A 70,284-nucleotide genomic window follows, 5' to 3' on the forward strand; every position below is an offset into this window, starting at 1 on the left:
CCCAGTTTAGTGTCATCTGCAAACTTGCTAAGGGTGCAGTCCACACCATCCTCCAGATCGTTAATGAAGATATTGAATAAAACTGGGCCCAGCACCGACCCTTGGGGCACTCCACTTGATACCGGCTGCCAACTAGACATGGAACCATTGATCACTACCCGTTGAGCCCGACCATCTAGCCAGTTTTCTATCCACCTTACCGTCCATTCATCCAGTATCCGGACTTCCAACAGTGGCCAATGCCAGGTGTTTCAGAGGGAATGACCAGAACAGGGAATCATCAAGTGATCCATCCCCTGTCATCCATTTCCAAATTCTGGTAAACAGAACCTAGAGACCCTCAGAGCATGGGAGGGCATCCCTGCCCATCTTGGCTAATAGCCATTGATGGACCTATCTTTCATGAAATTATCTAGTTCTTTTTTGAATCCTCTTATAGTCTTGGCCTTCCCAACATTCTTTGGCAAGGAGTTGACTGTGCATTGTGTGAAGAAATACTTCCTTTTGTTTCTTTTCGACCTGCTGCCTATTCATTTCATGTGGTGACCCCTAGTTCTTCTGTTCTGAGAAGGAGTAAATAACACTTCCTTATTTACTTTTTCCACACCAATCATGATTTTGTAGACCTCTATCATATCCCCTGTAGTTGTCTTTTCTAAGATGAAAAGTCCCAGTCTTATTAATCTCTCCTCCTATGCAAGCTGTTCCACACCCCTAATCATTTTTGTTGCCCTTTTCTGAACCTTTTCCAATTCCAAGATATCGTTTTTGAGATGGGGAGACCACATCTGCATGCAGTATTCCTACGCTTTGTTTCCTATGGTTCAGCCAGTTACTGATCCATGAGAGGACCCTTCTTCTGATCCCAGTACAGCTTCCTTTGCTTAAGAGCCTTTGCTGAGGGACCTTGTCAAAGGCTTTCTGAAAATCCCAGTATGTCAGTGCACTGCAAGGCCTTCAGTGGCTTTTAAACATTCCCATGGGGACACCGGCGACATGGTCCAGTTAACTTGTGTTCAGGCCTAACAAGAACTCAGATGCAACCTGCTGTGAGAAACTCATTTTAACAAGGATGCCCCTGTACCAGCACAGACCACAGGACAAAATGTGTAACTTCAATAACAATGGTATTGGAAGAGCCCAAAATCACCACCACAGGAATGTATTGACTATGACCCCTTACTTCAGATGCACTGTGGCCTAGTGGATAGAGCACTAGATGGAACTCAGGAGACTTAAGTGCTAGTCCTGGCTCTGCTATTGTCTTCCTGGGTGACCTTAGGCAAGTCACTGCTCTTCTCTGTGCCTCAATTTCCCATCTCGAAAAGGGGGCTAATGCTACAGACCTCCTTTGTAACGTGCTTTGAGATCTACTGATTGAACATGTTAGATAAGAGGTAGGGCTCTTTATTATCTTATGATATAGGGTGCTTTTCTTAAAGCGCCCACTGCTGGAGTCAAGTGATTTATCTGAGAATCTCTGCTCTTTATTTTATTGTATTGTATTTTATTTTATTTTATTTTATTTCTTAGCCAATTTTAAGCCCTCGTGGTTGCAAAGAGAAGCTGGAGAACATGAATTGAGTGCACCCTAGTGGCTCAGACACCAGAAGGCAAATGAAGAGGTCCCCAGATGAATATTTTTTGAAGATCTCATTATTTTGAAGCCAATCTCTTGATTTTGGTGGGGCCCAGCTCATGGTGTTGGAATGCTTGGGCTGGCGATACCATGAACGTTTTTCTGCACTGGTAGCACTAGAGAATCACTTCAGGGCTGCTTCTCACTTCAGGCTGGGAGATTCTGCCTCAGTCACAAGGGTTTTAGGAGTTCCCACAAGTAGGGAAAAAATGTCCCTTGCCTAAGGGCTGGAGAGTCCTAGAGCTCGGAAAAGACCCAGGGTTTTCCTGGGAAACCTGATGCCCTCTCTCCTGCCTTATTCTGAGCTCAGCCCACTTGGGCGGCTGCCCCAGCCCATCTCCTGATCTCAGTACAGCATTGACACCTCACAGACTAGAGGGAGATTGCAGGAGGGCAGCCCCATTGTGACCTAGAGATGACATCAGCGCCTGCCTGATGCCAGAGCAGCAACCTGCCCTCAGGTGTAGCCTGGGTACTTGGTGCTGTTTTGAGAGTGCCTGTGTTGAGAGTGTCTTAGTGCCTGAGCCCGGGGAAATGAGTTCACTCCTCCTCTATCTGCTCTTTGTAGTCTTTTATGCTGTGCTGAGGCTCGCCAGATCTGAGGTAAGTGAGACTCCTAGAGAGATGGAAAGGCTGGATTGATGCCAGCTGAATGCAGGAACCAAACATAAGTATTTTTCAATCAGCAGGCTTGGATCAAACTGATATGGGAATCAATCAATAAAGAATTAAAGGACGGAATATATTTAAAGCAGGTTAACAATGTTTTATGGAAAATGGGCCATGTCAAACATAGATGTGACAAACTTAGACTTGTGTAAGGTGTTTTTCATAGATTCCAAGGCAAGATGGGCCCATTGGGATCTTCTAGTCTGACCCTCCTGTCTAACGCAGGCCAAAGAACTTCCCCACAATCATGCCTAGTGCATACCTTTTATTAAAATGTCCAATCTTGATTTTAAAAATTGCCAGTGATGGAGAATCAATCCACCATGACTTTGGTCAATTGTTCCAATGGTTAATTCCTCCCCCTGTTAAAAATGGACGCCTTCTTTCCAGTCTGAATGTGTCTAGTTTCAACTTCCAGTCATTGGACCATGTTAGACCTTTCTCTGCTAGATTGAAGAGCCCATTTGTAATTGTTTCTTCCCCGGGTAGGTATTTATAGACTTTTCCTCAAACCACCCTTAACCTCTTTAAGCGACATTGACTGAGCTCCTAAAGTCTATCACTACAAGGCATGTTTTCTAATCCTTTAATCATGCTTATGGCTCTTCTCTGAACCCTCTGCAATTTATCAACATCCTTCCTGAATGTTAGACACCAGAACTGGACACAGGATTCCAGCACTGGTTGCACCAGTGCCAAAGACAGAGGTAAAATAACCTCTCTCCTCCAACTTGAGATTCCCCTGTTTATGCACACAAGTACCGCAGGACATTTGGATTAAAAATCAGCACTCTACAATATCAATGGAGCACAGGTTAAAGGGATTGAGAACAGGCTAATGGCTAACTGACAGATCTTAAAAAGTAATTGTCAAAGGGCTCCTCGAATGTGGGTTTTTCTAATGGGGCTCTGCAGGGATCAGTACTAGGTCTGAGGCTATTCAACATTTTTTCAATGACTTGGAAGTAAATACAAAATTGCTGCTGATAAAAAATGTGCTGATGACACAAAGATTGGCAGAATGGTAAATAACGATGAGGACAGGGCAGTCATACAGAGAGTTCCGAAGAGTTGGTTTGGCAAATGGGGCCCATTCAAACAAAATGCGTTTCACACAGCCCAACACAGAGTTAGACATCTGGGAACAAGGAGGGCCTATTCAGCTTTGGATTTCACGATCTTTAGTTTTGTATCATCTGCAAATCTGGCCACTTCACTGTTTCCCCCCTTTTCTAGATCATTTATGCATACGTTGAACAACTCTGGTCCCAGTACAGATCCTTGGGGGACCTTGCTATTTATCTCTCTTCATAAGCTCACAATTTATTCCTACCTTTGATTTCCTATCTTTAAACCAGTTACTGGTCCATGTGAAGACCTTCCCTCTTATCCCACGACAACTTATTTTGCTTAAGAACCTTTGGGGAAGGATCTTGTTAAAGGCTTTCTGAAAGTTCAGGTACATGATCTCCACTGGATCGCCCTTGTCAAACAGAGCTGATTGCAGACTTGGTGTGATTCTACAGCTGGGTGTGTCCCTGCCAGTGTGTGTGTGCAGCAGGACAGGGTGAGGGAGCCCAGGCTGGTGGAACAGATGGGCTCAGTGGGACCCCAGTACATCAGGTGTCACCCCGGAATGGGGGTCCAACCCGTCACAACCCCCTCCAAGAATTCTAGTAGATTGGTGAGGCACGATTTCCCTTTTCAAAAGCCATGTTGACTCTTCCCCAACAAATCGTGTTCATCGATGTATCTGATCCTTCTGTTCTTTACTATAGTTTCAACCAATTTGCCTGGTACTGAAATTAGGCTCACTGGCCTGTAATTGCCAGGATTGCCTCTGGAACCTTTTTGAAAAATCAGCATTACATTAGCTACCCTTCAGACATCTGATACAGAGGCTGATTTAAGCAATAGGTTAAATACCACAGTTAGTAGTTCTGCAATTTCATATCCGAGTTCCTGCAGTACTCTAGGGTGAATAGGGACTGCCTTCTCTAAAGCATTCATTTAGTCAAACACAAGTTATTGGACTCAATACAGGATGACATTTTCTGGCCTGTGTTATACAGGAGGTCAGACTAGATGATGTGATGATTGCGTCTAGCCTTAAATGCTATGAATCTATGAATCTATGACTGATTTTACACCTCTAGCATGTTCCCTCTTGAAATAGTCCCAGTCTTTTCAATCTCTCTCTGGATACAGGAGCCTTCCCAGGCCTTTCATCATTTTGGACCCTCCTATTTCACCTCATGGCAGGGTGCCCCACCCTTCCCCACTGCCCCCGTAAGGGGAGGTGAAAGTGCTTTGGAATGCAGGAAAAGTAGCTTCCACACCCCAAAGGGATGGGCCCTGATGGCAGCTGGGTCTGGGTAAGAAGCTCTTCAAAGGAAGATTTTGAGCCACGGGAGAAGTCCTTGCTCACCGAAAGAAGCACACTCAGTCTGGGCCTGGGTTGAGAAAACTTGTCCTACAGAAAGGACCCAGAGCTGAGCAGAGTGATGCGCTCTGAACTCAGGGTGCTCGGTACTCTTAGGACTTAGAGTACTTCCATTCCTTTGACAAATGGCATCTCGGCACCGATACGTAGATAGGGTTGAGGCGATGGATAGACAGGAACAGCTAGATGGGTGTATCGCCTGCCTAATGGTGAGTTGTTTCACCTTTTATAGAGCATTATTCGGAAATCCTTCCTCCTATGCCCAAATTTCGTCTTTCCCCCACGGAAATGTTAGGGTACACCTGCCTCATAGGCTAATATATGTGTGCGTATGAGTGACAGAGATGTATGCATTTGTGGTGTACTTGTTAGATTTGTGGGCAAAAATCCCCATTTTCCACCCTTTACTGCTATTGGCTCAGCTAAAGGTCTCCAGACATTTACGTAGGTATTTGTCTTATTATTACTTTTCTGAGTAAGGGTCCCCAAAGGTTGCCTTCAGCGTCACACAGGATGTCTGACCTGGATGTCTGACCTGCATTTCAGCTAGTGCAAATCTATAAAGCCTATTACATACTTAAATTTATCAAAAAGATATTTATCAAAAATATTGCACTCCCTGAAAACTAAATGCAAAGCGGTACTGTGAAATGTGTGCCAATGGCAATGTCCAAAAGCTGTTACTGATGTCTAATACAGTAAACCATACAGCCTCTGGGTCAAAGGATTTGATTAGATCTGGCATTTTGGCCACTGTGGGGGCACAAGTTCGTGTGACCTGGTTTAGGCGTCTGTAATCTATTGTGAGACGCCACGAACCATCAGGTTTCTTGACAGGCCAAATAGGTGAATTTGCAGTGGAAGTACATTTACGCAGTACTCCCTGTGTCAGCAAAGCCTTGATAGTCTTTTCTATGTACGGATTTGCTTGTTCTGGGTAAGGCTACTGTTTTGGGGCTGAAATTTCTCCTCCTTCTAGAACAATAGTGACGGCCATGCATCCACAATCATGTTTGTGTTTAGCAAAAGCATCTGCATGCTTGTAAAGTAATGCCTGTAACTCAGGTTGGTCTGCATGTTTAGCCACTATTTTGTTTAAATCATACTCCTCAGGTTCAGAGTCCTCCACTGGAGAGACCATGCCACACGCAGGTATGACTACTGGAGAGTCATCCTTTGCCTGTTCTACTGAAAGACACAATAATTGGTTATACACATCAAGAACACATCCCTGTTTGTATAAGAACTCAGTTCCCAATAGACAATTCTTTGGGTCTGCTAATTTCATCAATGCAAAGGTATGATTCTTTCTTAGGTGACCTATTTGTACTTCAAGGGGTGTAGAAAGTGTGGTAACAACCTGATTACTTGCAAAAGTTGCAAGTGTCTTGGTACATCCTGATGATAGAGGAGAGGATCTAGGATCCTCGACATGGAGAATACTAATTGCTGCTCCAGTATCTATAAAAAGATTCCTGTTTTGTCAATATTCCAAAAGCTACGGGAGGTTAACCCGGCTTCTTATAGGCCAGTTAGCCTGAAATAATGGACAAACTGCCATGGGATTCAATCAATAAAGAATTTTGGTATTTGTAAAACAGCTGCGGTTTCAGGATGATATAGGGGTTATATCAGCACTTGTTTGGGAGGATTTGCATAACCCATTCCTGGCTTCACCACTCAGGAGGAGCATGGCCATCCCAAATGCATGCAGATAAAACCCCAATATCATGCATTCCCGAAATATGTATCTAGGAAACGCTGTTGTCCAGAGGTCGGATTTCTCCCCCAGGCTCTGAATTCCGTGCACGGTGTCTGGGGTTAGTTGCAGATCCTGCAATCCTAAAACCTGCGGAGTTTTATAAGCTCTGCAGGAGAGAGAACTTTGCAGGCTCTCTCCTTCAATGCTTATAAACTCTGCAGGCTCCTGGTACCAGCAATCCCTGTTTCTCCAAGCCCTGGATTATTCCAGTGAGCCCTGTTATGGGTTGTGCTGTGTGCCCTATATTGGCTGCATCACAGGAAAGCACAATGCCGACCCATGAGGCCTCATAGTGCAACACTCTCCCACAAGGAAACACTTCCCCCTGGCCCCACATGGCAATCCCCTCTGGCTCAGTGTCCTCCCAGGTTTATTGAGGAGTTCTCTTCTAACCCTGCTGCTTTCTCTGTGTGTGGCAGGCTTCTCCGAGGAAGAGGAGACACAGAGCCAAAAAGCAGAAACCGAAAGGTAAGCAGCCCCTGACCCCACAGCTGCGGCGGCAGACTCAGGCCCCACGCAAAGCAGAGAAATAGGGTCTGTTCCCCCACCTGCCTCCCCTCTTCCTGCGAAGGCTCAGTCGTGCCCAGAGCCGTGCAGAGGCACTGGCTGGGGCTCCGTTCACAGGCTGCCCCTGAACACTGGGCAATAGGCTGCTAGGAAGCAGAGGGGGCCCAAGCAGCTCAATGTCTCCTTTATGTCTCACTTCTGGCAGCTTTTGGGTGCTGTGAGGAAGAGCTGGAGGCTGGTGCATCCCCAGAGACATGGTAAGCAGTGCCCCCCTCCATGAACCTGCAGCGGGTCAGTTCCCTCCTCTCGCGTCATGCAATTCAGCCCCACCCAGGGGCAGCAGTCCGAGTAATCCTTCCCCTGCCCCGACCTAGGTACCAGGCAAGCAACTCTTCTCCTGAGACTCCTGCAATTCATTCCCACCCCGCAGAAGTTGCCATCTCTAATCCACCCCCACGCCTCGTACAGGGGTCATTCCCTTCCTCGAGCATCATGCGGCTCATTTAACCTGGGGGGGGAAGGGTGGTAGATTGTGTCGACCGGACCGGACCGGATCATCCTCCCCTCCCAAGAGGGGGAGAAAATGTTTTCTGGGAGCAGCCCCGTGCACCCCAGGGAGGTGAGGTGGAGAAGTCAGGAGGAAGGCTGGGCTTTCTGGTACGGTGAGTAGGGTGAAAGGGATCCAGCAGCACTTGTGTAATGGCCCTTCCTCCATCACGGGTTCCCAGGAGGATTTGAACCCTGGACCTTCAGCTCTGCAGCATAAAGCACCCCTTAGAGCTGAAGAAGCAGCTGCATTAGTTGGCAGCTATAGTAGGCTGTTATCCTATATGTGGATTGGCTTCTGTGGAAGGCACATGACACACACGCTGCCAGCAGGATGCATGCTCACCTCCGCAGTACTAGACAGGGCTCACCTAACAATCCAGCTAACCCCAACCCAGAACATCCAAGGCCCGGGTATTGCAGGGGGGAGGCTGCCTCAGTGGAGAAGGGGACAGGGAGCCTTTCGGTGCCGCCCCTCTGGGTAAAAGAGGGCCTGAGGGCAGGGCCTGCACTCAGCTATCTGCTCTCTCTGTTCCACAGCTGCCCTGTGCCCCCGGAGAAGCTCCGCTTGGCTCAGCGCCTCAGGCTGGTTGAGAGGAGGGTACAGTGCATGGCCAGACACCTGGAGGAAGTTCTGATACCGTAAGGGAACTGAGCGGGGGGCACCAGACTGGGGGTTGGGGGGGAGGGGAGAGTGAATGTAGAGAGGAGGGAGCAGGGACAACCAGACACTCCAGGATCCTAAAGTAACAGGGAAAAAACCACTACGAGGCTTTAGCTTCCAAGGTGAGAGACCAGTGAAAGTGAGGTGGGGGATGATCAGAAATGAAATGCAGAGACTGCACAGTGGGGTTGTGAGTAGGATCAAATCCTTCTGTACGGCAATAGCTGCCAGCAGGCGACTGTCTAGACCCTGCCCCTGCCCCTGCCCCTGCCCCGTTTGAAAGAAACAGCAATCCAATGACACCCTGGGAGAGGTGTCCACCCCACACAGCACTGGAAGGGGCTCAGGTGGCCAGGCAGGCCCATGAACTCCCCAGGGTGCAGCTGCAGGAAGAGCCGGGGAGCAGGGAACTGATTCCAAGCAGGCTCAGCTGGGCAGGACTAGGCAGGGCCTATAAGCCAGGAAGCTGGCACCAGACAGGGGCTGCGGCAGGGGAAGGGCAGCCCCTCCTAGCTAATAGCCATTGATGAATTTATCTAGTTCCTTTTAGAGTTTATAGGCTTGGCCTTCACAACACCCTCTGGCGAGGGTTACACCCACACGCTCCCATCTTCCTCCCCCAAACCAGTTGTTGTTAGCTAATCTTTCTATTAAAATAGCAGTAGGTCCCCGATCATGCTCAAGGCCCCGTTGTGCTAGGTGCTGCACATGTGCGTGTGACGAAGGGGTTAACGTTCTAGATATAATGAGTGCCGGCTCCCCCTCTCAGTCCTTCGTTACCCAGCTGATGTCCTTGTGTCGGGGTGTGGTGTGCAAGGCATGCCTAGGCACTGCCCCACTGCACTACTGCTGGAAGGCTGTGCCCGAGCCCTGCCTTGGCTCAGCAGAGCCATGTCCCATCTGTCCCTGTCTGCTCTCTCCCACAGGCCGAGTGTGTCGACATCTGCCACGAGCCAGTTCTCCTACTCCTCTAGGGAATCCACCACCTCTGCCCTCCGGAGTCCCAGCTCCTTTTCCCTGAGAGAAGCCGCCATGATTCAGTCAGAGCCCCTCCGCCACACGGGGGAGATCATGCCTGTCGGGGTCTGGGAAGGATCCGCTCATCCCATCCAAGCCCAGCCTCTCCCCAGGCCTCCTGCCCACAGCAGACGAGATCGCGGAGAGCAGACCATGGGTCTGGACCAGACGTCAGTCCGTGGCTTAGACTTCAACATCCGCCAGAAACATCTGCAGAGTCAACTGGGGGCTCCTACCCCATACACAGAGTCGCTGGCCAAGATGATCCCTAACGTCCCTGCTCTGTGCCCACCGGACAGAGACGCCAGGGTGAAGTTCAACATGAGCAGGGTCCCTTTCCTAAGCCGTGAAGTCCTGGAGGAACTGGACTGTCACGTGCAGACAAAGAGACTCCAGCATGAGCAGGGCTTACCCCTCACCCCCCAGAAACCCCACACAGCTCTTCTGCCTCCAGCTCCACAAACCCCCATCCCGGGGGAGCCATTGCTGGGTGAGCGGGACACCAAGCAGCACTTGATATTAGAAACAGATCGGCCCAAAAGTGGATTTCCAGCAAAGGTCCCGGAGCCCCTCAGATCCAACACCAGCCCTCAGCGTGCACAGGCGATCCGGGAGCCATGTGTCTGCCCCTCTGGACCCCTGCCCCAAAAGGCTCACAGGATCATGGCATCCCCTGAGGCCATCCTGGCCAGGCCTGTGCCCACGGTGATGGTCAAGCTGCAGGATCACATTGCTCAGAAATGCTCAGAGATCCAAATGGAGGCGTTCCCAAAGATGGTGAGAGAGTCGCACAGAGACGCTCCCCTCGTGAGAGAGACGGCAATAGCAGAGAAGACGCTCACAGCCACACTCCACCTCTATAGGAGCGAGTTGAGAAAGCCTCTTACCAGTGTGAGCGGCACCAAAGGGACTGAAGAGAAGCTGGAGCTGCACATGGAGAGGAAGGTTCTCTTGGGAGAAGGCTCCTGCTTGGGGCCAGGGGCACAGGCAGGTGAGGGCCGGGCAGATCATCCCAGGACCCAAAGCCACCAGGTTGCCCCAGAGGCCCCAGGCTCTGAGCAGCTAACAAGATCCACCCTTGACTCTCTCATTGCTGGGCAGGCTGCACACGACCTGCAGCTGAAGCACCTGATGGAAATGTTGAGCAGCTCCCGCCCCTTGGCGGGCCAGGTCTCAGTCTGCCAGCAGTGCCGTAAGACATATCCAGGAAAGATGAAGGGTAAGAAAACTCAGGAGGAGACATCTGCTGAGCTGCATGGTCTTCGAGACACCATGGATCCACATGGGCTCGATGGAACTGTGAATTCAAAGCTCTTCAGGGATCAGCTGCCAATTAGAGTCTGCAAGAAGTCCAGTGAGCTTCAACGGAAGAGACCAGCTGGCTCTGCAGGTGCTGACTTGCCCGGAAGATCCCATGGAATCCCACAGCGATGGACTCCAGGAGACTCCTCAGCATCATCCAGCCACAAAAAGATGCCAGTGGTGTGGCTCCTTCCAGCAGACAGGAGAAAGACGCAGGATGGAATGGGGAAAAGGGCTCCCAGTAAGCAACCAAAGATGGTGTCCATTGCTACAAGTACAACAGGGCTTTCGCAAGCTGGGGAGAAAACAACTGGGAGTCCTGACGGTTCTCCCCCAAAGTCACCAAAGGCCTCTAGAGCTAGGACACCATCCCCTTCAAGGAGCAAAGTTCCAATTCTCAAACGGATGATGATGTGCCTCAAGAAAACGTGCACTAAGCTTCAAAACAAAGTCAAGTCCCAAATGTCCAAGGACTCTCATTCAAGAACACCTGATGCTAAATTTACAAAGCCACCCCTTGGGAAGGCAAGGGCCTCCAAGGGTGTCTGGTAGTAGAATAAGGGCCCTACCATCAATAAAACACTAACCCCTCCCCTTGACCCCTCAAACCCTGCTCCTTGACCCCTTAAGCCCCAACCACCTGTCACTGGAAGTCCCACCCATGGCGGACACATGACCGGAAGCAAAGTGTGTCATATGACCCCTCTAAGAACTCCTCCCACTGCCCTCTACCAATCAGGATGGGTTTTGCCCCCGTAGGCCTGCCCCGAGAGGAGATTTGACCAATCAGGGGGTGTTCCGGGCCGGGGTGACCCATCCAGAAGTGGTTCGTGTGACCCCTCTAAGAACTCCTCCCACTGCCCTCTACCAATCGCGATGGGTTTTGGCTGCACAGGACAGCCCTGAGAGCAGGTTTGACCAATCGGGGGTGTTCCAGGGCGGGGTGACCCCCCAGGAGCGGGTCCTATGACCCCTCTAAGAACTCCTCCCAGTGCCCTCTGCAATCAGAGTGCAGTGCCATCACCCCATAAGTCCCAGCGCCGGGGCAGAAGAGGCCCTCTTTTACCCAGAACGCGTGCTCTAGAGATCATGGAGACATGGACTCCTTCACCACCCCCGTGAGAACTCCAGACTTTGTTTTAGCCCCGAGAGCCTTTGGACTTGTGTGGGAAAAGCGCTACATCAGCGACAGTTGCGACGAGGGCCCTTTGACTCAGCCGTTGATGGATACGCTGGAACCCGAAACCCAAACCCTCGTGAGGCACCCCAATGAGCGTGACCGCCTCTCATTGTCCGCTCCCCTAGAGGAGGAAGGCGAACGCAGCTCGGGGGAGTCACCGGAGGACAAGGTGAATGGAAAAGACATCACTCAGGTAAATGAATGATTAAGAAGTGACGGTTGATGATGGGGTGTAATGGGTTAGGAACCGCGGGGTTGTGTAAATCTAAAAACAAGCAGTGGGGGGCTTACACTGCTTCTTTTCTGAAAATCTCTCAACAGCTCGACGATGCCTTTATCAAGGCCTTTGAGAACCAACCACACAAACACAACTCCAGTTCCTCAGCGGCCACCACCACACCAAGCCCTGAGAAAACTGTGTGCGCGAAAATGCCCATATTCACAAACCCGGAGCACGCGCTCTAGGGGTTGTGAATAAACAACCAAGGACTGACAAACCATTCTCCCAACACCATAAGCTCGTCACAGCTTCCCCATAGTCTAGTGTTTGGGAAAAGTATGATGCTTCATTCAGAAAACTGATGAAGATTTGGGGAAAATATGATGCTTTGTTCAGAATACTGGTGGCTGCTATATCCTCAGGGGGTCCAAAAGAAAGGAGGGCTGGAAAGACCCTACTTATAAAGGCCAAAATGCCGTTAGCCTTCTTGGCAACAAGGGCACACTGCTGACTCCTATCCAGCTTCTCGTCCACCGTAACCCCTAGGTCCTTTTCTGCAGAACTGCTGCCTAGCCACTCGGTCCCTAGTCTGTAACAGTGCATGGGATTCTTCCATCCTAAGTACAGGACTCTGCACTTGTCCTTGTTGAACCTCGTCAGGTTTCTTTTGGGCCAGTCCTCTAAGATCCTCCAGTGTATCTACCACTCCTAGTTTAGTGTCCTCTGCAAACTTGCTGAGGGTGCAGTCCACGCCGTCCTCCAGATCATTAATGAAGGTATTGAACAAAACCGGCCCCAGGACCGACCCTTGGGGCACTCCGCTTGAAACTGGCTGCCAACTAGACATGGAGCACAGGGAGGATGGACGAGAACACCACTTGCACCTCAAACGCCTTTATCCTTCCTCCCAGAGCCACGTAGTCTGCAGTGATCCGCTCAAGGTCATTCTTGGCAGTATCATTGGTGCCCAAGTGGAGAAGCAGAAAGGGGTATCGTCTGAGGGCTTGATGAGTCTCGGCAGTCTCTCCGTCACATCGTGAATCCTAGCCCCTGGCAAGCAGCAGACCTCTCGGTCTTCTCGGTCGGGGCGGCAGATAGATGACTCAGTCCCCCTGAGGAGGTTGTCCCCAACCACCACCACCCTCCTCCTTCTCTTGGGAGCGGTGGTTGTGGAACCCCCATCCCTAGGACGGTGCATCTCGTGCCTTCCAATTGGTGGAGTCTCCTTCTGCTCCCTTCTCTCAGATGTATCATTGTGACGGTGCTGCCCGTGGGAGCCAGCTGAGGTCACTCAATCAGGGTGAACTGGAAGCCAAACCGGGCAGACAAACCCCAAATGCTGGTGGCTATTCCAATACTTAGATTTACCAACCAGCACAAAACAGCTTCTGTAGTACCTCACTGGTTACTCAGAAGTCCAAACCACGCAGTTCCCTTAAAGTGCCCAGCCTTAGGCCTCCATCCAGACACACCTGTCAGATATGCTGATGATTCCTGAAAAACTTATCTCATCATATAAAAGAAAAGGTTCTTCCAATCCCAAAGGATCAGCCACACACCCAGGTCCAATTATAACTTAGATCTTACCCAAAATACACGCTACAGGAATTCTTATTAACTAAGCTAAAATTTATTTAAAAAGAAAAAAGAGAAAGAGTGTTGGTTAAAAGATCAAGACACATACAGACTTGAATTCAACTCTTGAGGTTCAGATACACAGCAGAGATGAGCTTGTAGTTGCCAAAAGTCCTTTTAGAAATAGTCCATAGGTTATAGTCCAATTTCCATATTCAGGGTGACTCCAGTCAGTGACTGGGGATCTCAATCCTTGTGCCTTAAGGTTTCCCCCTCTTGAAACCCAAAGCAGATCTGAGATGAAGCAGGATTGTGTCCCAGGGTTATATACATTTCCAGCAGCCTTTCAGCCTGAGAAAACAATAGGCTTAACTCCTTCTCCCAAACATCCTGGCAATTAGCACAGAGTAATTTATCCATTAAACAGTTCAGATACAGGTGACCACAACCTTCAAAGAGACACATAGACTGCCTTTTTATAGCAGTCGGGCCCACTCAAGTCCCACCTGGAACAAAGCCCTCTCAATTCACACTGTTCAAACAAACAATCAAGCACACGGTCCAACTGACAAACCCTAAACGCCAAATGGCTAAACTGGTTTTAAATTCTCTGTGGGGTAAATTTGGCCAAAGAACAAACCTACCCAACAGCTGCATGGTGAGAGACCCTGAGGAACGCTTTCAGTACCTGAAAATGGGTACGAAGTGGGTATTCACCCACGAAAGCTCATGCTCCAATACGTCTGTTAGTCTATCAGGTGCCACAGGACTCTTTGCTGCTTTTCCAGATCCAGACTAACACGGCTGCCCCTCTGATACTCTTTCAGTACCTGTTTTCCCCCAGTTACGAGGTTTCATCCTGCGAGTTTATCGACGATGAAACCGCGTGTGTGTCTTGGAAGCTCGCAAAAGACCAGTACTCTGTCTCTGGCAATACCAACGTCTTCATAGCCTGTTTCACCACCGCTTATGCCCGCTTAGAACTATACAACCTCCTAGACAGGTTGCAAGAGCGGTGCCTGTACCACGACACTGACTCGTGATATTTGTGAAAAGGGAGGGTGACTGGAATCCCCCTCTGGGGCATTATTTAGGGGACCTCACAAGCGATTATTTTTATTAACAAAATAATAATCTGTGTCCTTTTTTCTGAATTGGTCATTTTTATTTTTTAAAACCAACCCCAAACATCAATTGTCTTTAATCCCCTCACCTGGGGGGCTTTATTGGGTAATAGGGCTATGAAAATCATTGCAAAATACACGTCTGGGCTTGTTGAAGCACGTGTTGAGCAAGGCTAGGCATGCCCAAGGAATATCTCATCGGTAAACGTCTGTTCATAACCTTTTGAAAAGCTCCTTTGGTTTTAAATAGTCTCACATGGTCGCCTTTTCTAAAAGAGGCAACAACCGGTTTTATTTTAAAACCATCTCTGTAAACCGTTTTCCATTCCTTCAGAGAATTTGAAGGGCTAACATCAGCGGGTCTGGTACGTAGAGTTCTGTGAAAACTCTGGTTGTAACTCTTTAGAAACTCAGGTAACACGTCAATGTAGCAAAAGGTGATATGGGCTGTAAAATATCTCCACATCCTCCTACAACCCCTGCTTTGACTTCCTTATTAGTAACACACTGGTGAACTCCATGCCGCTTTAACAATCTGCTTAAAGGTTTGTTTAAAAATTCTTTCCCCCGATCGGTTTGTAATTTTTGAGGCATGCGACCTTTGCTGCAAATAGCTTTAAAGGCCTTGGATACCTCACCACGCGTCTGGTCTTTTAGGCCTGAGGCCCAGGCAGATTTGGATAGAATGTCTATCACCGTTAAGATGGACTTAAAACCGATGTTGCATTTGGAGATCCGATGCATCTTCACCGAATCTGCCTGCCATTGCGCATCCACATCTGACCCAATGGTCTTGTTTCTTTTAAAACGTATTCGAGCCGGTTTGTGTAAAGTGTAAGCATTTTACGAGGCTTTTTGGCCACTTGAAAAAGAAGGGTCACCCGCCGAAGCTCCCAACTTCCCTGGGGGTGTAATATATTTTCTTTAACAGAGCTGCTGATGTAGACATGACTGTTACTGGGACCGTCTTTTACTAACACAAATCTGTAAGTTCTCAAAGGCCTCTAGAGAGACATCGAGCTGTTGAGAGATTTTCAGAAAAAGAAACAGTGTAAGCCCCCCACTGCTTGTTTTTAGATTTACACAACCCCGTGGTTCGTAACCCATTACACCCCATCATCAACTATCACTTCTTATTCATTCATTTACCTGAGCGACATCTTTTCCATTCACCTTGTCCTCCAGTGACTCCCCCGAGCTGCGTTCGGCTTCCCCCTCTAGGGGAGCGGACAATGAGAGGTGGTCACACTCATTGGGGTGCCTCACGAGGGTTTGGGTTTTGGGTTCCAGCGTATCCATCAATGGCTGAGTCAAAGGGCCCTCGTCGCAACTCTCGCTGATGTAGCGCTTTCCCCACACAAGTCCAAAGGCCTTGGGGCTAAAACAAAGTCTGGAGTTCTCACGGGGGTGGTGAAGGAGTCCATGTCTCCATGATCTCCAGAGCACGCGGTCTGGGTAAAAGAGGGCCTCTTCTGCCCCGGCGCTGGGACTTATGGGGTGATGGTGCTGCACTCTGACTGGCAGAGGGCGCTGGGAGCAGTTCTTAGAGGTGTCACACGACCCTCTTCTGGGTGGGTCACCCCAACCCAGAACACCCCCGATTGGTCAAACCTGCTCTCGGGGTGCTCCTATGTGGCTGAAACCCATTGCGATTGGTAGAGGGCAGTGGGAGGAGTTCTTAGAGAGGTCACACGAACCACTTCTGGACAGGTCACCCCGCCCCAGAACACCCCTGATTGGTCAAATCTCCTCTCAGGGCGAGCCTACAGGGGCAAAGCCCATCCTGATTGGTAGAGGGCAGTGGGAGGAGTTCTTAGAGGGGTCACATGACACACTTGCTTCCGGTCATGTGTCCGCCTCGACCCCGGAAGTAATATCCCCCATGGGTGGGATTTCCAGTGACAGATGGTCGGGGCTTAAGGGGTCAAGGGTCAGGGTTTAGGGGCCAAGGGGCAGGGGTAGGGTTTGATTGATGGAAGGGCCCTTATACTCCCGCCGGTTCCCATGCTGCTGAATCCCACCCTGCCAGCAGGCCCACTAACAGAAGGGCCCACAAATTCCACCATCTCCCTACCATCCAGCGGGCCTGGTAAGCATGGGCCAAAGTGGCTGAGAACAATGGCGTGTTGTCCTGGGACACAGCGACTGACGTATAAGAGACTCTCCTTGGGGTCTGACGTTTAACCCCGGATTCCAAGATGAAAGCGGGCCTGGGGCTTGACGAGACTGAGGGTGTGAACAGCTCACTGGATTTGTTACTTGACCTCCTCTGGTTCAAGAATCAATCCTTCCTTGGCAGATGCATGGCCAAAGTCTCTTCCTTACAGATGTTTTGGCCACATGTGTGAATAAAGCCAACAATCCATGGAGGAGGAGAACAGCAAACCTCTACGTTTTCAGAAGCTGACCTGGTGCTAGACATCGAAGGAGGCAGCAGGGGTGAAATGCCCCAGAGATGTTTATACTAGCGGGTGGAAAGCAGGGGACTCCATGGGGCACTTGGTTTGCACAGGGCTCAGAAGAGAAACTTCCTAGGAGATAAGGGGCCGGGCTTTCCTGGGGTGATGGAAAGATGGAGTTTGGCATTTCCAAGTTGGCAGACACAAGACCCGAGGAAGGGGCTGGGGCAGGAAGGAAGTGAGGCCCTTGACCCAAAGAGCGAAAGAAGGCGAGATCTGCCACAGACCCGAGGGGAGTGCCATCCACATGGAGTATGTGTGTTGCCGGCCCAGAGGGCCCGAGGGGGAACAGCGGGGTTCGTTGCCCAGCGTGCGTCACACTAATTAACACACCAGGGTGGAGAAGCAAAGCAAGTTTATTGAAGATCTTGAAAAGGCACTAGGAGAAGCAATATCTCAAATCAAGCGCACTGATAAAAGCAAGTTCCCCTTTTTATATTCCAAGTTGTCTGTACTGGCCTTTGTTTCTCCCTGTCTCCCCCTTCCTCCCTCCCCTTGCAGCAGATACATTAAGCAATAAATTGTAGCTTGTTAGAAACCTTCCCATTCGCATGTTTCTCTCTGGCCTTTACGACACAGACGCATGCAGACTTTCCCCCCCATTTTCCCCCGTACCACTACCGCTTTTTGCTGTTTCGAGCTGCACTGCAGCTGCGAGCTAAGAAAGCTGACAGTTACACATTTTTGCTTTTTGGCTGTTAGCAGTTTCGGCTGGTTAAAGTTCACAACATGGAAGAACTTTGGTTCACTCAGGCCTAGAGCAAGAAGACTTCATCGACACTCGTGGTCTTTCATCCTCCCGAGTTACCTAGATTTATGCCTAGTGACACCAACAACTGTGACCCCCATTTCCCCTCTCTCCAGCACGCCATCCAAGAGCTGAGATGTCCTGGGGCTGGGGTGTCGGAGCAGGGGAGGAAGTTGCTAATAATTAAAGGAGGCTTTAGTATAATGAATGGCCACAGCCAAGCTGTGGAAAACAGATCGCAAGACCTGAGGCTTGGACAGCTGAGGTGCCCTGCAACTTAAACCCCAGTCCACTGCGCCTGCATTCCACATAGTAGCTGAGCTCCCTGGGCTCGAGTACCTGCAGCCCAGGAACGGAGCACGGCCGAGGTCTGGAGAGCAGAACGTGGGCCATCTACCGAGTGGCTGGAGAGAAGGTTCTGCTAACCCCCTTCGAGAGGCAGGTACTGTTACAGCAGGACTCTCCGGCCTTAAAGGGACAGCAGCCTCAAGCACAAGCCATCGATTGGCTAGCCATCCCCAGCACCACTGGGCGGGGGGAGAGGCTGGATGGGGTGGCACTAGGGCCCAGGGAACGTGGTGTAGCTGATACCTCTACAAGGGGCTTCTCAAGCCCGGGAATTATTGAGGTATCTAGCCCAAGGGACCTGACGAGATCAACTTCTGACAACACCAAGTACTGCTTGGTTTGCCCCAAGCCAGAAAGGCCCGGGAAGGTTATGGGTCTATTACAGGAGGGGATGGGTGAGGTTCTTTGGCCTGCAAGGTGAAGGAGCTCAGACTAGATGATCCCAAGGGTCCCGCCTGGCCTTAAAGTCTATGAGGAACTGTAACGATGCTGGTTCTAGCGGGACCCAACTGAGAGTGTCAATTCAGGACAAATTGCTTAACACAGGGCACTTACAGCCCAAGGCTGGGGTTTTTCCACCTCTAAGGCAAACCAAACCAGCCAGACAAAGAGGACTTTGGTCTCACCCCACTGGCTAACCACAAGTCACACAAGCAATTCCCTTAGACACTCCAGTCTCCCAGTATCACCACCAGTGCCACTCGTCCTGGGGATGAATGGTTATGAAAACCAACACCCCAGTAAAAGAAAAAAGGTTCCATTGATCCCAAAGAATAAAGCCCCAGCCCCAGGTCAATATACACATCAGATCTTACCCACAAATCACGCTGTTGCCAATCCTTTAGAATCTAAAATCTAAGAGTTTATTCATAAAAAGAAAGAAATAGAGATGAGACTAAGATTGGTTAAATGGAATCAATTACATGCAGTAATGGGAAAGTTCTTGGTTCAAGCTTGTAGAAGCAATGAAATAAACTGCAGGTTCAAATCAAGTCTCTGGAACTTCCACAGCTGGGATGGGTCATTCAATCCTTTGTTCAGAGCTTCAGTTTGTAGCAAAGTCCCTCCAGAGGTAAGAAGCAGGATTGAAGACCAGATGGAGATGAGGCATCAGCCTTATATAGGCTTTTCCAGGTGTAAGAACCTCTTTGTTCTTACTGTGGAAAATTACAGCAAAATGGACTCTGGAGTCACATGGGCACGTCCCTGCACTTTGGTGAGTTACAAGGCGTATCTGTAGAAGCAGTAAAGAATCCTGTGGCACCTTATAGACTAACAGAAGTTTTGCAGCATGAGCTTTCGTGGGTGAATACCCACTTCTTCGGATGCAAGCAGTGGAAATTTCCAGGGACAGGTGTGTATATATAAGCAAGCAAGAAGCAAGCTAGAGATAAGGCGTATCTGCCTGCTCTGAATGGGTCAGTTGTAGCTGATGGTCCTTAATGGGCCACCAAGCAGGCTAGGCAGAGCTAACACCAACTTGATTTGCAATAAATACTTGCTATAAATTTGTTATTACTAATGAAAATGTTTGTAAGTAATGTGTTGCTATTACCAAGAACTGTAAGAATGTGCAATGTGCCTAATCTTTTGGAAAATCCCTTGAACACGTTAAGAGGAATACACGAGAACACACTTTATGTTAGAAGGCCTTGTAATGCTAATGTTGCACTGTTAATGCCTGTAAACAGTCTTGGAACTTTTCACAGGGAAAAGACGTTCCAGACCTGATGTGCTGTATGAAAGGGAAAACTGAGGCACGCGACCATTTTGCTTTCACGGCCAAATGCCAAGATTCCTGTACTATGAACAACAGGCGAACAGGGGCTGCTAGCAGAGAGTTTCGCAAGGGAGTTTGGAAGGGCAGTGGGAAGGGAGCGGGAGTCCCTCGTCCGTCCTAACCCTTCCCCTGTAGTCCCCCTTAAAACCTATAAACCAAACCCCATTTCAAAACTCCATTCTGTAAACCACCCTTCCATTAACTAGGAGACAATGCAGGCTGAAGCCCAGCAGCAGAGTGGGGGCTATCCAGTTTATTGCGCTGAGTGTAGCATGTATGATTACCTGCCCTGTGGGCGGGTGGCGTATGTGTGCAGTCGGTGCAAGGAGCTCCTGGCCCTCAGAGACCACGTACGGACTTTGAAGGCCAGGGTGGCGGAACTGGAGGAGCTAAGAGAGGCAGAGAGGTATGTGGATGAGTGGAGCGCAGGAGCTGGTCCAAGAGGTAACTATAGCAGGACCGCTTGGAAATAGTGACCATAATACAATAGCATTCAACATCCCTGTGGTGGGAAGAACATCTCAACTGCCCAACACTGTGGCCTTTAATTTCAAAAGGCGGAACTATGCAAAAATGAGGGGGTTAGTTAAACAAAAGTTAAAAGGTACAGTGACTAAAGTGAAATCCCTGCAAGTTGCGTGGGCCCTTTTCAAAGACACCATACTAGAGGCCCAACTTCAATGTATACCCCAAATTAAGAAAAGCAGTAAAAGAACTAAAAAAGAGCCACCGTGGCTTAACAACCATGTAAAAGAAGCAGTGAGAGATAAAAAGACTTCCTTTAGAAAGTGGAAGTCAAATCCTAGTGAGGCAAATAGAAAGGAGCACAAACACTGCCAACTTAAGTGCAAGAGTGTAATAGGAAAAGCCAAAGAGGAGTTTGAAGAACGGCTAGCCAAAAACTCTAAAGGTAATAACAAAATGTTTTTTAAGTACATCAGAAGCAGGAAGCCTGCTAAACAACCAGTGGGGCCCCTTGATGATGAAAATACAAAAGGAGCGCTTAAAGATGATAAAGTCATTGCGGAGAAACTAAATGGATTCTTTGCTTCAGTCTTCACAGCTGAGGATGTTAGGGAGATTCCCAAACCTGAGCTGGCTTTTGTAGGTGACAAATCTGAGGAACTGTCACAGACTGAAGTGTCACTAGAGGAGGTTTTGGAATTAATTGATAAACTCAACATTAACAAGTCACCGGGACCAGATGGCATTCACCCAAGAGTTCTGAAAGAACTCAAATGTGAAGTTGCGGAACTATTAACTAAGGTTTGTAACCTGTCCTTTAAATATGTTTCGGTACCCAATGGCTGGAAGTTAGCTAATGTAACGCCGATATTTAAGAAGGGCTCAAGAGGTGATCCCGGCAATTACAGACCGGTAAGTCTAACATCGGTACCGGGCAAATTAGTTGAAACAATAGTCAAGAATAAAATTGTCAGACACATAGAAAAACAAATTGTTGAGCAGTAGTCAACATGGTTTCTGAAAAGGGAAATCGTGTCTTCCTAATCTATTGGAGTTCTTTGGAGGCGTCAACAAACATATGGACAAGGGGGATCCAGTGCACATAGTGTACTTAGATTTCCAGAAAGCCTTTGACAAGGTCCTTCACCAAAGGCTCTTACGTAAATTAAGCTGTCATGGGATAAAAGGGAAGGTCCTTTCATGGACTGAGAACTGGTTAAAAGACAGGGAACAAAGGGTAGGAATTAATGGTCAATTCTCAGAATGGAGAGGGGTAACTAGTGGTGTTCCCCAAGGGTCAGTCCTAGGACCAATCCTATTCAATTTATTCATAAATGATCTGGAGAAAGGGGTAAACAGTGAGGTGGCAAAGTTTGCAGATGATACTAAACTGCTCAAGATAGTTAAGACCAAAGCAGATTGTGAAGAACTTCAAAAAGATCTCACAAAACTAAGTGATTAGGCAACAAAATGGCAAATGAAATGTAATGTGGATAAATGTAAAGTAATGCACATTGGAAAAAATAACCCCAGCTATACATACAATATGATGGGGGCTAATTTAGCTACAACGAGTCAGGAAAAAGATCTTATCGTGGATAGTTCTCTGAAGATGTCCACGCAGTGTGCAGAGGCGGTCAAAAAAGCAAACAGGATGTTAGGAATCATTAAAAAGGAGATAGGGAATAAGACTGAGAATATCTTATTGCCCTTATATAAATCCATGGTACGCCCACATCTTGAATACTGTGTACAGATGTGGAGTCCTCACCTCAAAAAAGATATTCTAGCACTAGAAAAGGTTCAGAAAAGGGCAACTAAAATGATTAGGGGGTTAGAGAGGGTCCCATATGAGGAAAGATTAAAGAGGCTAGGACTCTTCAGCTTGGAAAAGAGAAGACTAAGGGGGGACATGATAGAGGTATATAAAATCATGAGTGATGTTGAGAAAGTGGATAAGGAAAAGTTATTTACTGATTCCCATAATACCAGAACTAGAGGTCACCAAATGAAATTAATAGGCAGCGGGTTTAAAACAAATAAAAGGAAGTTCTTCTTCGCGCAGCGCACAATCAACTTGTGGAACTCCTTGCCTGAGGAGGTTGTGAAGGCTAGGACTATAACAATGTTTAAAAGGGAACTGGATAAATTCATGGTGGCTAAGTCCATAAACGGCTATTAGCCAGGATGGGTAAGGATGGTGTCCCTAGCCTCTGTTCGTCAGAGGATGGAGATGGATGGCAGGAGAGAGATCACTTGATCATTGCCTGTTAGGTTCACTCCCTCTGGGGCACCTGGTGTTGGCCACTGTCGGTAGACAGATGCTGGGCTGGATAGACCTTTGGTCTGACCCGGTACGGCCGTTCTTATGTTTTTATTAATATCTACATTGGTTTGCTGTTAATTGGGTTCCAAACATTGGCCAGAGCTTGAATGGATAAAGTAGCTGTTTTCTTTAGCTCTTGGCAAGATCACATGAAACATACAGGAACCATGCTGCAAAAGCTAACCAAGTTATACCTTGAGTTTGTAAAGAGATTCAATCATGTTATTGAACATGACTTTGATAAACCATTTCTGTTATACCCTGGTACGGCTTCTAACCCAGGGCCAGTGGGGAAATGCCAATACTCCACGTGAGCCCGATTGACAGGGCAGGCCGGCCAATGAGGGAGCCAGGAGCCCAGGGTCCCGTCCTCCATGTGAGGGGAGCTGCCTGAGGCGAGCAGGGCAGAGCTAAGGGGAGAGCATCAGCCAGAGATGGGGGAGCTGGAGCAGCCGGGAGCTGGGGCAGTGCAGACCAGCCGCGCCGTCGGGGAGCCAGGGCCGACCTGCAGTGAGGAGCTGCGGGGCCAGAGCCGGGACTGCGGGTGTGGATTGGATTGGACACTCGGGTCATATGACTTGACTTCTGTTCCCTGATTGGATGAGCAGAACTCCAAGAAATCTGATTGCTAGTGTGAATGCTCTCCTTTCCTTATTCAGAATTTATATTCGGGGAATATAATGTACTATCGAGGAGGCAGTGTGTTCCAATGGGCAGAGCACTGGCTGGGCAGTCAGGAGAGCTCAGTGCAGTCCCAGTTCCGCCACTGAACTGTTGCCTGAGCCTGGATGAGTCGCCTCTCTGTACCTCAGTTTCCCCATGTGTTTAATAGTCTACTAATCCATCCTGTCCTTTGAAAGGTGCTTTCATAGATTCCAAGGCCATAATGCTGCATCACACAGGCCAGAAAACTTCCCCCAAATCATTCCTGGAGCAGATCTCTTAGAAAAACATCCACTCTGGATTTAAAAGTTGTCAGTGATGGAGAATCCACTACAACCTTTGGTTAATTGTTCCAATGATTAATTACTCTCACCAATATAAATAGATGCCTTATTTCAAGTCTGAATTTGTTTCGTTTCAACTTCCAGACTTTGGATCAAGATAGACCTTTCTCTGCTAGACTGAAGAGCCCATTATTAAATATTTGTTCCCCATATAGGTACTTACAGACTGTAATCACGTCGCATCTTAGCCCTTCTTTTTCTTTCACTAAATAGATTGAGCTCTTTGAGTGTCACTATAAGGCATATTTTCTAATCCTTTAATCATTCTCATAGCTCTTCCCTGAACCCTCTGATCCCTGACCATAGAGGTCTCCTTGTGTCCCTTTGCTTCCCTTATCAATTTTCTATCATTCCTAACCTCTAATTTATATTCATTACTATCAAGTTCTCCTTTCTTTTATTTGTGTGTGTGTGTGTGTGTACACACACACACAAGGCTGCAAATTATCATTCACATTTTTCTGATTACATTCTTTCTCCCAGCTGATTTGGCTCACAATTAGAATCATAGAATATCAGGGTTGGAAGGGGCCTCAGGAGGAATCTAGTCCAACCCCCTGCTCAAAGCAGGACCAATCCCCAACTAAATCATCCCAGCCAGGGCTTTGTCAAGCCTGACCTTAAAAACCTCTAAGGGAGGAGATTCCACCACCTCCCTAGGGAACCCATTCCAGTGCTTCACCACCCTCCTAACGAAAATGTTTTTCCTAATATCCAACCTACACCTCCCCCACTGCAACTTGAGACCATTGCTCCTTGTTCCGTCATCTGTTACCACTGAGAACAGTCTAGATCCATCCTCTTTGGAACCCCCTTTCAGGTAGTTGAAAGCAGCTATCAAATCCCCCCTCATTCTTCTCTTCTGCAGACTAAACAATCCCAGGTCCCTCAGCCTCTCCTCATAAGTCATGTGCTCCAGCCCCCTTATCATTTTTGTTGCCCTCCGCTGGACTCTTTCCAATTTTTCCACATCCTCCTTGTAGTGTGGGGCCCAAAACTGGACACAGCACTCCAGATGAGGCCTCACCAGTGCCGAATAGAGGGGAATGATCACGTCCCTTGATCTGCTGGCAAAATGTCTGCCCTGAAGCCTGAGTGCAGCCACCAGCTCCAGCTGTCGCCTGTCTGCACTCGCCTCCGTCTCTAGCTGGGTGCAGCACCTGCCCCCGCACTGCCCTGCTGCAGGGGAAGTGGGGCTGAGCCGAGCAGCATCCCCACCCTGCCCAGGGCTTGCTCCAGCCTCCCCTTGCAAATGGAGGGAGAGGCTCCTGCTCGCCCTGCAGGGTCCCCTTGCCCAGTTCCCACAGAGCCATTGCTGGAGCAGCCAGGGCTCTGCAGAACACCCGGCCTGAGCAGAGGGGGACACTGCTGGGCTCCCCAGCTAGACCCAGAGCCCTGTGCGGGTCCCCGCTAACCTCCAGCCATGGCCATGTGGAGGACACTCGGTGCAGCCAGCTGGCTGATTTGGGTCACAAGCTTGGGGGTGCCAACAGCAGCCACGGTGCCAGGGGCTGGAGATGGGGGTGATGCCCGGGGAGCAGCTGCAGACACCATCACTGTGGAGGCAACTTGAGGGAGCGTCCGTGGGCGTCTCCGCGGGCAGAGTACAGTGCCAGCAGCACCTCAGAGGGCTCCAGGGTGGGTCTCTCCAGTCGGGGCTCTCCCCGGCACACCCCACGGGAACAGCTTGTAACCCGGGCAGGCCCTTGCAAAGGCTGCTTCATGAGCAGAACCAAGTCAGGCCGCGGAGCTGCAGGTCGGCTCCCATCCCTGTGGGCCTGGGCCCCAGGCTAGCAGCTTTGGCCAGCCCCTCCGGGTGGGCAGGGTCAGGGCTGGAGCAGCTCTGCAGCCAGCCCCCAAGGCAGAGCCATCGGTCGCTGCCTCCCACTCAGCCCAGCCGCTCGGGAGTTGTTCAGGGCTTTGACGCTATTTGGATGAGAGAGGGTTTGTCCTGTGACGTGTTTCTATTAAAGTTTGTTTGGAAGAAATGTCCCCTGAGCTCTGTAGTCTGGGGCAGGCCTCTCAACGGTGCCAGGAGCCTGCGGCGCCCAGAGCAGCAGCGAGAGGGCTGCTGGTCCAGGAAGGCAGGAGTAGAGCCCACGGTGTTCACCCGCAGGAGCTGGCAGGCTGCTCGGGGGGAGGCCTAAAGACAAGGCTGGACTGATGGAGGAAGGGCAAGCGAGCCAAGGGCCAGCTTTGCCCCCTTGGAGGAGAAGGGGTTAATGCAGCCTGCATGCTGTGCCCACAGTACAACCGTCAGCACCGCCAGGCCGGCAGGAGCCACCGCTTCCTCAGAGCCTCTCCCGGACGGAGCCCCGCTGCCAGCAGAGCAGATGATCACTGGGGTCCCTTCTGGCCTGGGGATCTGCCTGGCGCTATCTGTACCCAGGGCTGCTCTGACGCAAGTCACCGGGAGACCTTCCTCAAACACCTGCCTCTTCCCTGGGGCTGCCAAGCCCAGATGTCTCTGCCCGAGAGCATGGGGAGCTGGGGGTGGGGCCAACGGCTTCCCTGTCCCGGCCCCCCCCCCCCCGTTTGATCAAAACAGGGCCCCAGCAGAAAGGCTCCTCCGATCCTATAAGCCCGAGCACCATGCTCTGCGCCCCACAGGTAGGGCTCTGCTGGCACCGCAGTGACACCCAGACGCCCGCACACGGGAGGTTCCAGCCCTTTATTTGTGTCTGCACAAAGCTACGGCGCGGTGCGATGTGGAGCCAGGCTGCGGGGCCAGGGGCGGCTGTCAGCTCTGCTTCTGGCCATGGCAGGCCCTGCTCAGGGCTCGGGCGCTGTCGGGGCAAACAAGAACCAACAGCTCAGGGTACAAGGGGAGTCGGGAGGGAGCCGGCGCTAATGCCACGGGGACCAGTCCCCGCCCCCTTACGCGGCTCGACTGCTGCATCTGCACGGCCCCCGGGCAGGCCCTGCAGCTCACAGGCCAGACGTGCTGCCAGGGAAACCAGCTCCAGCCAGACCCACTGGGCCAATGCCCAGGCTCACTGGCCAGCTAGGGGAAGGGGTATCATAAACCAGCCCCTCCCCCCCGGAGACCATGATGCTCATGGGGAGATGTCACCAGCCGCACGGTTCTAACGACCAAGTGCCCAGCAGTGTCTGTGCCACCAGGGGCCGAGACCCCACCCCAGCTCCCAGCAGCCAGCCAGTGCCCAGCGGTGTCTGTGCCACCAGGGGCCGAGACCCCACCCCAGCTCCGAGCAGCCAGCCAGTGCCCAGCGGTGTCTGTGCCAATGGGCTGAGACCCCACCCCAGCTCCGAGTCCCCAGCCAGTGCCCAGCGGTGTCTGTGCCACCAGGGACTGAGACCCCACCCCAGCTCCCAGCAGCCAGCCAGTGCCCAGCAGTGTCTGTGCCACCAGGGGCTGAGACCCCACCCCAGCTCCCAGCAGCCAGCCAGTGCCCAGCGGTGTCTGTGGCACCAGGGGCTGAGACCCCACCCCAGCTCTGAGTCCCCAGCCAGTGCCCAACAGTGTCTGTGGCACCAGGGGCCGAGACCCCACCCCAGCTCCAAGCAGCCAGCCAGTGCCCAGCGGTGTCTGTGCCAATGGGCTGAGACCCCACCCCAGCTCCGAGCAGCCAGCCAGCGCCCAGCGGTGTCTGTGCCACCAGGGGCCGAGACCCCACCCCAGCTCCGAGTCCCCAGCCAGTGCCCAGCGGTGTCTGTGCCACCAGGGGCCGAGACCCCACCCCAGCTCCCAGCAGCCAGCCAGTGCCCAGCGGTGTCTGTGCCAATGGGCTGAGACCCCACCCCAGCTCCGAGTCCCCAGCCAGTGCCCAGCGGTGTCTGTGCCACCAGGGGCCGAGACCCCACCCCAGCTCCGAGTCCCCAGCCAGTGCCCAGCGGTGTCTGTGCCACCAGGGGCCGAGCCCCCAACCCAGCTCCGAGTCCCCAGCCAGTGCCCAGCGGTGTCTGTGCCACCAGGGGCCGAGACCCCACCCCAGCTCCGAGCAGCCAGCCAGCGCCCAGTGGTGTCTGTGCCACCAGGGGCTGAGACCCCACCCCAGCTCCGAGTCCCCAGCCAGTGCCCAGCGGTGTCTGTGCCAATGGGCTGAGACCCCACCCCAGCTCCGAGCTCCCAGTGCTGTCTCCCAGGGGCTGCGGTGCCCAGGTGCCAGAACTGAGGGGGCTGAGGGGGCTGCAGGCTGGGCATTACCTGCGGGGTGGCCCCTCACTCCTGCTTCTTGGGGTTGTTGACAGCCACGTAGTGGCAGAGAACCACGAGCAGGAAGAGCGACACGCCCAGCATGTTGGTGAAGATGGCGAGCTGCACGTCGGTGATCATCCTGCAGGGAGCGGGATGCGTCAGCAGGGGTGGGGAAGGGAGGGGGTCCCGGAGCTGAGGGGTGATCCAGAGGTTGGGGAGGAGGGGCCAGGGTGGATTTCACCTCTGCCTTGTCCTCGGGAAGCGGCATGGGGAGCCGGGGGGCCCTTCCCCATCACTCGTCTGGGAGGTCTCCTGGCTTCTCCTGCTGCTGCTCCCCAGGGCGGGTTGGGGCACTGCCTCAGGGCAGCTGGCTTTGCCCTCCTTCACCCCCATTGTGTGCCCGTGCTGGGACCGGTGGGTGAGGGGCTCCCCGGGGCCTGGCTGGAGCTCTCCCGATTGCCCCGTGGAGAGGCTGGAGGACCTTGGGGGGGTGTATGGCAGACAGGGAGCAGGGGCTGGGTTTGGCCTCTGGGCTCTGCTCCTGCTGGGGCAGGCGGCAGGAACATCCGTAAGGACTCCAGGATCCTCTTGGGCAGGCCCCATCTCCGCTCCAGGGCCGGTTTCCTCCCCTGCGACTCCAGGCGCTCCCTGCTTTCCCTGCGCAGGAAGAGCAGGCTGCCCGCGGAGCTCTCTCTGGCTGGGGCCTGGACCCGCCTCGGGGGCCCCCTCCCAGGTGGCGGGGGTGTGAACGCACCCAGCGGTCTCTGCACCACGCGCGCTAAACCCCACCTGTGCTGGAGCTTCTCCCGCAGGATGTGGCTCTCCAGACGCTCCCTGGCCTCGGCTGTGACCAGAGGCGGCCCCGGGTGGGGCACCAGCAGCTCGGCTGGGCTGGCTCCTGTCAGGGGAACTGGCTCGTAGCCATTCCTCGCCGGCTCCTCGGCTCCCACGCGTCCAGCCAGGCCCATCTGCGTCCAGGCCCCCCCAGCGGCACAGCTGGAGCCTCATCCCAGAGAGGGGAGGAGCAGCAGAGACATTCCTGCTCCCTGGAGGAGCCTTTGGCCTGCTGCGGGCGGGGCAGCCGCTCCTCATGCCCCCCGGCGGGCGGCGCTCCGTTTGCCAGCTGCCTGCCTGGCGCTCAGGAGGGGAGCGGGACTCGCTGGGTGGGAAGGGGTCCGGCGTGGGCGGGAGGACCTGGTCGCCTACACGTGTCTGGAGCAGCAGCACCACTGCAGCACATCCAGGTCCCCCACGTGGAGCTGCCCTGCAGGTTCCTCCCTTTGGAGCCGGAGGCGAGAGGGGGAGGTGGCCCTGGCCCGGCAGGGACCCACGCGCCGGCCCGGTCGGTGTACACCTGCCACTCGGCTTGCTGGGTCCCCTCATTGCACGGGGGCAGTCTGCAGTGTCACCCAGCAGCTGGCGGAGGGCGCGGTGTCTGGGGGCTCGGCAAGCACGGCTTGGGGGTCCCGGCACAGCTGGTCACGCGGCTGCTGCTTTGCACCTAGAACACAACAGCAGAGAGGGCTTCTGAGGGGAGACGGGGCCTGAACGTAGCGGGGGCCATGGGCACCCGAACCGTGACCCTGCCCACCCGTACCGTCCCAACCCCAAATCCCCACTCCCTCACTCCTAGCCCCAAGGCCCCGCCCCATGCCTGCCCTCCTGTGACCCATTCCCCCCAGGCCTCGCCCCCACACCAAGCTCTGCTCCTCCGCCACTGCTTCCCTCCAAGACCCTTCTTCTCTGCACCCCCTGCCTCCCGTTGCTCGCCCTTACAGCCAGTCACAAGTCAGAGGGCAGGGCCCCCCACCCCCTCATTCCAGTGCCCTGGCCCCAGGCCACTCTGCGCTGCTGCTCCAGGACCTGGCATGCTGAGCTTGTGAGAGCCGGGGGCCCGATGAAACCCTCTGCCAGCACCACGCCGGGCCCCCTCTCAAACGCTGCCAGCGCCATGAACCCGGCCAGGGCATCGTGCCAGGGCTGTGAACCCGGCCGGTGCGCTGTCCCAGTACCAGAAACCCAGATGGTGCATCGTCCTGGTGCAAAGAACCCAGCCGGTGCCCCATCCTGCAGAAATGGGTCTCCCCAGTGTGCGGGATCCCAGGAAATCTCTCTGGCAAATGCCAGGGGCTGGCAGCACCTAGCAGCCTTGGCCTTGCAAGCCCTGGTACGATGTACAGCAATGGAGTGCCAGGGGCTACACCCCTAGCCAAGACACAGCAGACGGGGTGAAATGAAGATGACGATCTGCTGGGCAGTGAGCAGTGCCTCCTGCTGGCAAAGCTGCCCTGTTCTGCAGGCTCCTGGGAAGGGCCAGTACCCCCCCCCCCCCCCGCCCATGCTCACCATTAGCCTGCACAAAGCCCCGGAGGACATGGGGACAACCTGCCAGAGGGGACAGACAATCGGGCATTTGCCTCCATCGCGGCAGAGCCCCCAGACGACGGTTCGTTAGCACCGTGTCAGCTTATCCCAGCTCCAGGCAGCACCTTGGCTCCCGCTCCCATCCCCAGGGCCAGGCCAAGCCTCAGGGGCCTCGTGTGGGACCCCTGGGCCAGGCTGGAAGGCCCTGGGATTCTGAGCCCGGGACCAGCAGGGAGCGTGAGGCAGGGCCTTACCTTCTCCCTCATCCTCCGTCCCCCTCCGCCGGAGCCTGCGGACCAGCAGAGCCTGCGGGAGCCAAGGAAGTGGCAGAGTTACGTGGTACCCAGACTGAGGCCAGGCAGTGCCAGCCTCCCGCCCAGCCCAGCCCGGTGCCAGGGGTGCCCACGCTTCCCTCCACCTCCCGCAGCTGGAGAACTCCAGGCTCCTTCGGCCATGCCCCGGGCTCCCCACCCGAGTGTCATTGGGACATCAGGGCATCGCCACACCAGAGTCACTATCAGAGGGGCAGCCGTGTTAGTCTGGATCTGTAAAAGCAGCAAAGAGTCTTGTGGCACCTTATAGACTAACAGACGTTTGGGAGCGTGAGCTTTCGTGGGTTAATACCCACTTCGTTGGATGCTTGTCTAGCACTAGCTGGTGGTCAGGGCAGTAAGGAGCAACCAATGAATGGCTAGTAGCCAGGATGGGTAAGGAACGGTGTCTCTAGCCTCTGTTCGTCAGAGGATGGAGATGGATGGCAGGAGAGAGATCACTTGATCATTGCCTGTTAGGTTCACTCCCTCTGGGGCACCTGGCATTGGCCACTGTCGGTAGACATGTTGCCAGCACAGAGTGCCCGAGGCAGCAACAGCGGTTCATCTCCCGGTGTGCTTCGCTCCAATAAACACACCAAGGTGGAGAAGCAGACAAAGTTTATTTGAGATCTCAAAGCGGTGCCAGGAGACAGACACGTCTCAAATCAAGCACCCAGCTACAAGCAGCTTTTCTCTTTTTTATACATCACTTTAACTAAGCCTCTTCTATCCCCCCCCACTACCCCTCTCTCCCCACCTTTCATTCCCATGCAGCAAATACACTTTGCAGTAGCAATTACATTAAGCAGTTAAGTCATACTTGGCAAAAACCAATCTAGCTCGTTAGTAACTCTTCTGTGAACTGTTATCTTGTCTTACTTTCTCTGATCTGTTATTTTGCCCCTTAGCCAGGAGCAAGCAGGCCTCATTATTGCAGGCCTCATTATTACCTTCTGGTACAGGTGTTGCAACTGATAACCATTCTCTGTTGCTGGCCTGTGAGGTCGATTAAAGTTCAAACATGGAAGCGCTTTGGTCAGACATGGAGTGACTTTAGTTCATTCAGGCCTACTACAGAAAGGCTTCACTGACACTGTGGTTTTCCACCCTCCTGAGTTACCTAGAGTCATGCCTAATGACACCAACAGCCCTGCCCCCACATAACTCCTTATCTCTCAGGCCCTAACCCCTCCCCTTCTCCCCAATCTGCTGCCCCCAGCCCGCCCCTACTCCCTGAGCCCCTGCCCTCACCTCATCCCTTCTCCCCAAGGCTGTGCCTCCATCCTGCCCCTTCTCCCCAAGGCTCTGCCCCCCCCGGGGGCCTGAATGTGCATTAAAAAGAGCCTCGGTTAAATGATGCCCCCACATGCAGGTCTAGTACCCAGAAAAAGTGGACGATTGCGACCTAAACTTGTTGTAAGCGGGGGATGGTCCCGCTATTGTGGGGAACTTTCCTGGCTTCTGCACGACCCTGGTGAAATGGGCTAGCGAAAGGATCGGAGTCCTCGCTCCCACTCCCTGTACCCAGAGGCCTCCCTGCCCTCGAGGACTCCCCTGCCACTCTGCTGTCTGGCAGAGTCCTCGTGACCTCCACAAGGCTGGGCCCAGGATTCCTGGGGGGCTCGACCCCCAACCCTGCTGTGGTCACCGGGGACAGGGGCGAGGGTGTCCCCACTCCGGGGTGCCCTCTCTGCACTGGGCACCTCCCTGACCCACTGATCACATCATACAATTTAAAGCAAATACACGTTATTTAATTAACAATTAACTTAAAAAAAGAAGGAAAAATGGGAAAGGTTAAAGGAAAACACGTCCCGCTGCTCTGTGGCAGGGACCATCACCACCAGTGTCTCTGGGATGTCAGGGCACTTCCCAGCCTGCTCCGTGTAGGTCCCAGGCCCCTGCCCAGGCCCTGGCCGTGCTGCAGGGACGCTGCGGGTCGGACACTTGCTCTGGGGGTGGCCACACGCTCTCAGGCTCTGGGTGGCAGGACCCTTCCCCAGGGTCCCCCCGCCCTGTCAGGGTGACGATCCCCCCCAGTCTGGCCTGCAGAGCCCCTTGGCTGGGGCGTCTCCCTGTGCTGGGCCCACAGCCCCCCTCGCTCTCCCCAGCTGCTCACCGCACCTGGCTCCGGATGGCTCCAGCTCCGGATCCAGCTCCGTCTCCGGCCCCAGCTCCAGCTCCGGTGCCGTCTCCGTCTCCAGCCCCAGCTCCTGCCCCGGCTCCAGCTCCAGCCGCAGCTCCGGCCCCAGCGATGGCCCTAGCTCCAGCCCTGGCTCCGGCTCCGGCCCCAACCCTGGCCCTGGCTCCAGCCCCGGCTCCGGCTCCGGCCCCAGCTCCACTCTGCCTCAGCATGGCTGCTGCTGCTGCTCCCTGGGCTGCTTCCCTGGCCCCCCTGGCTCTGGGGCTGCAGCTCTGCTCCCAGCGGCTCAGCCTGGGCCCCTGCTCTCTCCTTAGCTCGGCCCCACTCCTCTGACCCAGGCAATTCCAGCTCACACGGGACCCCCCCTGCCCTCCCCACTCCCTGATTAGCTGCCCGCCCTGTCAATCAGGCTGACCTGGAGCATTGGCCTCTCCCCATTGCCCCTGGGGACTGTCAGTCTCAGGCTCCTGATTTCCCATCGACCCCTCCCCTTTTAGTGCTGGGCGCCAGCAACCAGCCCCCCCACTGATGGTCCGGAAGGGGGCACAGTCCCTGCCACTGACGAGAAATGCTGTGCTGAGCTTCCCATTGCCGGCTGTGCCCAGAGTACAGCGTCCTGCCAGCGCCTGGCGGGTGTGTCAGGCAGACTTGTGGGGTCCCCAGGAAGGGGGACCTGCAGGCCCTGGCTGCCTGTCTCTCTCTCACACACACACACACACACGCTACACAAGGCAGGCTGGGCAGCCGCAGACATGTGCCCTCAAGCGAGCTGGGTCTAGGCTCTGCTACTGACGTGCTGTGTTGTCTTGGCCCAGTCACCTAAACTCCCAGGGGAACATTTTCAAAAGCACCTAACTGATTTAGGTGCCCAAGCTCTGTGCCAATGGGATTTAGGCCCCCCTCCAGGGGGGGCACTTATTCTTGACATTTTTACCCCTTGCCTCTTAGTCTCTCTGTTGTTAAAAGGGGGCGGATGGCCCTGGTCCCCCTTTGTAAAGCACTTGGAGACCTGGGGATGAAAAGTGCTATCCATAGACCATGGTTAGGTTTTGAAAGGTATTTAGGTGCCTAACTCCCATTGAAATCAGCGTTAGCACCTAAATACCTTAAAAAACCTGGCCCTGGGTGTTCAGAACGAGTACACTACAAAGTAAACCAAATTCCACACCCGGTGCGGACGCTGGGATTGGCCTCTTCCAGACGGAGATTCTATCTATGCAGGGGCTGGCTCTGGTCAGACCAGCAGTACCTGGCCAATGGCTGTTCAATACAGCTCCATTTCTGATGCGGACAAACCCACAGACATGCTGGCCGGACAATGCTCCTCAGCTCATTCCTTCAGCACGGCTTCTGATCTTTTTGGATCATTAACTCCAGAATTTTTTCTCTCCATTATCCACCAGCTTACCGAGCTCGCTGAATAATTTGCAAATGTGGTCGTTAAATAACTTATCCGCTATTGTTTTCCAACAACATATTTGGCTAACAATTATGCACCACTCCCCCAGCTCTGCCAGGAAGGAAAGGCGATGGAAGTGACACATTAGCAGGAAAAATATTCCACACCCCAGGGCGATGGGGATTTTCTCTGTGTGCCCAAGAAATCCCACTCTACATCAGATCTTCTCTGGCTGGATCAGCACTCATTCAAACACCCACACAACTGCTGCACACAACTGCTTCTGCTCATACTTTTCAGCTAAAGACCCTGATTTTTTCCCCAGAAAGCAGGAGAGAATTCGATTTTTTAATATAATTTGATGAATAATATTGATGTTTATTTTAGAGCATTTCCCCCCATTTTTATCTATTTAAATGTTCACACTTGCAGGAAATTATAGGGGTGGGGTTCAGACAATGGGGGGTTCAGACAATTATTGAATGGCAGACATTGAGGTTCCAAACGTGAAAGCTTTATAGCTGTTAAAAATCAAAATGTCACCATCACAGGTCAAAATAGACCAAGTCAATATCTTTCACTGAAACTCTCCTATATTCTCCAGCAGCATTTTTCTTACTTTGAGTCATAGAATCATAGAATCATAGAATCTCAGGGTTGGAAGGGACCTCAGGAGGTATCTAGTCCAACCTCCTACTCAAAGCAGGACCAACCCCAACTAAATCATCCCAGCCAGGGCTGTGTCAAGCCTGACCTTAAAAACCTCTAAGGGAGGAGATTCCACCACCTCCTTAGGTAACCCATTCCAGTTCTTCACCACCCTACTAGTGAAAAAGTTTTTCCTAATGTCCAACCTAAACCTCCCCCTCTGCAACTTGAGACCATTACTCCTTGTTCTGTCATCTTCTACCACTGAGAACAGTCTAGATCCATCCTCTTTGGAACCCCCTTTCAGGTAGTTGAAAGCAGCTATCAAATCCCCCCTCATTCTTCTCTTCTGCAGACTAAACAATCCCAGGTCCCTCAGCCTCTCTTCATAAGTCATGTGCTCCAGCCCCCTAATCATTTTGTTGCCCTCCGCTGGACTCTCTCCAATTTATCCACATCCTTCTTGTAGTGTGGGGCCCAAAACTGGACACAGTACTCCAAATGAGGCCTCACCAGTGCTGAGTAGAGGGGAATGATCACATCCCTCGATCTGCTGGAAATGCCCCTACTTATACAACCCAAAATGCCATTAGCCTTCTTGGCAACAAGGGCACACTGTTGACTCATATTCAGCTTTTCATCCGCCGTAACCCCTAGGTCCTTTTCTGCAGAACTGCTGCCCAGCCATCGGTCCCTAGTCTGTAACAGTGCATGGGATTCTTCTGTCCTAAGTGCAGGCCCTGCTCTTGTCCTTGTTGAACCTCATCATATTTCTTTTGGCCCAATCCTTAATTTGTCTAGGTCCCTCTGTATCCTATCCCTACCCTCCAGCATATCAACAACTCCTCCCAGTTTAGTGTCATCTGCAAACTTGCTAAGGGTGCAGTCCACGCCATCCTCCAGATCGTTAATGAAGATATTGAATAAAACCGGCCCCAGCACCGACCCTTGGGGCACTCCACTTGATACCGGCTGCCAACTAGACATGGAACCATTGATCACTACCCGTTGAGCCCGACCATCTAGCCAGTTTTCTATCCACCTTACCGTCCATTCATCCAGCCCAGACTTCTTTAACTTGCTGGCAAGAATACTGTGGGAGATGTTCGCAGGCCTGCTTTGGCTACCTGCAGCAAGCAGATAACTGCCAGGAGAAGGATCCCAGCCGATTCAAAGAACAGGGTGCTTGCTGCTTGGTCAGCTCAGGAGGGTGTGAGGACATAAATGCCAAATAAGCAGCGCATGCTTTCAATGCATAGGATTAGCGGCCCGTGTACCTTTCAGTACTGAAGAAATCTGTATGTTAGATACTGTTATTTTTCTTTGACTGGTATGTGCTGTATTGCTGTAATGATAAGAGCATGTTTCGATTTATGAGGCGTCTTAGTTAACCCACAGATTGTCGTCTTATCAACAGAAGGATTTTTTTTTGTTTAGTCTCAGCAGCTTTACTACACTGTGGTGTCTTTCCTCCACATCGGAGCAACTCGGGCTACTGGCATCCCCAGCTGTCCCAATTTGCATGTTTGTGTTGTTCTCCACAGGTGGGAGTTCCGCTGTCAGAACAGACTGAACCTGCTCACTGTCCATGCAATACAATGGAATTATTTCGGGTGCGGGTGGAATCAGAGTTTGGTGGGTTACACTCAGGCCAGGCCCTTGTCTCCGTCTCTTTAACGGAGCCCTGACTCTGCTCTCCCAGGAGCCCCTCTCTGCCTGAACACAGGTTGCTCTCACAGGCCCAGCTCACTAGGTGACATCTACCCTGTCTTTCCATCCAGACTCCATGGAAGACTGGAGAACTGAGCAGGATTATGACATCACAGGTATCAAGGAAGCTGAACAGCTGAAACATAAGAATGGCCACACTGGGTCAGACCAAAGGTCCATCTAGCCCAGTATCCGGTCTTCCGACAGTGGCCAATGCCAGGTGTTTCAGAGGGAATGACCAGAACAGGGAATCATCAAGTGATCCATCCCCTGTCATCCATTTCCAATTTCTGGTAAACAGAACCTAGAGACCCTCAGAGCATGGTGGGGCATCCCTGCCCATCTTGGCTAATAGCCATTGATGGACCTATCTTTCATGAAATTATCTAGTTCTTTTTTGAATCCTCTTATAGTCTTGGCCTTCCCAACATTCTTTGGCAAGGAGTTGACTGTGCATTGTGTGAAGAAATACTTCCTTTTGTTTCTTTTCGACCTGCTGCCTATTCATTTCATGTGGTGACCCCTAGTTCTTCTGTTCTGAGAAGGAGTAAATAACACTTCCTTATTTACTTTTTCCACACCAATCATGATTTTGTAGACCTCTATCATATCCCCTGTAGTTGTCTTTTCTAAGATGAAAAGTCCCAATCTTATTAATCTCTCCTCCTATGCAAGCTGTTCCACACCCCTAATCATTTTTGTTGCCCTTTTCTGAACCTTTTCTAATTCCAAGATATCGTTTTTGAGATGGGGAGACCACATCTGCATGCAGTATTCCTACGCTTTGTTTCCTATGGTTCAGCCAGTTACTGATCCATGAGAGGACCCTTCCTCTGATCCCAGTACAGCTTCCTTTGCTTAAGAGCCTTTGCTGAGGGACCTTGTCAAAGGCTTTCTGAAAATCCCAGTATGTCAGTGCACTGCAAGGCCTTCAATGGCTTTTAAACTTTCCCATGGGGACATCGGAGACATGGTCCAGTTAACTTGTGTTCAGGCCTAACAAGAACTCAGATGTAACCTGCTGTGAGAAACTCGTTTTAACAAGGATGCCCCTGTACCAGCACAGGCCACAGGTCAAAATGTGGAACTTCAATAACAATGGTATTGGAAGAGCCCAAAATCACCACCACAGGAATGTATTGACTATGACCCCTTACTTCAGATGCACTGTGGCCTAGTGGATAGAGCACTAGATGGAACTCAGGAGACTTAAGTGCTAGTCCTGGCTCTGCTATTGTCTTCCTGGGTGACCTTAGGCAAGTCACTGCTATTCTCCGTGCCTCAATTTCCCATCTCGAAAAGGGGGCTAATGCTACAGACCTCCTTTGTAACGTGCTTTGAGATCTACTGATTGAACATGTTAGATAAGAGGTAGGGCTCTTTATTATCTTATGATATAGGGTGATTTTCTTAAAGCGCCCACTGCTGGAGTCAAGTGATTTATCTGAGAATCTCTGCTCTTTATTTTATTGTATTTTATTTTATTTGTTAGCCAATTTTAAGCCCTCGTGGTTGCAAAGAGAAGCTGGAGAACATGAATTGAGTGCACCCTAGCGGCTCAGACACCAGAAGGCAAATGAAGAGGTCCCCAGATGAATGTTTTTTGAAGATCTCATTATTTTGAAGCCAGTCTCATGATTTTGGTGGGGCCCAGCTCATGGTGTTGGAATGCTTGGGCTGGCGATACCATGAACGTTTTTCTGCACTGGTAGCACTAGAGAATCACTTCAGGGCTGCTTCTCACTTCAGGCTGGGAGATTCTGCCTCAGTCACAAGGGTTTTAGGAGTTCCCACAAGTAGGGAAAAATGTCCCTTGCCTAAAGGCTGGAGAGTCCTAGAGCTCAGAAAAGACCCAGGGTTTTCCTGGGAAACCTGATGCCCTCTCTCCTGCCTTATTCTGAGCTCAGCCCACTTGGGCGGTTTCCCCATCCCATCTCCTGATCTCAGTACAGCATTGACACCTCACAGATGTTATATCCTTGGGGGCAGCCAGTTTAGGAAGAAATCACTTGAGGCCAGAGAACAGACAGCAAACAAAACCACCATTTTATTTACAGACCATAATACTCTAACTCAGTTGCCATAGCAACAGAAACCATGACAACCAAATACACAACATATTCCTCCCCCCCTAATAAGAACATCCCCTAAATAAAAAAAAACAAACACACACTAGACTAGAGAAGGAGGGTAGACTGCCTCCATTCCCGGCTAAACCCTGGGGATTATTTTGCCCCATAACCGTGGGTTCGCCCTAGCTAGAGATCCAGCCGATGAGGAGGCCTTCTGTCTCTAGGTGGATTACGGCGAACTTCTGGTGTTATTGCACCTGAAAGCACTAGGGGCTCAGGGTCCGCAGCACGAACGGGTGAGGAGGTGGTATCAGCTCGTGCTGGGCAAAGGGGTATCTCAGCCGCCGGCAGTAATGGAGGAGAACAGTCAGGAACAGGTGACTCGTGATTCGGTGCCTCACCAGAAGAGGTGAAGTCAGACCCCTCAACTGTAGATGGGTCCTGAGGACTGGCATGACCTGGCAACAGCTGATCTACATGTCGCCTCCAGGTAACATTCTCTGCAGTCCGGACTGTGTAGGAAACAGGTCCTGTTTGAGTGATGACTGTGGCTGGGACCCATTTAGCTCTGGAAGTATAATTCCGAGCCATAACTGGCTGTCCCGGGCTAAAGGTTCGGTCTTTTGCTCTGGGTGCCCGTCTGATGACTTGATATTGCTGCTGATGTTGCACAGTTTGTCGGGGTTCAGAAGGTTTCAGCAGATCAAAGCAAGTGCGCAGCTGTCGTCCCAACATTAGAAAGGCTGGGGATGCCTGAGTCGTAGCATGAGGGGTGTTTCTGTAGGAAAGTAAGAAGATATCAAGACGCTTTTGAATGGAGTGTTGTCCCCTTGCTGATTTCAAAGCGTTTTTCATTGTCTGCACAAATCTTTCAGCTAATCCGTTGGTGGACGGATGATATGGTGCTGACGTGATGTGGTGTATCCCATTTGCCTTCATAAAATTTTGAAACTCCTGAGAAACGAACTGCGGTCCGTTGTCGCTCACAAGTTGTTCTGGCAGACCAAAACGACTAAAGAGTCCTTGTAGTTTTTGGATAGTACTCTCTGCAGAAGTGGACTGCATTATAGAGACTTCTGGCCATTTAGAATGGGCATCTATTGCCACCAAGAACATGCTTCCTTCAAGGGGGCCAGCAAAGTCAACGTGAATACGTTGCCACGGGTTTTCAAGCCAGTCCCATGGGTGTAGGGGTGCCCACTGGGGTGCATTCCTCACACCCTGACATGACATACAAGCTTTTGCCTTCTCTTCAATAGCGCTGTCCAATCCAGGCCACCAAAAATAGCTTCGTGCAATTTCCTTCATGCGCACTATTCCACAGTGACCGGAATGTAGCTGTTCTAACATCTGTGATCTCAGTGGTGGTGGAATAATGATACGTCTCCCCCACAACAAACAACCAGATTGGACCGATAACTCCATCCGTTTGGACATGTAGGGAACAAGGTCGGATGAGACCGGAGAGGTTTGTCGAGATTTTCCATGCATCACCAGGTCCATAACTTGGGACAATACTGGGTCAACGCGAGTTGCTTTCTTTATCTGAGTAGCAGTGATGGGTGTATTCTCTACCTGTTCAAAGTAGAAGATTTCCTTTTGGGCGCTATCTTGATGTTTGACCGGCAAAGGCAACCTCGAGAGGCCATCTGCATTGCCGTGCAGAGTGGATTTCCGATATTTAATTTCATATGTGTGTGCTGAAAGTAACAATGCCCAACGTTGCATACGACTAGCAGCTAATGGGGGAATGCCTGTGTAGGGTCCAAAAATTGACGTCAGAGGTCGATGGTCTGTAAGAAGAGTAAACTTTCGCCCAAAGAGGTACTGATGAAACTTCTGAATTCCAAAAACAATTCCTAATGCCTCCCGTTCGATTTGGGCATAGTTAGTTTCTGCTTTGCTTAGAGTGCGTGAAGCAAAAGCAATAGGTCTCTCTTCTCCCGAAGGCATAATGTGTGACACGACTGCTCCCACTCCATAAGGGGAGGCATCGCAGGCCAATTGCAGGGGTAAGGATGGATCGAAGTGCGTTAGAACTTCAGAATTTAACAATGCATCCTTAGCTTTGTTAAATGCAACATCACAGGCTTCAGTCCACTTCCAGGCCTTGTTCTGCCCAAGGAGCTCGTGAAGTGGTTTTAGCAGTGTGGCTAACTGTGAGATGAACTTTCCATAATAGTTCAGTAGTCCTAGAAACGAGCGCAGCTGGCTTACATTTCGTGGTGGGGGAGCCTCCACAATAGCTTTAACTTTTGCAGGGGCCTTATGAAGACCTGCAGAATCGAGGATGTGTCCCAAATATTCAACAGAGGGCTTGAAGAATTCACACTTGTCTTTGCGAACTCGTAGGCCATACTCTTCCAATCTTTGTAGGGTAGCCTCTAAATTCTTTAAGTGATCCTCTTCATTTCTTCCAGTGACCAGGATGTCATCCAGATAGCACTGAACTCCTGACAAGCCACACAAGATCTGGTCCATAGCTCTCTGGAACAGGGCGGAGCCGATGTTATTCGAAGGGTAGGCGACAGTATCGATAAAGCCCCTTATGAGTCACAATAGTCAACAGCTCTTGGGACATTTCATCGACGTGCATCTGTAAATATGCTTGACTCAGATCAGTCTTACTGAACTTTTGTCCCCCAGCCAGGCCTGCGAAGAGGTCATCGATGCGGGAAGCGGTATTGCTCTGCACACAACACTGGGTTGACAGTGACTTTAAAATCACCGCAAATCCGGAGAGAGCCATCTTTCTTCACTATTGGAACGATAGGAGTGGCCCATGAGCTATGGGTAACTGGTATTAGGACTCCATTGGTGACCAGGCGCTCCAGGTCTGCTTCAACCTTTGGCCTGATGGCATATGGCACAGTTCGGGCTTTCAGATATTTTGGTGGACTGCCAGGTTTAATGTTCAATGTCACAGTGATTCCCTTCATACTTCCCAAATCATCTCCAAAAACAGCAGCATGTTTCCTTAGTATAGGGTTAGACTGGTTTCTTCTTTAGTCATCCGGTGCACTTCTGCCCAGTTCAGTTGAATCTTCCCAAGCCAAGACCTACCCATTAAGGCTGGGTAGTTACCTCTCACCACAAACAGTGGCAATCTAGCGGCCTGTCCATTGAGCTCCACCTTAACATCAATAGTGCCGACCATGGGCACAGCTTCTCCCGTATACGTCTTCAGAACAGCTTTTGTTGCCTTAAGCGGAAGATGCTGTAGCTTTTCTTTATACACAGTCTCAGAGACCAGCGAGACAGCTGCACCGGTGTCTAGTTCCATGCGTATAGGTTTGCCCTCCAATAAGGGGGTTACCCAGTATTCATGTGAGCCCGCTGCCAAAGACAAAACATGCAGTGGCACTTCCTCTTGTGATGAGGTGTCTCCTTGATCATCCTGGGTCTGCTCTAGAGTATGCAAGGTTCCTCTTTTTGTCGGCCAGACCACAGGCCTCTTTTTCTTTTGTTTACAGGCACACTCAATGTGTCCCTTTTTGCCACAGTGTCGACACACCAGGTCCTTACACCAGCATTCTGATGCCTGGTGTCCTGGCTTACCACAGCGGTAACATTCTTGACTCTGCACAGTTTTGTGGGTCGGTTCTTGTGACACTTTTTGCACCCTAGGGGGTGCACTGATGTATTGTGCCTCCCTTGTAGCCAGTTCCATGGAGACAGCAATATCAACAGCCTTCTGTAAGGTAAGCTGAGCCTCTGTCAGTAGGCGCTTCCGTATAGCTTCACTGTACAGGCCACACACTAACCTGTCACGCAGGGCATCATGTAACATTTCTTTAAATTCACAGTGTTCTGCTAGCTTTTTAAAAATTGCTACAAATTGTACAACTGTTTCATCTTCCTTTTGGTCTCTTTTGTGGAACCTATATCTTTCAGCAATTACCAGTGGTTTTGGGGAAAAATGGGACCCCAGGATTTCCACAATGTCACTGTAAGGTTTAGTTGCTGGCTTAACAGGGTGTAGTAAGCTGTGTAGCAGGAAGTAGGTTTTAGCTCCTACAACACTTAAGAATATTGGCACCTTCTTTGCTTCTGTAATGTCATTTGCAATAAAAAAAAGCTCAAAACGCTCAGTATACACATGCCACTGCTCTGTATTCTCATCAAAAGGCTCCAGAGGCCTGGTCAGAGTAGCCATGATTTTAGTTTCACTTTCACAGTCAGTGCAAAGAAGCAGCTTTTTTGTTTGTTTGTTCTTTACCTTGACTGCTACTTCCTTCTGTTACTGGAGCAGCACCGGAATCCTACCCTCGTCGCCACTTGTTATATCCTTGGGGGCAGCCAGTTTAGGAGGAAATCACTTGAGGCCAGAGAGCAGACAGCTAACAAAACCACCATTTTATTTACAGACCATAATACTCTAACTCGGTTGCCATAGCAACAGAAACCATGACAACCAAATACATGACAACCAAATACACAACAACAGACTAGAGGGAGATTGCAGGAGGGCAGCCCCATTGTGACCTAGAGATGACATCAGCGCCTGCCTGATGCCAGAGCAGCAACCTGCCCTCAGGTGTAGCCTGGGTACTTGGTGCTGTTTTGAGAGTGCCTGTGTTGAGAGTGTCTTAGTGCCTGAGCCCGGGGAAATGAGTTCACTCCTCCTCTATCTGCTCTTTGTAGTCTTTTATGCTGTGCTGAGGCTCGCCAGATCTGAGGTAAGTGAGACTCCTAGAGAGATGGAAAGGCTGGATTGATGCCAGCTGAATGCAGGAACCAAACATAAGTATTTTTCAATCAGCAGGCTCGGATCAAACTGATATGGGAATCAATCAATAAAGAATTAAAGGACGGGAATATATTTAAAGCAGGTTAACAATGTTTTATGGAAAATGGGCCATGTCAAACATAGATGTGACAAACTTAGACTTGTGTAAGGTGTTTTTCATAGATTCCAAGGCAAGATGGGCCCATTGGGATCTTCTAGTCTGACCCTCCTGTCTAACGCAGGCCAAAGAACTTCCCCACAATCATGCCTAGTGCATACCTTTTATTAAAATGTCCAATCTTGATTTTAAAAGTTGCCAGTGATGGAGAATCAATCCACCATGACCTTGGTCAATTGTTCCAATGGTTAATTCCTCCCCCTGTTAAAAATGGACGCCTTCTTTCCAGTCTGAATGTGTCTAGTTTCAACTTCCAGCCATTGGACCATGTTAGACCTTTCTCTGCTAGATTGAAGAGCCCAATTGTAATTGTTTCTTCCCCGGGTAGGTATTTATAGACTTTTCCTCAAACCACCCTTAACCTCTTTAAGCGACATTGACTGAGCTCCTAAAGTCTATCACTACAAGGCATGTTTTCTAATCCTTTAATCATTCTTATGGCTCTTCTCTGAACCTTCTGCAATTTATCAACATCCTTCCTGAATGTTAGACACCAGAACTGGACACAGGATTCCAGCACTGGTTGCACCAGTGCCAAAGACAGAGGTAAAATAACCTCTTTCCTCCAACTTGAGATTCCCCTGTTTATGCACACAAGTACCGCAGGACATTTGGATTAAAAATCAGCACTCTACAATATCAATGGAGCACAGGTTAAAGGGATTGAGAACAGGCTAATGGCTAACTGACAGATCTTAAAAAGTAATTGTCAAAGGGCTCCTTGAATGTGGGTTTTTCTAATGGGGCTCTGCAGGGATCAGTACTAGGTCTGAGGCTATTCAACATTTTTTCAATGACTTGGAAGTAAATACAAAATTGCTGCTGATAAAAAATGTGCTGATGACACAAAGATTGGCAGAATGGTAAACAACGATGAGGACAGGGCAGTCATACAGAGAGTTCCGGAGAGTTGGTTTGGCAAATGGGGCCCATTCAAACAAAATGCGTTTCACACAGCCCAACACAGAGTTATACATCTGGGAACAAGGAGGGCCTATTCAGCTTTGGATTTCACGATCTTTAGTTTTGTATCATCTGCAAATCTGGCCACTTCACTGTTTCCCCCCTTTTCTAGATCATTTATGCATACGTTGAACAACTCTGGTCCCAGTACAGATCCTTGGGGGACCTTGCTATTTATCTCTCTTCATAAACTCAGCATTTATTCCTACCTTTGGTTTCCTATCTTTAAACCAGTTACTGGTCCATGTGAAGACCTTCCCTCTTATCCCACGACAACTTATTTTGCTTAAGAACCTTTGGGGAAGGATCTTGTTAAAGGCTTTCTGAAAGTTCAGGTATACGATCTCCACTGGATCGCCCTTGTCAAACAGAGCTGATTGCAGACTCGGTGTGATTCTACAGCTGGGTGTGTCCCTGCCAGTGTGTGTGTGCAGCAGGACAGGGTGAGGGAGCCCAGGCTGGTGGAACAGATGGGCTCAGTGGGACCCCAGTACATCAGGTGTCACCCGGAATGGGGTCCAACCTGTCACAACCTCCAAGAATTCTAGTAGATTGGTGAGGCACGATTTCCCTTTTCAAAAGCCATGTTGACTCTTCCCCAACAAATCGTGTTCATCGATGTATCTGATCCTTCTGTTCTTTACTATAGTTTCAACCAATTTGCCTGGTACTGAAATTAGGCTCACTGGCCTGTAATTGCCAGGATTGCCTCTGGAACCTTTTTGAAAAATCAGCATTACATTAGCTACCCTTCAGACATCTGATACAGAGGCTGATTTAAGCAATAGGTTAAATACCACAGTTAGTAGTTCTGCAATTTCATATCCGAGTTCCTGCAGTACTCTAGGGTGAATAGGGACTGCCTTCTCTAAAGCATTCATTTAGTCAAACACAAGTTATTGGACTCAATACAGGATGACATTTTCTGGCCTGTGTTATACAGGAGGTCAGACTAGATGATGTGATGATTGCGTCTAGCCTTAAATGCTATGAATCTATGACTGATTTTACACCTCTAGCATGTTCCCTCTTGAAATAGTCCCAGTCTTTTCAATCTCTCTCTGGATACAGGAGTCTTCCCAGGCCTTTCATCATTTTGGACCCTCCTATTTCAACTCATGGCAGGGTGCCCCACCCTTCCCCACTGCCCCCGTAAGGGGAGGTTAAAGTGCTTTGGAATGCAGGAAAAGTAGCTTCCACACCCCAAAGGGATGGGCCCTGATGACAGCTGGGTCTGGGTAAGAAGCTCTTCAAAGGAAGATTTTGAGCCACGGGAGAAGTCCTTGCTCACCGAAAGAAGCACACTCAGTCTGGGCCTGGGTTGAGAATACTTGTCCTACAGAAAGGACCCAGAGCTGAGCAGAGTGATGCGCTCTGAACTCAGGGTGCTCGGTACTCTTAGGACTTAGAGTACTTCCATTCCTTTGACAAATGGCATCTCGGCAGCCTCGGGGATCAGTGTTCCCATCGCGCTCCCTGACCCGGTACCCAGGCTGGGCCAGGGACGCTAATGATCCAAGCAACAGACCAAATTCCTTGATGAATCCTGGTCATGTGCCACTTGAGGCATGTTGTGCAGCCTGCAGCCTGATTTGGGGTGGGTTAGTGGGGTCGGTGGAATTTAGCCACTTAATTTAATTTTATTTTATTTGATAATTAATGTAATATTAATTAGTAATATTAATAATAATTAATCGATATTAATAATATGGGTATGGCTCGCCAATGTGTGTGATCAGAAGATAAAGTTCGTCCTGAATCAGGCTTCACAGAGTTTACACAAGGAGCTTCGGGGTATATGACAGGCACTTACACTGAGACAGAAATAGTCATCAAGACCTTTTATTAAAATCAATGAAACAATAAGTAAATGTAAAAATGCTAAAACAGGTCGAGATTACAGAGTTACAAACTATCACAGTTCTTTAAGAGAGAGATTGATGATAATACACTGTTAGAAACTCACTCTGTGCAGTAGCACTTTGGGTGTTGTTCACACTTATGATAAAGGAAGTTGGTTAATATGGGTCTGAGTTTAACCCTATATAAACTAGGTGCTTTTTAAAAGGTAAAGCAGAAACTAGATTCCTTTATACTTTCAGCTTTGAAAAGAAATAATACCACGGCCTATCAATAGTTAACAGCCTTGTATATGGGTAGCACCGATGCGTAGATAGGGTTGAGGCGATGGATAGACAGGAACAGATAGATGGGTGTATCGCCTGCCTAATGGTGATTTGTTTCACCTTTTATAGAGCATTATTCGGAAATCCTTCCTCCTATGCCCAAATTTCGTCTTTCCCCCACGGAAATGTTAGGGTACACCTGCCTCATAGGCTAACATATGTGTGCGTATGAGTGACAGAGATGTATGCATTTGTGGTGTACTTGTTAGATTTGTGGGCAAAAATCCCCATTTTCCACCCTTTACTGCTATTGGCTCAGCTAAAGGTCTCCAGACATTTACGTAGGTATTTGTCTTATTATTACTTTTCTGAGTAAGGGTCCCCAAAGGTTGCCTTCAGTGTCACACAGGATGTCTGACCTGGATGTCTGACCTGCATTTCAGCTAGTGCAAATCTAGAAATCTATAAAGCCTATTACATACTTAAATTTATCAAAAATATATTTATCAAAAATATTGCACTCCCTGAAAACTAAATGCAAAGCGGTACTGTGAAATGTGTGCCAATGGCAATGTCCAAAAGCTGTTACTGATGTCTAATACAGGTGACCTATTTGTACTTCAAGGGGTGTAGAAAGTGTGGTAACACCCTGATTACTTGCAAAAGTTGCAAGTGTCTTGGTACATCCTGATGATAGAGGAGAGGATCTAGGATCCTCAACATGGAGAATGCTAATTGCTGCTCCAGTATCTATAAAAAGATTCCTGTTTTGTCAATATTCCAAAAGCTACGGGAGGTTAACCCGGCTTCGTATAGGCCAGTTAGCCTGAAATAATGGACAAACTGCTATGGGATTCAATCAATAAAGAATTTTGGTTTTTGTAAAACAGCTGCGGTTTCAGGATGATATAGGGGTTATATCAGCACTTGTTTGGGAGGATTTGCATAACCCATTCCTGGCTTCACCACTCAGGAGGAGCATGGCCATCCCAAATGCATGCAGATAAAACCCCAATATCATGCATTCCCGAAATATGTATCTAGCAAACGCTGTTGTCCAGAGGTCGGATTTCTCCCCCAGGCTCTGAATTCCGTGCACGGTGTCTGGGGTTAGTTGCAGATCCTGCAATCCTAAAACCTGCGGAGTTTTATAAGCTCTGCAGGAGAGAGAACTTTGCAGGCTCTCTCCTTCAATGCTTATAAACTCTGCAGGCTCCGGGTACCAGCAATCCCTGTTTCTCCAAGCCCTGGATTATTCCAGTGAGCCCTGTTATGGGTTGTGCTGTGTGCCCTATATTGGCTGCATCACAGGAAAGCACAATGCCGACCCATGAGGCCTCATAGTGCAACACTCTCCCACAAGGAAACACTTCCCCCTGGCCCCACATGGCAATCCCCTCTGGCTCAGTGTCCTCCCAGGTTTATTGAGGAGTTCTCTTCTAACCCTGCTGCTTTCTCTGTGTGTGGCAGGCTTCTCCGAGGAAGAGGAGACACAGAGCCAAAAAGCAGAAACCGAAAGGTAAGCAGCCCCTGACCCCACAGCTGCGGTGGCAGACTCGGGCCCCACGCAAAGCAGAGAAATAGGGTCTGTTCCCCCACCTGCCTCCCCTCTTCCTGCGAAGGCTCAGTCGTGCCCAGAGCCGTGCAGAGGCACTGGCTGGGGCTCCGTTCACAGGCTGCCCCTGAACTCTGGGGCAATAGGCTGCTAGGAAGCAGAGGGGGCCCAAGCAGCTCAATGTCTCCTTTATGTCTCACTTCTGGCAGCTTTTGGGTGCTGTGAGGAAGAGCTGGAGGCTGGTGCATCCCCAGAGACATGGTAAGCAGTGCCCCCCTCCATGAACCTGCAGTGGGTCAGTCCCCTCCTCTCGCGTCATGCAATTCAGCCCCACCCAGGGGCAGCAGCCCGAGTAATCCCTCCCCTGCCCCGACCTAGGTACCAGGCAAGCAACTCTTCTCCTGAGACTCCTGCAATTCATTCCCACCCCGCAGAAGTTGCCATCTCTAATCCACCCCCCACGCCTCGTACAGGGGTCATTCCCTTCCTCGAGCATCATGCGGCTCATTTAACCTGGGGGGGGGAAGGGTGGTAGATTGTGTCGACCGGACTGGACCGGACCATCCTCCCCTCCCAAGAGGGGGAGAAAATGTTTTCTGGGAGCAGCCCCGTGCACCCCAGGGAGGTGAGGTGGAGAAGTCAGGAGGAAGGCTGGGCTTTCTGGTACGGTGAGTAGGGTGAAAGGGATCCAGCAGCACTTGTGTAATGGCCCCTCCTCCATCACGGGTTCCCAGGAGGATTTGAACCCTGGAGCTTCAGCTCTGCAGCATAAAGCACCCCTTAGAGCTGAAGAAGCAGCTGCATTAGTTGGCAGCTATAGTAGGCTGTTATCCTATATGTGGATTGGCTTCTGTAGAAGGCACATGACACACACGCTGCCAGCAGGATGCATGCTCACCTCCTCAGCACTAGAGAGGGCTCACCTCACAATCCAGCTAACCCCAACCCAGAACATCCAAGGCCCGGGTATTGCAGGGGAGGAGGCTGCCTCAGTGGAGAAGGGGACAGGGAGCCTTTCGGTGCCGCCCCTCTGGGTAAAAGAGGGCCTGAGGGCAGGGCCTGCACTCAGCTTTCTGCTCTCTCTGTTCCACAGCTGCCCTGTGCCCCCGGAGAAGCACCGCTTGGCTCAGCGCCTCAGGCTGGTTGAGAGGAGGGTACAGTGCATGGCCAGACACCTGGAGGAAGTTCTGATACCGTAAGGGAACTGAGCGGGGGGCACCAGACTGGGGGCTGGGGGGGAGGGGAGAGTGAATGTAGAGAGGAGGGAGCAGGGAAAACCAGACACTCCAGGATCCTAAAGTAACAGGGAAAAAGCCACTACGAGGCTTTAGCTTCCAAGGTGAGAGACCAGTGACAGTGAGGTGGGGGATGATCAGAAATGAAATGCAGAGACTGCACGGTGGGGTTGTGAGTAGGATCAAATCCTTCTGTACGGCAATAGCTGCCAGCAGGCGACTGTCTAGACCCTGCCCCTGCCCCTGCCCCGTTTGAAAGAAACAGCAATCCAATGACACCCTGGGAGAGGTGTCCACCCCACACAGCACTGGAAGGGGTCAGGTGGCCAGGCAGGCCCATGAACTCCCCAGGGTGCAGCTGCAGGAAGAGCCGGGGAGCAGGGAACTGATTCCAAACAGGCTCAGCTGGGCAGGACTAGGCAGGGCCTATAAACCAGGAAGCTGGCACCAGACGGGCTGCGGCAGGGGAAGGGCAGCCCCTCCTAGCTAATAGCCATTGATGAATTTATCTAGTTCCTTTTAGAGTTTATAGGCTTGGCCTTCACAACACCCTCTGGCGAGGGTTACACCCACATGCTCCCATCTTCCTCCCCCAAACCAGTTGTTGTTAGCTAATCTTTCTCTTAAAATAGCAGTAGGTCCCCGATCATGCTCAAGGCCCCGTTGTGCTAGGTGCTGCACATGTGCGTGTGACGAAGGGGTTAACGTTCTAGATATAATGAGTGCCGGCTCCCCCTCTCAGTCCTTCGTTACCCAGCTGATGTCCTTGTGTCGGGGTGTGGTGTGCAAGGCATGCCTAGGCACTGCCCCACTGCACTACTGCTGGAAGGCTGTGCCCGAGCCCTGCCTTGGCTCAGCAGGGCCATGTCCCATCTGTCCCTTTCTTCTCTCTCCCACAGGCCGAGTGTGTCGACATCTGCCACGAGCCAGTTCTCCTACTCCTCTAGGGAATCCACCACCTCTGCCCTCCGGAGTCCCAGCTCCTTTTCCCTGAGAGAAGCCGCCATGATTCACTCAGAGCCCCTCCGCCACACGGGGGAGATCATGCCAGTCGGGGGCTGGGAAGGATCCGCTCATCCCATCCAAGCCCAGCCTCTCCCCAGGCCTCCTGCCCACAGCAGACGAGTCCGGGGAGAGCAGACCATGGGTCTGGACCAGACGTCAGTCCGTGGCTTAGACTTCAACATCCGCCAGAAACATCTGCAGAGTCAACTGGGGGCTCCTACCCCATACACAGAGTCGCTGGCCAAGATGATCCCTAACGTCCCTGCTCTGTGCCCACCGGACAGAGACCCCAGGGTGAAGTTCAACATGAGCAGGGTCCCTTTCCTAAGCCGTGAAGTCCTGGAGGACCTGGACTGTCACGTGCAGACAAAGAGACTCCAGCATGAGCAGGGCTTACCCCTCACCCCCCAGAAACCCCACACAGCTCTTCTGCCTCCAGCTCCACAAACCCCCATCCCGGGGGAGCCATTGCTGGGTGAGCGGGACACCAAGCAGCAATTGACGTTAGACACAGCTCGGCCCAAAAGTGGATTTCCAGCAAAGGTCCCGGAGCCCCTCAGATCCAACACCAGCCCTCAGCGTGCACAGGTGATCCGGGAGCCATGTGTCTGCCCCTCTGGACCCCTGCCTCAAAAGGCCCACAGGATCATGGCATCCCCTGAGGCCATCCTGGCCAGGCCTGTGCCCACGGTGATGGTCAAGCTGCAGGATCACATTGCTCAGAAATGCTCAGAGATCCAAATGGAGGCGTTCCCAAAGATGGTGAGAGAGTCGCACAGAGATGCTCCTCGTGAGAGAGACGGCACAGCAGAGAAGACGCTCACAGCCACACTCCACCTCTATAGGAGCGAGTTGAGAAAGCCTCTTACCAGTGTGAGCGGCACCAAAGGGACTGAAGAGAAGCTGGAGCTGCACATGGAGAGGAAGGTTCTCTTGGGAGAAGGCTCCTGCCTGGGGCCAGGGGCACAGGCAGGTGAGGGCAGGGCAGATCATCCCAGGACCCAAAGCCACCAGGTTGCCCCAGAGGCCCCAGGCTCTGAGCAGCTAACAAGATCCACCCTTGACTCTCTCATTGCTGGGCAGGCTGCACACGACCTGCAGCTGAAGCACCTGATGGAAATGTTGAGCAGCTCCCGCCCCTTGGCGGGCCAGGTCTCAGTCTGCCAGCAGTGCCGTAAGACATACCCAGGAAAGATGAAGGGTAAGAAAACTCAGGAGGAGACATCTGCTGAGCTGCATGGTCTTCAAGCCACCATGGATCCACAAGGGCTCGATGGAACTATGAATTCGCAGATCTTCAGGGATCAGCTGCCAATTAGAGTCTGCAAGAAGTGCAGTGAGCTTCGACGGAAGAGACCAGCTGGCTCTGCAGGTGCTGACTTGCCCGGAAGATCCCATGGAATCCCACAGCGATGGACTCCAGGAGACTCCTCAGCATCATCCAACCACAAAAAGATGCCAGTGGTGTGGCTCCTTCCAGCAGACAGGAGAAAGGCGCAGGATGGAATGGGGAAAAGTAAGCAACCAAAGATGGTGTCCATTGCTACAAGTACAACAGGGCTTTCGCAAGCTGGGGAGAAAACAACTGGGAGTCCTGACGGTTCTCCCCCAAAGTCACCAAAGGCCTCTAGAGCTAGGACACCATCCCCTTCAAGGAGCAAAGTTCCAATTCTCAAACGGATGCTAATGTGCCTCAAGAAAACCTGCACTAAGCTTCAAAACCAAGTCAAGTCCCAAATGTCCAAGGACTCTCATTCAAGAACACCTGATGCTAAATTTACAAAGCCACCCCTTGGGAAGGCAAGGGCCTCCAAGGGTGTCTGGTAGTAGTATAAGGGCCCTACCGTCAATAAAACACTAACCCCTCCCCTTGACCCCGCAAACCCCACTCCTTGACCCCTTAAGCCCCAACCACCTGTCACTGGAAGTCCCACCCATGGCGGACACATGACCGGAAGCAAAGTGTGTCATATGACCCCTCTAAGAACTCCTCCCACTGCCCTCTACCAATCAGGATGGGTTTTGCCCCCGTAGGCCTGCCCCGAGAGGAGATTTGACCAATCAGGGGGTGTTCCGGGCCGGGGTGACCCATCCAGAAGTGGTTCGTGTGACCCCTCTAAGAACTCCTCCCACTGCCCTCTACCAATCGCGATGGGTTTTGGCTGCATAGGACAGCCCTGAGAGCAGGTTTGACCAATCGGGGGTGTTCCAGGGCGGGGTGACCCCCAGGAGTGGGTCCTGTGACCCCTCTAAGAACTCCTCCCAGTGCCCTCTGCAATCAGAGTGCAGTACCATCACCCCATAAGTCCCAGCGCCGGGGCAGAAGAGGCTCTCTTTTGCCCAGAACGCGTGCTCTAGAGATCATGGAGACATGGACTCCTTCACCACCCCCGTGAGAACTCCAGACTTTGTTTTAGCCCCGAGAGCCTTTGGACTTGTGTGGGGAAAGCGCTACATCAGCGAGAGTTGCGACGAGGGCCCTTTGACTCAGCCATTGATGGATACGCTGGAACCCAAAACCCAAACCCTCGTGAGGCACCCCAATGAGCGTGACCGCCTCTCATTGTCCGCTCCCCTAGAGGAGGAAGGCGAACGCAGCTCGGGGGAGTCACCGGAGGACAAGGTGAATGGAAAAGACATCACTCAGGTAAATGAATGATTAAGAAGTGATGGTTGATGATGGGGTGTAATGGGTTAGGAACCGCGGGGTTGTGTAAATCTAAAAACAAGCAGTGGGGGGCTTACACTGCTTCTTTTCTGAAAATCTCTCAACAGCTCGACAATGCCTTTATCAAGGCCTTTGAGAACCAACCACACAAACACAACTCCAGTTCCTCAGCGGCCACCACCACACCAAGCCCTGAGAAAACTGTGTGCGCGAAAATGCCCATATTCACAAACCCGGCGCACGTGCTCTAGGGGTTGTGAATAAAAAACCAAGGACTGACAAACCATTCTCCCAACACCATAAGCTCGTCACAGCTTCCCCATAGTCTAGTGTTTGGGAAAAGTATGATGCTTCATTCAGAAAACTGATGAAGATTTGGGGAAAATATGATGCTTTGTTCAGAATACTGGTGGCTGCTATATCCACAGGGGGTCTAAAAGAAAGGAGGGCTGGAAAGACCCTACTTATAAAGGCCAAAATGCCGTTAGCCTTCTTGGCAACAAGGGCACACTGCTGACTCATGTCCAGCTTCTCGTCCACTGTAACCCCTAGGTCCTTTTCTGCAGAACTGCTGCTTAGCCACTCGGTCCCTAGTCTGTAACAGTGCATGGGATTCTTCCATCCTAAGTACAGGACTCTGCACTTGTCCTTGTTGAACCTCGTCAGGTTTCTTTTGGCCCAGTCCTCTAAGATCCTCCAGTGTATCTACCACTCCTAGTTTATCAAACGGATGCTAATGTGCCTCAAGAAAACGTGCACTAAGCTTCAAAACAAAGTCAAGTCCCAAATGTCCAAGGACTCTCATTCAAGAACACCTGATGCTAAATTTACAAAGCCACCCCTTGGGAAGGCAAGGGCCTCCAAGGGTGTCTGGTAGTAGAATAAGGGCCCTACCATCAATAAAACACTAACCCTCCTCTTAACCTCAAACCCTGCTCCTGACCCCTTAAGCCCCAACCACCTGTCACTGGAAGTCCCACCCATGGCGGACACATGACCGGGAAGCAAAGTGTGTCATATGACCCTCTAAGAACTCCTCCCACTGCCCTCTACCAATCAGGATGGGTTTCTGCCTGCAGGCCTGCCCGAGAGAGATTTGACCAATCAGGGGTGTTCCGGGCCGGGTGACCCATCCAGAAGTGGTCTGTGTGACCCTCTAAGAACTCCTCCCACTGCCCTCTACCAATTGCGATGGGTTTTGGCTGCACAGGACAGCCCTGAGAGCAGGTTTGACCAATCGGGGTGTTCCAGGTGGGTGACTCTCCAGGAGCGGGTCTCAGACCCTCTAAGAACTCCCAGTGCCCTGCAATCAGAGGCAGTGCCATCACCCCATAAGTCCCAGCGGCAGAAGAGGCCCTCTTACCCAGAACGCATGCTCAGAGATCATGGAGACATGGACTCCTTCACCACCCCGTGATAATTCCAGACTTTGTTTAGCCCCGGTTTTTGGACTTGTGTGGGAAAAAGGCCACATCGCGAGAGTTGGTGACGAGGGCCCTTGACTCAGCCGTTGATGGATGCTGAACCTGAAACTCAAAACCCTCGTAGGGCACTTAATGAGAGTGACTGCCTCATTGTCCGCCTCTAGAGGAGGAAGGCGAACGCAGCTCGGGGGAGTCACCGAGGACAAGGTGAATAGCAAAGACATCACTCAGGTAAATGAATGATTAAGAAGTGACGTTGATGATGGGGGGTAACAATAGGAACCGCTGGGTTGTGTAATTCCAAAACAGCAGTGGGGCCGCACTGCTTTCTTCTGAAAAATCTCAACAGTTTCGACGATGCCTTTATCAAGGCCTTGAGAACCAAATCACACAAACACAACTCCAGTTCCTTCAGCCGCAACCACCACACCAAGCCCTGAGAAAAACTGTGTGCGCTGAAAATGCCCATATTCACAAAAACCCGAGACGCGCCTCTAGGGGTTGTGAATAAACAACCAAGGACTGGATAAACCATTCTCCCAACACTACAAGCTCGTCACAGCTTCCCCATGTCTAGTGTTTGGGAAAAGCATGATGCTTCATTCAGAAACTGATGAAGATTTGGGGAAAATATGACGCTTTGCTCACAATACTGTGGCTGCTATCCTCAGCGGGTCCAAAAGAAAGTGAAGGGCTGGAAAGACCACTTATAAGGCCAAAATGCCGCTAGCCTTCTTGGCAACAAGGGCACACTGCTGACTCCCTATCCAGCTTCGGGCCCAATCGTAACCCCTAGGTCCTTTCTGCAGAACTGCTGCCCAGCCATTCGGTCCCTAGTCTGTAACAGTGCATGGGATTCTTCCGTCCTAAGTACAGACTCTGCACTTGTCCTTGTTGAACCTCATCAGGTTTCTTTGACCCAGTCCTCTAAGATCCTCCAGTGTATCTACTAATTCTAGTTTAGTGTCCTCTGCAAACTTGCTGAGGGTGCAGTCCACGCCGTCCTCCAGATCATTAATGAAGGTATTGAACAAAACCGCCCCAGGACTCACCCTTGGGGCACTGGAAACCGGCTGCCAACTAGGACATGGAGCACAGGAGGATGGACGAGAACACCACTTGCACCTCGAACTCCTTTATCCTTCTTCCCAGAGCCACGTAGTCTGCAGTGATCTGCTCAAGGTCATTCTTGGCAGTATCATTGGTGCCCATGTGGAGAAGCAGGAAGGGGTAGCGTCTGAGGGCTTGATGAGTCTCGGCAGTCTCTCCGTCACATCGTGAATCCTAGCCCCTGGCAAGCAGCAGACCTCTCGGTTTTCTCGGTCGGGGCGGCAGATAGATGACTCAGTCCCCCTGAGGAGGTTGTCCCCAACCACCACCACCACCCTTCTCCTTCTCTTGGGAGCGGTGGTTGTGGAACCCCCATCCCTAGGACGGTGCATCTTGTGCCTTCCAATTGGTGGAGTCTCCTTCTGCTCCCTTCTCTCAGATGTATCATTGTGACGGTGCTGCCCATGGGAGCCAGCTGAGGTCACTCAATCAGGGTGAACTGGAAGCCAAACCGGGCAGACAAACCCCAAATGTTGGTGGTTATTCCAATACTTAGATTTACCAACCAGCACAAAACAGCTTCTGTAGTACCTCACTGGTTACTCAGAAGTCCAAACGCAGTTCCCTTTAAAGTACCCAGCCTCAGGCCTCCATCCAGACACACCTGTCAGATATGCTGATGATTCCTGAAAACTTATCTCATCATATAAAAGAAAAGGTTCTTCCAATCCCAAAGGATCAGCCACACACCCAGGTCCAATTATAACTTAGATCTTACCCAAAATACACGCTACAGGCAATTCTTATTAACTAAGCTAAAATTTATTTAAAAAGAAAAAAGAGAAAGAGTGTTGGTTAAAAGATCAAGACACATACAGACTTGAATTCAACTCTTGAGGTTCAGATACACAGCAGAGATGAGCTTGTAGTTGCCAAAAGTCCTTTTAGAAATAGTCCATAGGTTATAGTCCAATTTCCATATTCAGGGTGACTCCAGTCAGTGACTGGGGATCTCAATCCTTGTGCCTTAAGGTTTCCCCCTCTTGAAACCCAAAGCAGATCTGAGATGAAGCAGGATTGTGTCCCAGGGTTTTATACATTTCCAGCAGCCTTTCAGCCTGAGAAAACAATAGGCTCAACTCCTTCTCCCAAACAGCCTGGCAATTAGCACAGAGTAATTTATCCATTAAACAGTTCAGATACAGGTGACCACAACCTTCAAAGAGACACATAGACTGCCTTTTTATAGCAGTCGGGCCCACTCAAGTCCCACCTGGAACAAAGCCCTCTCAATTCACACTGTTCAAACAAACAATCAAGCACACGGTCCAACTGACAAACCCTAAACGCCAAATGGCTAAACTGGTTTTAAATTCTCTGTGGGGTAAATTTGGCCAAAGAACAAACCTACCCAACAGCTGTATGGTGAGAGACCCTGATGAACGCTTTCAGTACCTGAAAATGGGTACGAAGTGGGTATTCACCCACGAAAGCTCATGCTCCAATACGTCTGTTAGTCTATCAGGTGCCACAGGGCTCTTTGCCGCTTTTACAGATCCAGACTAACACGGCTGCCCCTCTGATACTCTTTCAGTACCTGTTTTCCCCCAGTTACGAGGTTTCATCCTGCGAGTTTATCGACGATGAAACCGCGTGTGTGTCTTGGAAGCTCGCGAAAGACCAGTGCTCTGTCTCTGGCAATACCAACGTCTTCATAGCCTGTTTCACCACCGCTTATGCCCACTTAGAACTATACAACCTCCTAGACAGATTGCAAGAGCGGTGCCTGTACCACGACACTGACTCGTGATATTTGTGAAAAGGGAGGGTGACTGGAATCCCCCTCTGGGGCATTATTTAGGGGACCTCACAAGCGATTATTTTTATTAAAAAAATAATAATCTGTTTCCTTTTTTCTGAATTGGTCATTTTTATTTTTTAAAAACCAACCCCAAACATCAATTGTCTTTAATCCCCTCACCTGGGGGGCTTTATTGGGTAATAGGGCTATGAAAATCATTGCAAAATACACGTCTGGGCTTGTTGAAGCACGTGTTGAGCAAGGCTAGGCATGCCCAAGGAATAGCTCATCGGTAAACGTCTGTTCATAACCTTTTGAAAAGCTCCTTTGGTTTTAAATAGCCTCACATGGTCGCCTTTTCTAAAAGAGGCAACAACCGGTTTTATTTTAAAACCATCTCTGTAAACCGTTTTCCATACCTTCAGAGAATTTGAAGGGCTAACATCAGCGGGTCTGGTACGTAGAGTTCTGTGAAAACTCTGGTTGTAACTCTTTAGAAACTCAGGTAACACGTCAATGTAGCAAAAGGTGATATGGGCTGTAAAATATCTCCACATCCTCCTACAACCCCTGCTTTGACTTCCTTATTAGTAACACACTGGTGAACTCCATGCCGCTTTAACAATCTGCTTAAAGGTTTGTTTAAAAATTCTTTCCCCCGATCGGTTTGTAATTTTTGAGGCATGCGACCTTTGCTGAAAATAGCTGTAAAGGCCTTGGATACCTCACCACGCGTCTGGTCTTTTAGGCCTGAGGCCCAGGCAGATTTGGATAGAATGTCTATCACTGTTAAGATGGACTTAAAACCGATGTTGCATTTGGAGAACCGATGCATCTTCACCGAATCTGCCTGCCATTGCGCATCCACATCTGACCCAATGGTCTTGTTTCTTTTAAAACGTATTCGAGCCGGTTTGTGTAAAGTGTAAGCGTTTCTGAGGCTTTTTGGCCACTTGAAAGAAGGGTCACCACTAAGCTCCCAACTTCCCCGTGGGTGTAATATATTTTCTTTAACAGAGCTGCTGGTGTAGACATGACTGTTACTGGGACCGTCTTTTACTAACACAAATCTGTAAGTTCTCAAAGGCCTCTAGAGAGACATCGAGCTGTTGAGAGATTTTCAGAAAAAGAAACAGTGTAAGCCCCCCACTGCTTGTTTTTAGATTTACACAACCCCACGGTTCCTAACCCATTACACCCCATCATCAACCATCACTTCTTATTCATTCATTTACCTGAGCGACATCTTTTCCGTTCACCTTGTCCTCCAGTGATTCCCCCGAGCTGCATTCGCCTTCCCCCTCGAGGGGAGCGGACAATGAGAGGCGGTCACGCTCATTGGGGTGCCTCACGAGGGTCTGGGTTTTGGGTTCCGGCGTATCCATCAATGGCTGAGTCAAAGGGCCCTCGTCGCAACTCTCGCTGATGTAGCGCTTTTCCCACACAAGTCCAAAGGCTCTCGGGGCTAAAACAAAGTCTGGAGTTCTCACGGGGGTGGTGAAGGAGTCCATGTCTCCATGATCTCCAGAGCACGTGGTCTGGGTAACAGAGGGCCTCTTCTGCCCCGGCGCTGGGACTTATGGGGTGATGGTGCTGCACTCTGACTGGCAGAGGGCACTGGGAGGAGTTCTTGGAGGTGTCACACGACCCTCTTCTGGGCGGGTCACCCCAACCCAGAACACCCCCGATTGGTCAAACCTGCTCTCGGGGTGCTCCTATGTGGCTGAAACCCATTGCGATTGGTAGAGGGCAGTGGGAGGAGTTCTTAGAGAGGTCACACGAACCACTTCCGGACAGGTCACCCCGCCCCAGAACACCCCTGATTGATCAAATCTCCTCTCAGGGCGAGACTACAGGGGCAAAGCCCATCCTGATTGGTAGAGGGCAGTGGGAGGAGTTCTTAGAGGGGTCACATGACACACTTTGCTTCCGGTCATGTGTCCGCCTCGACCCCGGAAGTAATATCCCCCATGGGTGGGACTTCCAGTGACAGATGGTCAGGGCTTAAGGGGTCAAGGGTCAGGGTTTAGGGGCCAAGGGGCAGGGGTAGGGTTTGATTGATGGAAGGGCCCTTATACTCCCGCCGGTTCCCATGCTGCTGAATCCCACCCTGCCAGCAGGCCCACTAACAGAAGGGCCCACAAATTCCACCATCTCCCTACCATCCAGCGGACCTGGTAAGCATGGGCCAAAGTGGCTGAGAACAATGGCGTGTTGTCCTGGGACACAGAGACTGACGTATAAGAGACTCTCCTTGGGGTGTGACGTTTAACCCCGGATTCCAAGATGAAAGCGGGGCCTGGGGCTTGGACGAGACTGAGGGTGTGAACAGCTCACTGGATTTGTTACTTGACCTCCTCTGGTTCAAGAATCAATCCTTCCTTGGCAGATGCATGGCCAAAGTCTCTTCCTTACAGATGTTTTGGCCACATGTGTGAATAAAAGCCAACAATCCATGGAGGAGGAGAACAGCAAACCCTCTACGTTTTCAGAAGCTGACCTGGTGCTAGACATTGAAGGGAGGCAGCAGTGGGGTGAAATGCCCCAGAGATGTTTATACTAGCGGGTGGAAAGCAGGGGACTCCATGGGGCACTTGGTTTGCACAGGGCTCAGAAGAGAAACTTCCTAGGAGATAAGGGGCCGGGCTTTCCTGGGGTGATGGAAAGATGGAGTTTGGCATTTCCAAGTTGGCAGACACAAGACCCGAGGAAGGGGCTGGGGCAGGAAGGAAGTGAGGCCCTTGACCCAAAGAGCGAAAGAAGGCGAGATCTGCCACAGACCCGAGGGGAGCGCCATCCACATGGAGTATGTGTGTTGCCGGCCCAGAGGGCCCGAGGGGGCAACAGTGGGGTTCGTTGCCCGGCGTGCGTCGCACTAATTAACACACCAGGGTGGAGAAGCAAAGCAAGTTTATTGAAGATCTTGAAAAGGCGCTAGGAGAAGCAATATCTCAAATCAAGCGCACTGATAAAAGCAAGTTCCCCTTTTTATATTCCAAGTTGTCTGTACTGGCCTTTGTTTCTCCCTGTCTCCCCCTTCCTCCCTCCCCTTGCAGCAGATACATTAAGCAATAAATTGTAGCTTGTTAGAAACCTTCCCATTCGCATGTTTCTCTCTGGCCTTTACGACACAGACGCATGCAGACTTTCCCCCCCATTTTCCCCCGTATCACTACCGCTTTTTGCTGTTTCGAGCTGCACTGCAGCTGCGAGCTAAGAAAGCTGACAGTTACACATTTTTGCTTTTTGGCTGTTAGCAGTTTCGGCTGGTTAAAGTTCACAACGTGGAAGAACTTTGGTTCACTCAGGCCTAGAGCAAGAAGACTTCATCGACACTCGTGGTCGTTCATCCTCCCGAGTTACCTAGATTTATGCCTAGTGACACCAACAACTGTGACCCCCATTTCCCCTCTCTCCAGCACGCCGTCCAAGAGCTGAGATGTCATGGGGCTGGGGTGTCGGAGCAGGGGAGGAAGTTGCTAATAATTAAAGGAGGCTTTAGTATAATGAATGGCCACAGCCAAGCTGTGGAAAACAGATCGCAAGACCTGAGGCTTGGATAGCTGAGGTGCCCTGCAACTTAAACCCCAGCCCACTGCGCCTGCATTCCACATAGTAGCTGAGCTCCCTGGGCTCGAGTACCTGCAGCCCAGGAACGGAGCACGGCCGAGGTCTGGAGAGCAGAACGTGGGCCATCTACCGAGTGGCTGGAGAGAAGGTTCTGCTAACCCCCTTCGAGAGGCAGGTACTGTTACAGCAGGACTCTCCGGCCTTAAAGGGACAGCAGCCTCAAGCACAAGCCATCGATTGGTTAGCCATCCCCAGCACCACTGGGGGGGGGGGAGAGCCTGGATGGGGTGGCACTAGGGCCCAGGGAACGTGGTGTAGCTGATACCTCTACAAGGAGCTTCTCAAGCCCAGGAATTATTGAGGTATCTAGCCCAAGGGACCTGATGAGATCAACTTCTGACAACACCAAGTACTGCTTGGTTTGCCCCAAGCCAGAAAGGCCCGGGAAGGTTATGGGTCTATTACAGGAGGGGATGGGTGAGGTTCTTTGGCCTGCAAGGTGAAGGAGCTCAGACTAGATGATCCCAAGGGTCCCGCCTGGCCTTAAAGTCTATGAGGAACTGTAACGATGCTGGTTCTGGCGGGACCCAACTGAGAGCGCCAATTCAGGACAAATTGCTTAACACAGGGCACTTACAGCCCAAGGCTGGGGTTTTTCCACCTCTAAGGCAAACCAAACCAGCCAGACAAAAAGGACTTTGGTCTCACCCCACTGGCTAACCACAAGTCACACAAGCAATTCCCTTAGACACTCCAGTCTCCCAGTATCACCAACAGTGCCACTCGTCCTGGGGATGAATGGTTATGAAAACCAACACCCCAGTAAAAGAAAAAAGGTTCCCTCGATCCCAAAGGACCAAGCCCCAGCCCGAGGTCAATATACACATCAGATCTTACCCACAAATCACGCTGTTGCCAATCCTTTAGAATCGAAAATCTAAAGGTTTATTCATAAAAGGAAAAAGATCTAGATGAGAGCTAGAATCGGTTAAATGGAATCAATTACATGCAGTAATGAGCAAGTTCTTGGTTCAAGCTTGTAGCAGCGATGAAATAAACTGCAGGTTCAAATCAAGTCTCTGGAACATCCACAGCTGGGATGGGTCATTCAATCCTTTGTTCAGAGCTTCAGTTTGTAGCAAAGTCCCTCCAGAGGTAAGAAGCAGGATTGAAGACCAGATGGAGATGAGGCATTAGTCTTATATAGGCTTTTCCAGGTGTAAGAACCTCTTTGTTCTTACTGTGGAAAATTACAGCAAAATGGACTCTGGAGTCACATGGGCACGTCCCTGCACTTTGCTGAGTTACAAGGCGTATCTGCCTGCTCTCCATGGGTCAGTTGTAGCTGATGGTCCTTAACAGGCCACCAAGCAGGCTAGGCAGAGCTAACACCAACTTGATTTGCAATAAATACTTGCTATACATTTGTTATTACTAATGAAAATGTTTGTAACTAATGTGTTGCTATTACCAAGAACTGTAAGAATGTGCAATGTGCCTAATCTTTTGGAAAATCCCTTGAACACGTTAAGAGGAATACACAAGAACACACTTTATGTTAGAAGGCCTTGTAATGCTAATGTTGCACTGTTAATGCCTGTAAACAGTCTTGGAACTTTTCACAGGGAAAAGACGTTCCAGACCTGATGTGCTGTATGAAAGGGAAAACTGAGGCACGCGACCATATTGCTTTCACGGCCAAATGCCAAGATTCCTGTACTATGAACAACAGGCGAACAGGGGCTGCTAGCAGAGAGTTTCACAAGGGAGTTTGGAAGGGCCGTGGGAAGGGAGCGGGAGTCCCTCGTCGGTCCTAACCCTTCCCCTGTAGTCCCCCTTAAAACCTATAAACCAAACCCCATTTCAAAACTCCATTCTGTAAGCCACCCTTCCATTAACTAGGAGACAATGCAGGCTGAAGCCCAGCAGCAGAGTGGGGGCTATCCAGTTTATTGCACTGAGTGTAGCATGTATGATTACCTGCCCTGTGGGCGTATGGCGTATGTGTGCAGTCGGTGCAAGGAGCTCCTGGCCCTCAGAGACCATGTACGGACTTTGGAGGCCAGGGTAGCAGAACTGGAGGAGCTAAGAGAGGCAGAGAGGTATGTGGATGAGGCTTTCCGGGAAACTGTAGAATTGTCCCCCCTCCGCTCAGACAGCCCCTGTGCTGTTGAGGAGGAAGAACGGCCCAGGGAAGCAGAGCAGTCAATGGGAGCAGAGGGAAACCTTCCCGTAGTTGGGACCCTCCTTCCAGATGGTGCTGGGGTTGCCTCTCGCACTGAGGTTACTTCTCCGGGGGAGGGAACTCCAGTTTCTAGGAAAAGGCAGGTGTTAGTAATGGGAGATTCGATCATTAGAAATGTAGATAGCTGGGTTTGTGATGACCGGGAGAACCGTATGGTGACTTGCCTGCCTGGTGCGAAGGTTGCGGATCTCTCGAGGCATCTAGACAGACTTATGTGTAGTGCTGGGGAGGAGCCGGTGGTTGTGGTACATGTAGGTACCAATGACATAGGGAAGGGTAGGAGAGATGTCCTGGAAGCCAAATTTAGGCTGCTAGGGAAGAGACTGAAATCCAGGACCTCTATGGTGGCATTTTCAGAAATGCTCCCAGTTCCACGCGCAGGGCCACGTAGGCAGGCAGAGCTTCAGAGTCTCAATGCGTGGATGAGACGATGGTGTAGAGAGGAGGGGTTCACGTTCTTTAGGAACTGGGGAAACTTCTGGGATGGGAGGAGCCTATACAGGAGAGATGGGCTCCACCTAAACCGAAGTGGAACCAGACTGCTGGCACTAAACATTAAAAAGGTTGTAGAGCAGTTTTTAAACTGGGAGATGGGGGAAAGCCGACTGCTGCAGAGGAGCGTGTGGATCGGACAGAGACTTCTCTTAGGGGAGAGTCTGATGATAGAGAATCTCCAGGTTATAGTCAGGAGCAGAGAATGGAAGAGGATAATGTAAGGGCCGGATCAGATGATAAACAGTCACATAAAAAAGAATCTGGCACATCAGAAAAGGGAAGACAAATAAACAGGGGCAAGTTTTTAAAGTGCTTGTACACAAATGCCAGAAGTCTAAATAATAAGATGGGTGAACTAGAGTGCCTTGTGATAAAGGAGGATATTGATATAATAGGCATCACAGAAACCTGGTGGACTGAGAGCAATCAATGGGACACAATCATTCCGGGGTACAAAATATATCGGAAGGACAGAACAGGTCGTGCAGGGGGAGGAGTGGCACTATATGTGAAAGAAAATGTAGATTCAAATGAAGTAAAAATCTTAAGCGAATCCACATGTTCCATAGAGTTTCTATGGATAGAAATTTCATGCTCTAGTAAAAATATAACAGTAGGGATCTATTATCGACCACCTGACCAGGACAGTAATAGTGATGATGAAATGCTAAGGGAAATTAGAGAGGCTATCAAAATTAAGAACCCAATAATAGTGGGGGATTTCAATTATCCCCATATTGACTGGGAACATTTCACTTCAGGACGAAATGCAGAGATAAAATTTCTCAATACTTTAAATGACTGCTTCATGGAGCAGCTGGTAGGAACCCACAAGGGAGGCGACTCTAGATTTAATCCTGAGTGGAGCGCAGGAGCTGGTCCAAGAGGTAACTATAGCAGGACCGCTTGGAAATAGTGACCATAATACAATAGCATTCAACATCCCTGTGGTGGGAAGAACATCTCAACTGCCCAACACTGTGGCATTTAAATTCAAACGGGGGAACTATACAAAAATGAGGGTTAGTTAGACAAAAGTTAAAGGTACAGTGACTAAAGTGAAATCCCTGCAAGTTCGTGGGCCCTTTTAAAGACACCATAATAGAGGCCCAACCCGATGTATACCCCAAATTAAGAAAAACAGTAAAAGAACTAAAAAGAGCCACCGTGGCTTAACAACCATGTAAAAGAAGCAGTGAGAGATAAAAGACTTCCTTTAAAAGTGGAAGTCAAATCCTAGTGAGGCAAATAGAAAGGAGCACAAACACTGCCAACTTAAGTGCAAGAGTGTAATAAGAAAAGCCAAAGAGGAGTTTGAAGAACGGCTAGCCAAAAACTCCAAAGGTAATAACAAAATGTTTTTTAAGTACATCAGAAGCAGGAAGCCTGCTAAACAACCAGTGGGGCCCCTTGACGATGAAAATACAAAAGGAGCGCTTAAAGATGATAAAGTCATTGCGGAGAAACTAAATGGATTCTTTGCTTCAGTCTTCACGGCTGAGGATGTTAGGGAGATTCCCAAACCTGAGCTGGCTTTTGTAGGTGACAAATCTGAGGAACTGTCACAGATTGAAGTGTCACTAGAGGAGGTTTTGGAATTAATTGATAAACTCAACATTAACAAGTCACCGGGACCAGATGGCATTCACCCAAGAGTTCTGAAAGAACTCAAATGTGAAGTTGCGGAACTATTAACTAAGGTTTGTAACCTGTCCTTTAAATCGGCTTCGGTACCCAATGACTGGAAGTTAGCTAATGTAACGCCAATATTTAGAAAGGGCTCTAGGGGTGATCCCGGCAATTACAGACCGGTAAGTCTAACGTCGGTACTGGGCAAATTAGTTGAAACAATAGTAAAGAATAAAATTGTCAGACACATAGAAAAACATAAACTCTTGAGCAATAGTCAACATGGTTTCTGTAAAGGGAAATCGTGTCCTACTAATCTATTAGAGTTCTTTGAAGGGGTGTGACAGAGCGGTTCTGGCGGGACCCAACTGAGAGTGCCAAATCAGGACCAATTGCTTAAACTGGGCAGTCACAGCCCTAGGCTGGGGTTTTTCCACCTCTAAGGCAAACCAAACCAGCCAGACAAAAAGGACTTTGGTCTCACCCCACTGGCTAACCACAAGTCACACAAGCAATTTCCTTGGACACTCCAGTCTCCCAGCATCACCACCAGTGCACTCGTCCTGGGGATGAATGGTTATGAAAACCAACACCCCAATAAAAGAAAAAGGTTCCCTCGATCCCAAAGGACCAAGCCCCAGACCCAGGTCAATATACAAATCAGATCTTACCCACAAATCACGCTGTTGCCAATCCTTTAGAATCTAAAATCTAAAGGTTTATTTACAAAGGGGAAAAGGTAGAGATGAGAGGTAGAATTGGTTAAATGGAATCAATTACATACAGTAATGGCAAAGTTCTTAGTTTAGGCTTGCAGCAGTGCTGGAGTAAACTGCAGGTTCAGATTAAGTCTCTGGAGAACATCCCCCACTGGGATGGGTCGGTCAGTCCTTTTGTGCAGAGCTTCAGTTTGTGGCAAAGTCCCTCCAGAGGTATGAAGCAGGATTGAAGACAAAATGGAGATGATGCATCAGCCTTATATAGACTTTTCCAGGTGTAAGAATCCCTTTGTCCTCACTGTGGAAAATTACAGCAAAAATGGAGTCTGCAGTCACAAGGACAAGTCTCTGCATACTTCGCTGAGTCACAAGGCGTGTCTGCCTTCTCTCCATGGGTCAATTGTGTAGCTGATGGTCCTTAATGGGCCATCAAGCCAGCTAGGCAGGGCTAACATCAGCTTGTCTGGGACACTTCCCAGAGGCAGAGCATAATACAAAATACAGACAGTACAGAGCGAATACTTATAACTTCAACTACAAAATGATACACAGACATACAGACAGCATAATCATAACCAGCAACCCAGAACCTGGTCTTAGACACCTTATATGACCCCCTTTACTTAGGATTTGGTGCCACTACAGGACCTTGGTTGCAACCCATGTTCTATATGGTCTCCATTTATATCAATAACGTCACACCCCCAACGCAAAAGTGATGCAGGAAGGGATGACAAAACATCACTGACTGCATCCTAAGAGCTCCCCACTCTGGACAATGCATCAGCCACGATATTTTCCTTCCCCTTTATGTGGACTATATCCATTTCATACTCTTGAAGGGCCAAACTCCAGCGCAGCAACCTGGAGTTGGTACCTTTGGCCTTGTGCAGCCAGACCAGAGGGGCCTGATCACTCAACACAGTGAAACTTTTGTTGTACAAACAGGGCCTAAGCTGCTTGACAGCCCAGACAATGGCATAACATTCCTTCTCAATGGGAGCGTAATTTTGCTCAGTGGGGGACAATTTCTTGCTTAGATACGCCACGGGATGTCTTTTATCCCCTTCCCCTTCTTGCATCAGTACTGCCCCAAGCCCGATATTGGAAGCATCTGTACACAGCAGAAAAGGTTTGCTGAAATCTGGGCTGGCCAAAACCGGCTCTTTAGCCAAAGCACTCTTGATGCTTTGAAATCCCTGCTCACAGGCCTCGGTCCATCGCACCTGGTCTGGTTTTTCCTTTTTCGTCAGGTCTGTGATGGGAGCAACGATGTCACTGAATCCCTGAACAAACCTCCTGTAATAGTTGGCCAGACCAATGAACGATTGGACCTGTTTCTTAGTTCTAGGGACAGGCCAGTTTTTGATGGCCTCCACCTTCAAAGGCTCAGGGCGCAGTCGCCCATTGCCCACCCTGTGCCCCAGGTAGGTCACCTCAGCAGCTCCCATTCTGCATTTAGACACCTTAACAGTTAGATTGGCCTCCCTGAGCCGGTGCAGCACAACCCCGATGTGGTTAAGGTGATCTTGCCACGAACTGCTGAATATGGCCAGGTCGTCTATATAGGCCCTGGCAAAAGACTCTAATCCCCGTAGGACCTCATTTATAAGTCTCATGAAAGTAGCCCCTGAATTACGCATCCCAAAGGGCAACACTTTGAACTCATACAGGCCAGATTCCACTATGAAAGCGGATTTTTCTTGTGCATCAGCATCTAGGGGAATTTGCCAATATCCCCTAGTCAAATCCAGGGTGCTTATAAACTTTGCCCCCCCCCAGTGTATCCAATAGATCTTCTATTCTGGGTGTGGGGTAAGGGTCAGGCTGAGTGATCGCATTTAGCTTCCTGTAATCCACACAAAACCTCATGGTTTTATCCTTCTTTGGCACCATCACAATGGGAGAGGCCCAGGGGCTCATGGAGTGGGTAATTACCCCCATTGTCAGCATGCTTTTTACTTCCTCCTGGATCTGCCTTTGCATCTCTCCCTTGGCCCTGTAAGCTCTGCTGGGAGCTGGGCGGGGACCCACCGTCTGAATGGAGTGTGTCATCCTATCAGTGAGCCCTGGCCTGTTGGAGAAGGTTCGCTTGTGGTGTTTTAATAACATTAGCAGCTCCTTTCTTCGAGGGGGGGATAAACCCTCCCCCATCTCAATGCTCTCAAGAGGCGTCTCTTCCTGGCTTTCAGCAACCATGTCAATCAAAGGGACAGACACTGCCTCTTCCTCAGCACAACAGATCATGTTCACATTTACCTCCCTTGCATGATAAGCCTCCATTCTGTTCACATGCACTGTCTGCACACTCCCCTGGAGCTCTGGCTTTCCCACGTCATAGGTCACCTCATTAATTTTCTCCACTACCTCCATGGGCCCAATCCAAACATCTTTCATTTTGTTCCTCCGGACAGGATCTAGCACCAACACCATGTCCCCTATTTCAAACGCTCTCTCCTTAGCATCTCTGTCATACCAGGCTTTCTGAGTATCCTGGCTCTCTTTCAGATTCTGCTCAACCAACTTCATCATCTCCTGCAAACTCTCCTTGAACTGAGCCACATACTCAGCCACTGGCTGCTCTGTCTCCTTCACATTACCTTCCCACGAGTCACGGACCAAATCTAGGGGCCCCCGGACCTGCCTCCCATAGAGCAGCTCAAAGGGAGCAAACCCTGTAGACTCTTGGGGCACACTCCTGTACGCATACAATAGATACGGCAACAGAACATCCCAGTCATTCTGGCGTCTATCAACGTACATTTTCAGCATAGACTTTAGGGTTCCATTGAACCTTTCCACTAAGCCATTAGTCTGGGGGTGGTAGGGAGCAGCCTTCAGGTGCTTTACCCCACATAACTCCCACAACTGCTTGAAAACCACGGACATGAAGTTAGACCCACGGTCAGACAATATTTCTTTAGGAAAACCCACCCTGCTGAAAATAGAGAACAAGGCCACTGCCACTGTCTCTGCCTCAATATTAGCCAAGGCTACAGCCTCAGGATATCTGGTAGCAAAATCTACCAACACCAGAATGTATTTCTTCCCATTTCTGGAGGGTCTTGGGAATGGCCCCACAATATCCACAGCCACTCTGGCAAAAGCCTCCCTAATAACAGGCAGAGGCTGGAGGGGCACCTTGCTAGGCCCCCTTAACCCCTTACGCTTCTGGCACAGTTCACAGCTCCTGCAGTAATCTCTCACCGACCCAAAGAGGTGAGGCCAGTAGAAATTTTGCTCTAGCCTGTCACATGTTTTGCCTACACCCAGATGTCCTGCAAATGGACCATCATGAGCCAACTTCAACAAATCACCGCGGTAACTCTCCGGTACCACAAGCTGTTTGTGAGCTGCTGTAGAATTCTTCCTTCCCCTGGGCGGCTCCCTATACAACAGCCCATCCTGCATGAAAAACCTGCCTCTCTCTTCACTGGCTGGGACCTGACTTTGGGCATCATTCCTGGCTCTCTCCAGAGATACATCACTTTGCTGAGCCGCAATGAATTCATTTTGGGTTTTGTTTGAATTCAGAGCCATCTCTGAAACTTCAGACAAATCCTCACCTGCTTCATCATGAGAGACACTCTCTGTCTGTTCGCCGTCTCCCTCACCGGCCTCAGCTAAGGTATCTGTCCCAGGCACCAACTCTTTCTGCGACCTGGTCACCACATTCACGTGGCCATTCACCCTCAGTATGTTATTTCCTACCAAAACATCCGCCGGGATTAAATCCCAGATCGCAGCCTTCACCTCCCCTTGAAAGCCATCCCACTCCAGGTGGATTCTAGCCATTGGCAGGTCCACAGAGTACTCAGATAGGGCCACTATCGTCACATACTCTCCCGGCAACATGTCCTCTGGCTTCACCAGATGTCCCTTGACTATAGTTACATCAGAGCCCGTGTCTCGCCATCCCGTGCATTCAACACCATTGACCTTTGCCTCCTTAATAAACCTCTCACTCCCTTGCCAAGCCTCAGTTCTGACATAACTGGTGAGCTCATCCCCTCCCCCCAGGCCACTGGAGACGATGGGGTTGGCATTAGCCATCGCTGTGCTTGCCCCTGGACTCAAGGTGGTGCTGTTGAGGCTTGGTTCAGCCTGAGTGCTCAGGGTAATGGAGTTGGCCTGCACTGGCTTTGGGCTGCCCTTCAGGGTCGGGCAATCGGGTCTGATGTGGCCCAGCATACCACAGTGATAGCAGGTCACCTGTTCCGTCCTGGGGTGCGAGTTCCTACCCTCCATCCCCCCTTTAGAGGAGTCAGGGCCAGGTTTACCTTTAAATCCTTCCCGAGCCCT

General features: G+C 50.6%; 3 protein-coding genes across 3 annotated transcripts; 2 read left to right on the top strand and 1 right to left on the bottom strand.

The window, feature by feature from the left end:
* Positions 1 to 2,061: 2,061 nt before the first annotated feature.
* On the top strand, positions 2,062 to 11,193 carry LOC120400137. The gene is made up of 5 exons (XM_039528535.1): positions 2,062 to 2,242; positions 6,933 to 6,981; positions 7,226 to 7,277; positions 8,107 to 8,208; positions 9,157 to 11,193. The coding sequence occupies exons 1-5, from the start codon at positions 2,075 to 2,077 to the stop codon at positions 11,099 to 11,101; spliced, it is 2,316 nt and encodes a 771-aa protein (XP_039384469.1). The 5' UTR covers positions 2,062 to 2,074; the 3' UTR covers positions 11,102 to 11,193.
* Positions 11,194 to 26,433: 15,240 nt separating this feature from the next.
* Positions 26,434 to 28,086, bottom strand: LOC120402308 (dolichyl-diphosphooligosaccharide--protein glycosyltransferase subunit 4-like). Its single transcript, XM_039532844.1, has 2 exons — positions 27,950 to 28,086; positions 26,434 to 26,567 (listed from the first exon to the last, which is right to left on the bottom strand). Exon 1 carries the CDS (start codon positions 28,076 to 28,078, stop codon positions 27,965 to 27,967), a length of 114 nt encoding a protein of 37 aa, XP_039388778.1. The 5' UTR covers positions 28,079 to 28,086; the 3' UTR covers positions 26,434 to 26,567; positions 27,950 to 27,964.
* A 14,992-nt stretch (positions 28,087 to 43,078) lies between these two features.
* LOC120401202 lies at positions 43,079 to 52,438 on the top strand. Its single transcript, XM_039530855.1, has 7 exons — positions 43,079 to 43,269; positions 48,057 to 48,105; positions 48,351 to 48,402; positions 49,235 to 49,336; positions 50,276 to 51,254; positions 51,465 to 51,582; positions 52,416 to 52,438. Exons 1-7 carry the CDS (start codon positions 43,102 to 43,104, stop codon positions 52,436 to 52,438), a joined length of 1,491 nt encoding a protein of 496 aa, XP_039386789.1. The 5' UTR covers positions 43,079 to 43,101.
* Positions 52,439 to 70,284: the final 17,846 nt, after the last annotated feature.

This window comes from Mauremys reevesii, linkage group 3 (genome assembly GCF_016161935.1).
Source record: "Mauremys reevesii isolate NIE-2019 linkage group 3, ASM1616193v1, whole genome shotgun sequence".
Classification (NCBI taxonomy): domain Eukaryota; kingdom Metazoa; phylum Chordata; order Testudines; family Geoemydidae; genus Mauremys; species Mauremys reevesii.

Excerpts from the sequence above, each read along its gene's own strand:
- LOC120401202 (XM_039530855.1), top strand. The coding sequence starts at position 43,102 with ATGCCAGAGCAGCAACCTGCCCTCAGGTGTAGCCTGGGTACTTGGTGC. Across the intron at positions 43,270-48,056 it reads TGAGGCTCGCCAGATCTGAG|GCTTCTCCGAGGAAGAGGAG; the intron begins GTAAGTGAGACT and ends TGTGTGTGGCAG. Across the intron at positions 51,583-52,415 it reads ATACCCAGGAAAGATGAAGG|GCCTGCCCCGAGAGGAGATT; the intron begins GTAAGAAAACTC and ends TTGCCCCCGTAG.
- LOC120400137 (XM_039528535.1), top strand. The coding sequence starts at position 2,075 with ATGCCAGAGCAGCAACCTGCCCTCAGGTGTAGCCTGGGTACTTGGTGC. Across the intron at positions 2,243-6,932 it reads TGAGGCTCGCCAGATCTGAG|GCTTCTCCGAGGAAGAGGAG; the intron begins GTAAGTGAGACT and ends TGTGTGTGGCAG. Across the intron at positions 8,209-9,156 it reads CTGGAGGAAGTTCTGATACC|GCCGAGTGTGTCGACATCTG; the intron begins GTAAGGGAACTG and ends TCTCTCCCACAG.
- LOC120402308 (XM_039532844.1), bottom strand. The coding sequence starts at position 28,078 with ATGATCACCGACGTGCAGCTCGCCATCTTCACCAACATGCTGGGCGTG.